Raw genomic sequence first — 72,089 nt, forward strand, 5'->3', positions numbered from 1 at the left:
TTGATGTTAAGAGTTTTCAAGGCTCCTAAAACAAATGATGTAGTATAAAAGATTGTCGAACCAATTCTAAGGGATTTCAAAGCACCGAGAATGCAAGTACGTACTTAATCTAAGTGCAACCGATAATTTGGATGGTTTTAAACTACTACTAATAATAGAATGCAATAACAGAACAATAAAACAATAAAAAAAGTGACTTTCTTTGGTTATGATAAAAGAGAACTCATGGGTATAGGAATTAAACCTTGGGTGATCAAGTTTCGAACTAAGGATGGCAAATGATCAATCAAACTATCAACCTTAAGCTTAGACACAATCTTAAACAAACTCTATGTCTAGATGAATGTTCATTTACTAACATATTTCAAACATCAAATGTCTTTGGTTGAATAATATGAAAGCAATCATTACTAACAAGTCTATTGGCTATCTTAACACCTTTAACAACAAATGTCTTTGGTAAAGTATGTTAAAAGCTTAGTAGAGTTGTCTCAGGCATTTCATCAAACACCTTGTGGGTGGGAAATGCCTAAAGATCAACTTTTGAGAGGCCATCTCAGAAGATGCATTATGAATACTCTACTAGCAAGGAATAAAAAGGATCTACACTATAACATCCTAGATCTAGCCTAATCACCCTTAATCTCCCTAACCCATGAATTCAAGAATGGATTACTTACTACTCTTCATGATTCCTCTTAAACTCATATTGGATTTCAAATTAATCATGTAGAGAAATACATATAATAGATATGAGAACAACAGAATTGCAATAACAAAATGATCAATTGATTCAAAGAGATGAACTTTCCAAGAGGTTTTTGGTGGTTTTCTTTTGATAAAAGATATCCTGCCCCTGATGGCTTACAAAAGATACTTAAACATAGGTTTAGAAAGTGTAAAACGTGCATAATAAAATGACCAAAAGGCCCTTGATAGAACATAAGTTCGACCAAAGAAACGACGCGCAGCGACCTTGGGTAGTCGCTCCCACACATCGCTCCGGGCTTCGGGAGCGACTTGGGGTAGTCGCTCTAGGGACGTCGCTCCGGGTCCATTTTTGTATCTCCAAGAGATAAAAACGCGAGCGGCCTAGGGTGTCGCTCTGGCTAAGTCGCTCTGAAGGGGTGTCACAGCGACTTCACGGTGTCGCTCCGGTGAGGTCGCTCCCATGCACTGCTCGTCCAATGATCACCTTTATCACCTATTTTGAGCTCCAAATGCACCCAAATGTCTCCAAAAACTCCATGTGGTACTCCAATACCTGATAAAGACTCATGTATGCAAAATGCAACCTAAACCTGGCTAAATCCTAGTCTATATGATCAAAATGCACATGGGTGAATGGATAAAACAATGGAAATATGCAAGATATCAACTCTCTCAAACTTGTTCTTTTACTTGTCCACAAGTGAACTTTCTAGAACTCATAGGGAGAGAGGTTTGAAAGTGGGAGCTCATAGCCAAAAGAAACACAACTAGCACTCAATTCAACATCTAATCCAACATGAGCACACTCTCTTATTGCACTCTAGCTTCTTTAGGCCTATCTCAACTCCTTTTGCCCTTACACTCATCATCAAGCATCCACACATTCAAATCAACCAACTCTCACATTCATTAAGCATAAAACATCAGGTGAATTCTTGCAGATGGTCAATTGGTCAAAATCATTTGGTTGGGTAAGGAAAAGCTTTTTATTCAAGTGAGTCAAGAGGTTCAAGATATATGATATTTAAGGTGGTTTACTCTCGAAACAAGTAGCCTTGACATTGCACATAATATATCTAAGAAATGGATCAACTCATGCATACAATGCTCAATCTCCATTGTTCTACTATTTTCCCAAACATACAAATTACACAATCATTTTCTAATGTCAAACCCAACTCACATCTCTCACCAAAAGATCCTAAGAACTTTAACTCTTTCTCTTTGAAATCTACAAGGGATTTTCCACAACCTCAAAACATTTCTGAGCTCCTAACAACTTTGCTAGCCTTTTTTTTTCTTTTTTTGTTCTTTTTTCTTATTTTTCTTTTTTCTTATTTTTCTTCCTTTCTTCTTTTTTTTTTAGGTGGGGGCCAAGACTTTTTATAACTCGAGCTAGAGACTTCTCTACTTATCTCAATAAGATAATTCACTTAAACACAAAGAGTCTATTCTTTTCTTTAAATTTTTTTTTTTTTCATTGCTCCCAAATCATAACCACAACACACACACCCCCACCTATAGCTAGACAATAGAGTGTCTAATCTAATCTAGCAAGAATGGAGATCAAGCATTGTCGTTCCCAATACTCTCAACATTATGCACATGTAAGACTATTCGAAAAAGGCCTCACTCATCAAACAATGAAAGCTTAAAAAGAAGGAAGGGTTTTGGGGGTGGTCTACCACTTGAGTTTGTCAAAAAGATTGGTTTAAAGGATGTGAAAACTCAAGTGTGTATAGCCATGATTCAGTACACAAGGGACCATCAGCAAGAAGCATTAAGTTCGTTCAGTTCAAATAAGGTTGAAGTTGGCTTCAAAGATTGAGTTTCAGCAATTAATGAGATTCAGGAAGAGTTTTCAAGGCTCGAAACATACAAGGCTTTTTTGAGAGATGCAATAACTATTCAAGCGCGAAGTAGTGTTCTTTACGAGGCATTTTAAATCATTGCTCCCAATGCAAGTGAATGCAACCTATATGCTCTAGACTCTCCTAAAAGTGCAAGTGATGTAATCTATGTGATTTTTTTTCTTTTTTTTTTTCCTTTTTTTCTTTTTCTTTTTTTTTTTAATATGCAAAAATGAATGCATGCAAGACTCAAATGCAAAATTATCAAAGCAAACATGATCAAATACTTGGTACCTCCCCCCCAAACTTAAGTGACACAGTCTCTGTGTTGTCAAGTAGAGAGAGATACCCACAAAAGAAAGTTAATATGCAAAAATGACATGGTATATACAAGAGAAAATAGTGAAGTACCTTCAAGGATAGTGAGTAGGGGCAGAGGCCCCAGCATCATTGTCATCCGGTGGGAACGTGGTGTAGTAATCCCCAGGTGCTGAGCTGTAGTCTCCATACCATTGTTGGCTCTGAACCTTGTCAATCTCAACCTCACTATCTGAAGAGGCTAGGGATGGAGACTTGTTTCCTGAGGTGGAGGGCTGAATGGGTGGGTTCCTCCATTTTCGCTGGAGCTGTCTATCAGTGAGGGTGAAACCAAGATCAGTAGGCTGAGGTGGGGGCTGGGGTACTGATGTGTTCGCGAAGGCGAAGTCCACTGAGCTACATCCAGCTATTCCTCCTCTCGTCAAGACATCGGCCACTTTCTTCATGAACTTGGTTGAAGTCTTTGCTTGCTTCTTCACCTCTTGCTCAGCGCCTTGTACTTGTCCTTCAGCTTTTCTATTGTCATGTTTTGTGCCTTGTTCCATCTCTGAAGTCGACCAATATGCTCATGAGCGTCACGAAGCGCACCAGGAGGAAGAACCCCATCATGTGGCTTGAAGTAGTAGCGCGGAGGTCTATAGACGAGTACAGATGCTTCCCTAGGAGGTTCGTCATGTCTCGTCGGAACACTCCTTTTCCTTGGTGGAGCAATGGGACAGAGAGACCCGTGTTCTCCAAGAAAGTCTTCCTGGGATATGTTGAAGCTGATAGCTCCAGGTCTCTCTAAGCTCGTCTGGTTTTGGTTTGGAAGAACCACTTCGACCGGCTTGCCCTTCAAGTAGTAGTGGTAGACGTAGTCCTTCCCATACATCCCACTGAAATAGGTGGCAATCCTCAAGTAAGTGCCATCAATGAACTTAGGCCCTGCTGCGTCCTTTCCCAAGGGAGCATTCAGAAATTGGAGCAGTGGTGTGATCATCCCGCCTATCCCAACCTTTGGGCGCGAATCAGAGGTGTACCATGCCCAGTCTCTGTAGTGCTCGAGACGATTCACGAAGAAGCTGACCATCCCGAAGGTAGCATAGATGTCGGTGCTTGGAAGGGGCAACACTCCAGGGGGCGTAGGGGCGGATAGCCGGGCAGAGCAGTCGCATGTCTTCCTCGGTGACATTACCAGCTTGCTTTCGTGGGTAGAATGCATGGACGAGCATCCTATGGAGGTAGTGTACAGATGGATGCCGGATATGTGAGTTCTTGTCAGCCCCGGTAGAGTGCTTGTTTCCAGTGATCAACTTCCAAAGCTTAGTGGGGAGGTTTTCACACTTGGGAAGGGAGTAGCCTGCCAAGTCTTGGCAACCCATGACTCTCCTAATGTCCTTGAAGTTCATGTTGTAGTCTCTCCCATTGACCTTGAACCTGATTTTGCCCCATCCTTGCCTCACGTACGGAGCGTCATGGTAAGTGACCTCAAGGGAAGACAAGAACTAACAGGAGAAATCCCTGTAGACAGGGTAGGCCATGGTGAGGAGTTTGGGCATCTTCAGGTGCCCCAGCATTGCCTCAATATCAGAATCGAGACCCAACTCCTTCAGCAAATCAAGGTCGGCGAATCTAGTTGGAGTCCAAGTCACCCCATTCAGCAAATGATGATACAGCTCTTCCACATATGGAGTTTTCGTCCTGTCTCTATCAACAGCAACCTCCTTCCCTTTTGACATCTTGGCCCTCTTTGTAGGAGCATGCTCATCTGCACTTTCATCGCCACTCTCCTCGTCTGTGGCAATTGCTACACTTTTTCATGCCCTCTTCTCCTGCTCTTTTGCCTTCTTTGCAGTCGAGGTTTGCTGTCGAGAAGTCCTCTGTGTCCTAGAGCCAGTCTGCTCTGAGGATAAATCTTTCCCTCTCAATGCAGATTCTTGTCTCTCAGCTTCTTGCTTCTCAGCATCCGACTTTCCCTTAGTTTTCTTAACCATTGGTACCTGAAAAATTCAAAACTTGGAAAGGGATAAGTGGATGAACTTTGCAAATGAAAATTGCAAGAGTAAACTCAACAAATGAATAGCAATTTAAACTCAAGTTAACTCAATACAACTATTTCACACATTAGTCACTAAGCAGTCAAGCTAAGAGTAAAGAATCACACTTCTCAATCTTTTAAAAATGTGAAAATTACAAGACAAGTAAAATTCAATAATCAAAGTGGTTCTAGAATGAGAGAATTCTTTAATCAAACCTTTCAACACCTTAACATACTAACTTACCCACTAGCACACTCAATTGGGGTCAATTTTGAAAACCCCCAAATCCATGAACCCTAATTTTGCCAAAGTTCAAATTAAACTCAATTTCACCATTGATTCATCAACCCAACTTGATATATAAGCTTTCCCTAGTCTATTTCACAGTAATCAAGCAAGAAAAGGACCAAATTTCGATTTTGAAAATCTAGGGTTCATGGACCTACGAAATTGAATTTTAAAACTCAATACCTTGCTTTGGATGAAAGGAAATGGTGAATGGGTGGTAGGGAATAGACTACAGGGGCGAAAGCTTGGATTTAGGAACAAGAACTAGGTGATTTGGTTGAGAGTTGAGAGAGTTATGGGATTTTTGGTGTGGGTGAGTTTGAGAGAGTATGAGTGTTTGTGAGAGGAGGGGAAGTTGAGGGAGATGAAGTCGAGGGTTGTGGGGTAGGATTAGGGTCGTCCGGTTCGGTTTGGGTCGATTGGAGATCGGTTAACTTGAATTAAACCGGGTTTAGGGCGAAGAATACTTACCTGAACCGGCCGTGGAGCGACCTGAGGGTGTCGCTCTGGGGACGTCGCTCCCGACTTGCTCAGAAACCATAAACGCGAGCGACCTGAGGGTGTCGCTCTGGGGACGTCGCTCCCGACTTGCTCAGAAACCATAAACTCGAGCGACCTGAGGGTGTCGCTCTGGGGACGTCGCTACCGGCCCATTTTCTCATTCCAAAACGTCACAAACACAAGCGACCTCGAGGTGTCGCTGTGATAATGTCTCTGTAGACCGGAGCGACTTCGTGCCGTTGCTCTAGAAGGTCGCTCCGAGAGCGTTTTCGAGCACCCAAATGTCAAAAACACGAGCGACTTCGGGCTGTCGCTGTGGTGACGTCTCTCCCAGATGGAGCGACCTTTCATCCTCGCTCCAGGCCCTCGCTCCCACGCATGATTCTTTGATCAATCCGAATCAATCGAGCACCTGCGCACAACTTCAATTCTCCCTTTTTTTTTTTTTTTTTTAGAAAATATGATGAAAATGAAAATACTAATGCAATATGTACAAGGATATACATGGGACTTCCTCCCAAGTGAGCTTGTTTTAAGTCTCTAGCTTGACTTTGCCTCCTTTTAGATTAGGCCGGGGTAGGATCAGAAAGTGGAGTTGAAACCCCATCTTCCTCTGGTGCAGTAGCCATGTAGAGCTTAACCCTTTGCCCATTGACTGTGAAGTCTCTTGCATCAGTACTCCACAAAACTATTGCCCCATATGGCCTAACCTCTTTGACCTTGAAAGGACCGGACCACCTTGACTTAAGCTTTCCTGGAAACAACTTTAGCCTAGAGTTGTAGAGAAGAACTTGATCTCCTTCTTTAAACTCTCTCTTCAGGATATTCTTGTCATGGAAAGCTTTAGTCTTCTTCTTGTAGATCCTTGAGTTTTCAAAAGCATCCATTCTTATCTCATCAAGCTCATGTAGCTGAAGATGTCTTTTCTCCTTGGCACTCTTGATGTCAAAGTTCAGCAACTTTACTTCCCATAGTGCCTTGTATTCAAGCTCCACTGGTAGATGGCAAGCTTTCCCGTACACTAGGTTGAAAGGTGTGGTCCCCAGAGGTGTCTTGTAGGCTGTCCTATAAGCCCAAAGTGCATCATCAAGCTTAATGGACCAATCCTTCCTTGTAATCCCCACAATATTCTCCAAAATGGACTTGATCTCTCTGTTAGAAATCTCACCTTGACCACTTGTTTGAGGATGATAAGGAGTTGCTACCTTGTGCTTTACACCGTTTTTCTTGAGAAGTCACTCAAACAGTTTGTTGATGAAATGAGAGCCTGCATCACTGATCACAACTCTTGGAACTCCAAACCTTGGAAAGATGATGCTCCTGAACATCTTGGTTACAACTCTAGCATCATTGGTGGGGCTTGCAATAGCTTCCACCCATTTGGAGACATAATCAACAGCTACAAGGATGTATTTGTTGCCAAAGGATGATGGAAATGGTCCCATGAAGTCAATACCCCACACATCAAACACCTCAACTTCAAGGATTGGATTTTGAGGCATCTCATTCCTTTTGGTGATGTTTCCTCTTCTTTGGCATGAATCACACTTTGAGACAAAGTCTTGTGTATCATTGAACATATGTGGCCACCAGAATCCGGCTTGTAACACCTTTGCAACAGTCTTGAAGGTAGCAAAGTGGCCTCCATAGGATGATCCATGACATTGTGTAAGGATCCCATCAATCTCCTCGTTAGCAACCACTCTCCTATAAAGTTGATCCTTGCAGAGAATGTAGAGGTAGGGCTCATCCCAGTAATATCTCTTCCCATCCTTGTAGAACTTCTTCTTGGCATAGCCCACAAGATTCAAAGGTTCTTTTCCTGTGGCTAGGTAGTTCACCAAATCAGCATACCAAAGTTCCTTCTCTTCTGTTTCCTTGACTTCTTCAAGCTTTCTACCAGTCTCACAAACTGCTATCACTGCTCCAATAGCCATGATTTGCTCCTCAGGAAGTCCTTCGTCAATAGGAATGCCAGACTCCACCCTCAACCTGGACAAGTGATCAGCCACACCATTCTCAACTCCTGGCTTGTCTTTGATCTCTAAATCAAACTCTTGAAGCAAAAGGATCCATCTCAAGAGCCTGGGTTTTGCATCCTTCTTGGCCAAAAGGTGCCTCAAGGCAGCATGATCTGTGTAGACAATGACTTTAGATCCAACCAAGTAGCTTATGAACTTCTCAAAGGCAAAGACAATGGCCAGCATCTCCTTCTCGGTTGTGGCATACCTCATCTGAGCATCATTGAGGGTTTGGCTCGCGTAGTAGATCACATGGGTCTTGCAATCTTTCTTCTGCCCAAAAACAGCTCCCACAACATAGTCACTAGCATCACACATGATCTTAAAGGGGAGATCCCAATCAGGTGGCTGGACAATCGGAGCACTGATGAGTTCACCATTCAGCTTCTTGAAGGCTTGTAGACATTCCACATCAAAGCTGAAAGTGGCTTCCTTGCACAGTAGCCTGGTCAATGGTCTAGTGATTATGGAGAAGTCCTTGATGAATCTTCTGTAGAACCCAGCATGACCAAGAAAACTTCGGATGTCTTTCACTGTCTTTGGTGGGGGCAAACCAACAATAACATCGATTTTGGCCTTATCCACCTCAATCCCCTTCTCTGAAATCTTGTGTCCCAGCACAATCCCTTCCTTAACCATGAAGTGACACTTCTCCCAATTCAGCACAAGGTTGGTGTCTTCACATCTCTGTAGGACCCTGCACAAATTTGACAAACAAGCAGAAAACGAAGATCCGTAGACAAGAAATCATCCATAAACACCTCCACAAGATCCTCGATTAGATCAGAGAAAATTGACATCATGCACCTTTGAAAGGTGGCTTGGGCATTACATAGACCAAATGGCATTCTTCGATATGCGAAGGTACCATAAGGACATGTGAATGTCGTTTTCTCTTGATCATTGGGATGTATGGGGATTTGGAAAAACCCTGAATAACCATCAAGAAAGCAATAGAATGGATGATTTCCAAGTCTCTCAAGCATCTAATCAATAAATGGTAATGGGAAATGATCCTTTCTAGATGCAGAGTTTAGTTTTCGGTAGTCAATGCACATTCTATGACCTGTGATGGTTCTTGTTGGTATCAATTCATCCTTGTCATTTTTAATCACAGTGATACCACCTTTCTTTGGTACAACATGCACAGGAGATACCCATTTAGAATCTGAAATAGGGTAAATAACACCAGCATCTAAGAGTTTAAAAATCTCTTTCTTTACAACATCCTTCAGGTTAGGATTTAACCTTCTTTGATGCTCGATGGAAGTCATTGATTCATCCTCAAGATGTATCATATGCATGCATAAAGAGGGTGATATTCCTTTGATGTAAGTGAGTAACCTATTGCTTTTCTAAATCTTTTAAGTGTTTTAAAAGTTCAGATAGCTCAGTTTCAGTAAGTTCACTACTCACAATGACAGGATAAGTTTCATTGGGACCAAGGAATGCATACCTACACCATGGGGGAGAGGTTTAAGATCCACTTTAGGCGCCTTAAGCTCGCTCCAGTCATCTTGCTGGGTGTCCTCTTGTTGAGTGACTGAGGCTTCTTGATGAACCACTTGTGGAAGCTCCTCGTACTGATCCTTACTGACAAACCCTCTATGTGAATCCAGCATCATCTCATAGGCAGCACTCTCCAGGTTCTCAATCACTTCAGCTTCTCTCTCTATCGTCAAATCATGCTGTAGAGGGTCTTCCAGTGACAACTCTTCAAGGAGCTCATCAGCAAGGGCGTCCATCTATTCAATGTAGAAAACTTGCCCTTGAACTGTTGGTTTCTTCATTACCTCCTTGATGTCAAAGTGAAGAACATGCCCTTTACCCAAATGGAGATCAATCTTGCCCTCTTTCACATTAACAATTGTACCTGCTGTAGCTAAGAAAGGCCTTCCAAGGAATAAAGGATCTGCAGCTTCCTCACCCATCTCAAGCACCACAAAGTCTGTAGGGATCTCATAGTTTCCAACCATAACGGGGAGGTCCTCCAAGATACCCACAGGGTACTTCACTGAACGATCAGCCAATACCAGAGACAGTCTACACTTCTTGTACTGAGTGAAACCAAGCTTTTTAGCAACAGATAAATGCATCAAGCTGACACTAGCTCCCAAATCGCAGAGACATCTATCAAATACCATAGGTCCAAGAGCACAAGGTAATGTGAAGCATCCTGGATCTTCTAGCTTCTTTGGAACAACAAGTCTCTGGATGATGGCACTGCACTCATGAGTGAGAATCATCATGCCCTCCATCTCTTTCTTCTTTGCAGCTACAACATCTTTCAAGAACTTGCTATATTGAGGAATCAACATGAAAGCATCAATGATGGGCATTGTGACTTGAACTTCACTCATTTGCTTCTCAAATAAAGCTTTGTACTTCTCTAGCAGCTGCCTCTTGAATCTACCAGGGAATGGAAGTTTGGGCTCATAGGGAGGAGGAACAAAAGAATTCTCACTTGCTGGAGCAACAACTTCACCATCTTTCACTGTTTTCTTCTCTTCCCCAACCTTTCCTTTACCTTTAGCTTCCACAATCTTCTCCAAGATTTCATCATTGATTTTCTCATCAACAATCACCACTTCATCATCTATGTTGATGGCAACCCCCTCACCTTGTTTCTCAGCATCCTTGGTGAGAGCTCTCTGAGGTAACTCCTTACCACTCCTGAGGGTGATAGCTTTCATGGTGTCCTTGGGGTTTTGCTCAGATTTTCCAGGTAAAGAACCTTGTTGGCGATTTTGTTGAGTGTTCATGGCAGCAAACTGGTTCTCCAAGGTTCTGAACTTGTTGTTGAGCTCATTGTAGCTTCCATCAATCTTTGAGTGAAGGTTCTTCAACTCATAACAAACATGCTTCTCACTTCTTGTCTGAGACTCCAAGATTTGTTTCAGTAGGGCATCAGTGCTGCTGACTTGAGAAGTAGAGGTAGAAGGATTAGCTTGTTGTTGGGAAGAATGGTGTCCTTTGTAGTTGAAACCATGAGGAGGGTTTTGTTGAGGCTGATAGCTGCCTTGCTGGTTTTTCCGAGGCTGATAACCACTCTGTTGGTTGTTGGAATAGGATTTATGTTGGTAGTTGTTGTACTGAAAGTTGGGCTCTTTTTTATACCAGCTACCATTGTTGTTGATGAAACACAGCTCTTCTTGACCTTCCAAACCCTCAACCTCATGGACAACAGGTGGTGTCTCTTGGCTTAGGTTACCAACAAAGTGCAGCTGCTCTTGGGTGGCTTTATCAGCAATGAGGATGTCTATCTTATCCTGTAGAGCTTTCAACTCCTTCCTCGTCTGCTTGTCATCTGTTCTACTGCCTCTGTCGTGGTCTCCACTGTAGACTGCATCACTCTTTACCATGTTGTCAACCAGCTCTTCTGCATCTTCCTCAGTTCTCCCCAAGAAGAACCCATTGCTAGCTGTATCCAGTCTGGCCCTGTACTTAGGAAGAGCACCCTGGTAGAATGTGCTCAGCAAGCTTTCCTTAGAGAAGCCATGGTGTGGGCATTAAGCTTGCTAGCCCTTGAATCTCTCCCAGGCTTCACTGAATCCTTCCAAGTTCTTCTGTTGAAAGCTGGAAATCTCATTTCTCAGCTTAGCAGTTCTTGAAGTAGAGAAGAACTTCTCCAAAAATGTTTTCTTGCAGTTATCCCAGGTGGTTATATAGTCGCTGGGTAGAGACTCTCCCACTGACGTGCCTTATCCCCCAAAGAGAAAGGGAATAGCTTGAGCTTTAAGGCATCTTCGGACACACCATTGGTCTTTGATAACCCACAGTAGCTGTCGAACCTGTCCAAGTGATCAAATGGGTCCTCTAGAGCCAAGCCATGATACTTGTTGTTCTCGATCACGTTGAGGAGTCCTTATTTGATCTCAAAGTTGTTGGCTGCTACAGCTGGTGCTCGGATTCCCAATCTATGACCATGAATGTTGGGGCGGTCATAAGTGCCAATGGGTCGAGCTGCTCGCTGTTGGTTTTATGGAACGTTGTTAGCTCCATTGGCGTCCGCATCATTTTGAGGTATGTCTCCCATATCAGTATCCAATCTCTGCAAGTGAGCCTGTTGCTCTTCTTCTCTTCTCTTTCTAGCACACTCTCTCTCTAAATCTCTGATGTCTGCAGCTCTTGGAACTAGGTTTGATGGACCCCTGCTGCTCAAGTTCATACACCTGTAAATTAAAGGGAGGTGAAGAAGGAGAATCAATAACAAAAGAAAATAAAAATGACTTAGTCTCAAGCAACTGACTAAATCTCAATGTTCAAAATCTACTAAGAATTTGGTAAAGGCGCCAATTTGATGTTAAGAGTTTTCAAGGCTCCTAAAACAAATGATGTAGTATAAAAGATTGTCGAACCAATTCTAAGGGATTTCAAAGCACCGAGAATGCAAGTACGTACTTAATCTAAATGCAACCGATAATTTGGATGGTTTTAAACTACTACTAACAATAGAATGCAATAACAGAACAATAAAACAATAAAAGAAGTGACTTTCTTTGGTTATGATAAAAGAGAACTCATGGGTATAGGAATTAGACCTTGGGTGTTGGGTGATCAAGTTTCGAACTAAGGATGGCAAATGATCAATCAAACTATCAACCTTAACCTTAGACACAATCTTAAACAAACTCTATGTCTAGATGAATGTTCATTTACTAACATATTTCAAACATCAAATGTCTTTGGTTGAATAATATGAAAGCAATCATTACTAACAAGTCTATTGGTTATCTTAACACCTTTAACAACAAATGTCTTTGGTAAAGTATGTTAAAAGCTTAGGAGAGTTGTCTCAGTCATTTCATCAAACACCTTGTGGGTGGGAAATGCCTAAAGATCAACTTTTGAGAGGCCAACTCAGAAGATGCATTATGAATACTCTACTAGCAAGGAATAAGAAGGATCTACACTATAACATCCTAGATCTAACTTAATCTCCCTTAATCTCCCTAACCCATGAATTTAAGAATGGATTACTCACTACTCTTCATGATTCCTCTTAAACCCATATTGGATTTCAGATTAATCATGTAGAGAAATACAGATAATAGATATGAAAACAACAGAATTGCAATAACAAAATGATCAATTGATTCAAAGAGATGAACTTTCCAAGAGGTTTTTGGTGGTTTTCTTTTGATAAAAGATATCCTGCCCCTGATGGTTTACAAAAGATACTTAAACATAGGTTTAGAAAGTGTAAAACGTGCATAATAAAATGACCAAAAGTCCTTGATAAAACATAAGTTCGACCAAAGAAACGACGCGCAGCGACTTCGGGTAGTCGCTCCCACACATCGCTCCGGGCTTCGGGAGCGACTTGGGGTAGTCGCTCTAGGGACGTCGCTCCGGGTCCATTTTTGTATCTCCAAGAGATAATAACGTGAGCGACCTAGGGTGTCGCTCTGGCCAAGTCGCTCTGAAGGGGTGTCACAGCGACTTCACGGTGTCGCTCCGGTGAGGTCGCTCCCATGCACTGCTCGTCCAATGATCACCTTTATCACCTCTTTTGAGCTCCAAATGCACCCAAATGTCTCCAAGAACTCCATGTGGTACTCCAATACCTGATAAAGACTCATGTATGCAAAATGCAACCTAAACCTGGCTAAATCCTAGTCTATATGATCAAAATGCACATGGGTGAATGGATAAAACAATGGAAATATGCAAGATATCACCTATTTTTGACATGGATGCATAATAAACTTGGTTTTAGGTTTAACTTTCATCCTGTTCTACTTTCTTTATGGTTTTGGAGTTCTTGAGAAGCCACATACACTTTTTAAAGCCTAGGAGAAGATCTCTTCTTCTTCTCGGTTTGAAGAAGTTTTTTGAACCGTCTTGCTTATTCTATTTAATCACATGACATTTTTTATCTTGTGTTTGTTATCTGAATATGTGTGAGTAGTACATTTGTTGGTTAAAGTTTCTCATAGGGGAGTTCATGATTTGTTGACCTAGGATTGTTAGAATAGGGATATATCATTTGATTCTTCATTTACTGTTGTTCTTACCTGAAAGGACCGTAAATGAGCAAAGTGTCCTTAACCAGGGGAAGATGATGTTACAGTGCTTGTGAAATTGTCAAACCTAAATTGAATGTGGTTTAAATTTGAAATTCAACGGAAGTTAGTATTTAGGATTCTATAACATACGCTGTTAAAACTACATAAGTAAGTAGGTTAGTTATATCTTCATGATTTATGTTAGAGACATTTCTTAATTATAATCCCTGTTAATTTATCTGTTTGTTAATATTGAAGTGTTTCCCCTGAGTATTCCATGCACCCAATGACATCCTATTGCTTACATCTTTGTGGTCTTTGCTTTCTTGCTTACTTTTATTTACAATTTTTAGAAATAGAAAATCAGACAAACAATTTTCTTTATAGCTTTAGATAGTGACTTGTCTGAATTCTCTATGTGTGATCTTTGTATACTTTAATGTGCATTTGCAGTTAGTTGGTCGGGTTAAAATCTGAGTGATTAGTAAATAAATCCATAATCCACAAAGTTAACCTCATTCAAAGCTCATGCATCCTCAGCCTTATTGAAAAGATGATAAAGGCCGTCAATGCACAAAACAAATAACGCAGGGGACAACAAATATTGTTGCTTTAACCACCCTCTTCCTAGCCCTATTAACCCATGAGGATGATTGGTTATGAGAACTGAAAACGTCACTATAACAAAACATTACCCCTTCTACACAAGTTTAATGGAACTCTAAAGCAGTGAGAACTCTTTAAATACTTTCATTCAAATCTATCATATGCCTTGGACATAACAGCTTTACACCCATTAATTGAGAAGCAACATGATCTAAGGTATACAAACTATGAAAAACTTCATGGACAATCAGGATGTTATCAGATATTTGTCGTTAACGAAGGCTGATTGACAAGGAGATATAATGGTTGGAAGTAAAGGTTGTAGCCTCATGATCAGTAGCTATATATAATCTTATGAAACATCGAACATAAACAAATTGGTCTAAGATCCTTCCCTTTGGAAGCTGTCATCACTTTTGGCCAGTGTTCTAAAATACGGTCTAGGCGTCCGCCTAGGCGGCGTTTAGGCGTTATATGGTAGCTAAACGTATTGTTTTTATCTTATACAGTGTTTTATGCGGATTTATATAATTAAGGCGAATAATAGCGCTTATGCGGACATTATGCGGTCTACGGGGATGCCTAGGCAGATTTTAAGCATTTATATTCAAAAAATAAACAATTAATATTATTATTATATTTTATTAATGTTATTATTTATATTAATTTTACTAATTTTATATATTTATATGATTGTAGATATTACTATAATTGTTGCAAAATCATTTTAAATTTATCATCTTTATATATTTAAAATGACTTTAATTTTTATAATTTAAAACTATTTATATACGTTAAACTATATACTTATACATAAATTGGATTTAAAAGTATATTTATGTTTATTTTTTTCAAAAATAATGTATATATATTAATCTTATACTTATATTTCGTGTAAAAGTGTAATCCATATATATCCCGTTTAGGCGTCCGCCTATACGGCTAGACGTTATACAGTCATCTAGGCGGTCGCTATAAAGAATGGTTTCACCTCAGCAGAAACTTGAGGACCAATATATTTCCAAAATATATGAAAGATCAAACTAGCCATTCCAACTGGTCCCGAAAAAACTGATGCTCGGATGGAAAATACCACTTTCTCTATTTCATCATCATTAACATGTTTATTCAACTCTTCATTCATCTCATATGTTATTTTAGGACATAAACCTTCAAACAAGTCTTCAAAATCCATCTTCAAACTTAAACATATCATTGAAATAAGCCGAGGCAATCTCTCCTTTTGATCTATCTTCCTATGCTCAACGCCATTTGAATCCTGAAGAACATCCAAGCAATTATAACTCTAGTATTTTGGACTGAAGCATGAAAAATCTTCGATTTTCTGTCTCTGAGCTTTAACCATTTTTATTGCTTCTCTGGCTCCAAAAGAATTATATTTGTAAGCTTTCATCAATTCTTATTTTAAACAAGGAATTTTACACCTTCATGGCATGTCAACAAATTATTTCTCATCCAAAGCTTCTTGAAGCTGTGCATTGAGATTAAAAGATCTTTTCCGTCAACTTAAAGCCTCTCAGCATCTTCTGATTCTCTAAGCCACACTGCAAGCCATACCTCTTCCTCGTGCATTCCAAGCTTTTACAACAGTTTCCTTAACATTAGTAAAATTAAGTAAATGCTTATCAAATGTGAAGTATCCTCTGTATGAGTGATTGGAGTTAACCAAATATAAGGATCGGTCTATGTTCTGAGCCTATCTTATCTAAGAAAATTTGATTGGGAGCTGGAGATTTTCTCATCCACTCTTTGTTGTTGAAACCTCTATCGACTTTGTTCTAGATCTATTACTTCCCTCTCATACCTCTCCTAGTGAAAGGATTTACAGAATTTGAGAGCTTACTCATTTTACAAATCCGTAACATCTCTTTAAAATCCTCAAACGATGAATCAAATCTACTTGGACCCCTCAGCTTTTCACTATAATTATATATAGCATTAAAGTCTCCAAGCATGCACCACTCCCTACTAGGGTTGGGAAAAAAGCTCGAATTCGAAAAACCGAACCAATCTCAATCCGAATAAGTAGTACCAAATGCGAACCGAAATTGATTAAATATCCAAATTATTCAAAATTTTGGTATTTCAAGAACTGAAACCTAATCCGATCCGAGCCGAAGTATTTTAGATATCCAAAATAGATTTATATACTTATATATATTAAATATTTTTAGATTTAATATATATAAAAACATCCAAAATATATATGATACTTTTAAGTTCGTTTAAATACATGAAAATATATACAATAATCAAACGTAAATATCAAAAATAGTTAAAATATACTCAAAACTCCAAAAATACTTAAATAATTATTAATTCTCTATCCAAATATTCAAACCAAACCAATTTATATGTTAAGTTAGGTACTCTAACATATGTTATTCAAATTTATATGTAATATATTCTATTTTTTATAGATTTTTTAAAAATTAAAGCATACAATAAATTTAAATTTTTTAAAATAATTTAAATTGGTTATCCAAATCCGAACCGAATCCTCAAAGATCTGAACCGAACACGAAATCTCAACCAGACCCGAAAACGAACCCGAACGCGCACCCCTAATCACTATTATATATCATATATGTGTCATCATAAGTTACAAAATATGTGTTATCATATAATTAATCGTATTTTATATGTACCATCAAATAAGTAATCTTATAATTAATAATATTTTTACGTACAATCATATAAATAAGTACATATATTATATTTTTAAATTTCAATGTGAAATATAAAAACCATAATTTAAGTTGGTGTTTGAAATTGAGCTTTGTATTGTATTTTTCTTATATATATTGAAAACATTTTTACAGTGGTTATTGAAAAATATGTAAGTAAAAATAAAATTTTGAATATATATGTATATTCTTGAATGAATTTTTGATATAAATCAATTTTAAATTATTATTTTGATTTGAATATGTATATCAAGTAACATAAGCTCATTACTTTTTAATATAATGTAATGGATTTCCAATTTTTTTAATAGCATAAGTCCATTACTTTTTTTTCTAACTTACTGCTATTCATGTTTCCAAACATCACTATTTTTTTAACTGTTATCTATGTTGCCAAATAAAAGTTTAAATTACTTTTACTTTAATAAGATAGATACAAAAGATATGACTCCTTTATTTTCTCATAAAATAAATATTTCAATTATATTCTATTATCAGTATTTGTTATTGATTCTAAAACTCTTTTTTCAAAACAAAAAACGTAAAAAATTTAGTCAACTAAATTTTATCTTAACTAAATCTTTATTATATATATAAGTTTTGTTTGTAATAGAATTATGAATATAATATACAATGTTATATAAAACTATAGTATAAAACAAAAATACTAATCTTTTAGATATAAAACTAAACCATATAAAATTTTAAGGATCAATTTGTAAAAAAAAAAATCAAAAGTAAAATAACATTGTGGATAGTGTTTCTTCAACTCTGAGGGGGTACTATTCATATTTTCATTTTTCTTATAAAATGATACACCAAAGAGAACGTTTTTCTTATAAGATATTTACATGCAGGCTCTTTGTTTGAGGAAATAATAGAGTAAGAAGATAGATTTTGTGGGCTCTTTGTTATGATAATTTATGTAAATTAATTATTTTTTCTGACCTACCCCCGTTCGGCCAATCTCCACCTTGTCTAATTAACATAAGGAAACACATGAAAACAAAATGTACTTTATGTATTCAATTACGATTAAAATTATTTTGATAATAAAATCTTAATTTATTTAGATTAGCTGGAAAAAATAAATCATTTATTTTTTAAAAAAAAAAAAGATTTTTCATAACACATTATTTTTCTTATAAGATATTTACTTAAAAAGTATTTTATTTAACTAATAAAAATTGATTTTTTTCTACATAGATTACATATTTAATATTACTGATATATGTGTGATTCCAAAAACGGAGAGGCCTACACGGATGACGGAGCTGAGACCAATCAATTTATGTAATGTAGGGTATAAAATTATTTCGAAGGTTTTGTGTCAGCGATTGAAATTATACCTCCCCTCCCTCGTATCATAAACTCAATCGGCATTTGTGCCAGGAAGGATGATTTCTGATAATATTCTTATAGCCCAGGAAATGTTTCATGGATTACAGACTAATAAAGCATAAGCATGTCAAAGAAAGTATATGGAAATTAAAACGGACATGAGCAAAGCTTATGATATGGTGGAATGGGATTTTATCAAAGCTTTACTACAAAAGATGGGTTTTGATTTTCATTGGATTAAACTAATGATGGAGTGTATATCATCGGTTCAATATCAGGTTTTACTAAATGGTCAACCATATGGTCTCATTATTCCACATAAGGGGTTTACGTCAAGGAGATTCTTTATCTCCTTATTCATTTATTTTGTGTACTGAGGCTTTAATTGTAAATATTAAGAAGGTGGAGAGAAGGAAAAAATTAACCGGAATGAGGGTAGCCAGAGCTTGTCCATCGATATCTCATTTGCTTTTTGCGGATGATAGCCTCTTTTTTTTTTGTAAAGCTCAAAGAGAAGAGTGTCAAATCATTCTCAGAATCTTAAAGGAATATGAGGTAGTATCAGGTCAACTCATAAATTTTGATAAGTCTTCGATTCAATTTGGGCACAAGATTGAAGAATCTTCCAGACAGGAGTTACGAGATATTTTGGACATCCATAATATTGGAGGAATGGGATCTTACCTAGGTTTACCAGAAAATTTTGGGTGCTCCAAGATACAAGTTTTTAGTTTTTAAGCTTTTCACAAAAGGAGGAAAGAAAGTGATCATTAAATCAGTGGTTACAGCATTACCAAATTATGTGATGTCTTGCTATCGTTTACCTAAGGCAACCGCAAAAAAAAAATGACGACCGCGGTAGCACAATTCTGGTGGAGTCCAGAGGGAAGCACAAGAGGCATGTACTGGAAATCATGGGATAAAGTATGTGTAAATAAGGATGAAGGAGGTTTGGGGTTCAAAGACATCACTGATTTTGATACAGCGATGCTTGGTAAACAGTCATGGTGTCTGATAGAGAAGCCAAACACAGTATTTTCTCGAGTTTTCAAAGGTCGGTATTACAGGAACGCCTCACCCCTGGAACCGATTCTTTCGTATTCTCCATCATATGGCTGGCGGAGCATCATATCTGCTAGATCTCTGGTAAGCAATGGACTAATCAAAAGGGTGGGATCATGATTATCTATATCTGTATGGAACGATCCATGGCTCCCAACCACTCGCCCGAGATCAGCTAATAAAAACCAACACAATTATGACCCATACCTCACAGTGGATTCTCTTATTGATTATACTTCGCCAACTTGGAATTCGCAGGCACTTTGGGCTTTGGTGGACCCACATGATGTGAAAATTATAGAAAGCATACCACTGAGCAGAACTCAGATGGTAGATAGGGATGGATGGCATTTCACAAACAATGGAAAATATACGGTTAAATCAGGAAATCAGATATAACGGGTTTACCCAGACAGGGACAAACCACCATTAATGTTTGGATCCACGGTTGATGTATTGAAAGCGTTTTGCTGGAAAATACGGTGTCCACCAAAGATAAAACATTTTCTATGGCAATTGGTGACGAGATGTATATCAGTCAAGAAGAATCTGCAAGCGCGAGGGGTAAATGGAGATATAAGTTGTGCGAGGTGCGGAGCCGATTAGGAATCGATAAACCATGTGTTTTTTGAATGTCCTCCAGCACTTCAGGTTTGGGCTCTCTCAAAGATACCATCAAATCCAACTAATTTTCCAACAATCTCACTCTTCACAAACATGGATCATCTCTTCTGGAGAGTTTTCTCGCAGATGGATGATCATCAGTTTGCCTGGATACTATGGTATATTTGGAAAGAAATGAATAATAAAGTTTTTAGTAATCTGGACATTGATCCTAGGGACACGCTTAATTTGGCAGAAACAGAATCAGCACGTTGGGCTGAGACACATATATTGAATGAACAAAGGAATGTACGACACATTGAGGTTACGACTCTACCGTCAATTCCAGAAAGATGGTGTTTCACAGATGGTTCCTGGAAAGAGAATGATATTTTCTCCAGACAGGGTTGGCTCAGTACTCTAGAAGGATTTGATGGGCTGTTAGGGGCGAGAAATGTTCGGGCTAGTCTATATCCTCTTCATGCGGAGATGGAAGCACTACTCTGGACAATGGAATGCATGAGAAACTTACGTAAATTTCAAGTCACGTTTGCAACAGATTGCTCTCAATTGGTGAAAATGGTTTCAGAACCAGAAGAATGACCAGCTTTTGAAAATTATTTGGAAGATATTAAGGTCCTAAAAGAAAGTTTCCTCCAATCAGAAATTATCTATGTACCTAGGACGCAAAATACAAAGGCGGATAGCCTAGCACACAGTGTCAGGAAGCAACCATTTTTCGTCGTTCATATGGATCAAGATCTTCCGATTTGGTTTACAGAGTCAGTATGAGTCTGTATAAGCTGATGACCCAAAAAAAATTATATATTTAAAACTAGGTAAATAACATAAATAATTACAAATTTACTCAGCATAGTTCCAACAATATGGTTATGTGAATATATGTTAATACTTCGTTTGATTGGAAAATGTTTAAGATGAATGCCAAAATAAGAAATGCGTATGATCCAGATTTCACAATATCGTTGAATATACTATGGTTAGATGAGAATAAATATGAATATATGAGATTCTTATCTACAAAGTGTATCCTAAAGAATGAATGTCCACTTATGTTTCCATCACATATTTCCAGTGGGCCCATCTTTTACTTCAAGATATTGTTTAGAAAATGTTTCTACACCTGTGACAAAGGCTTCAGCGTAAATCTAATTTTTCAAATAATTACTTCATTTCAATGAAAACACTTGTTTTTTGTAGCTAAATTTAATGATGACAATTCAAAGATTAAATGTACTTGTCATACTATTCTTCAACTTCAGTAGATTTCATGTTTTGAGCAATTGTGATTTGTTTTTCTTGAATGAAAATTCAAAATCAATGATTTATAGAACATTCATATTTATTCATCAGACATTTGAGGATCCGATAGAAAATGTCTTTCAATCATGAACACAAACGCTAAATCCGAAATTTTTTTTAGAAAAAGATAAGATTGTATAGAAAACATATGATAAAATCAAAGGTGGGGAAGGATAAAGTTTGTTGTTTACACAAAGCAACAAAGCTGTGAAATTAAGCATCGCCGAAGCTTAGTGGCTTAAAGGCGATGAAACTGATGCACTGGGCTTGACGGTTGTTGTCGAATCCGATGATCCTAATGAAGGCGTTGGGGTACTCCTTCTTGCACTCTTGAACTTCCTTCAACACTTGAGATGAGTCAGTGCATCCAAACAAAGGAAGCTTCCACATTGTCCAGTATCGGCCACCATAGTATCCAGGGATGTTTCCGTGCTCACGGTACACAAAGGTATGCTACAAAAAAAAATAATACAAACCATAAATAGAGACTCCTTAATTTCATTTTCTACAACACAAATCTGCATATGATATCTAAGCACAGTTTGAGATGGTTACAAGATTCATATGGTGATTATCTATAACATAGTATCATTTACAAGATCTATCTATTCCAGATATATATAAACAGTTCTTTCAAATTTTCTTACCTCCAACTCGAATTCTATACATGGTGTCCATTTGTTGCGGATAAGGTAGTCAACTTCCTTGGCTATTTCAACATCGGTAAGGTCAGGAAGATAAGAGAGAGTCTCAAACTTCTTCTTGCCAACAGGAGGTCACACCTGTTTATTACCAATCAACAAAAGAATATTAGTTTTGAATAATTCATAATTGAAAACCATCAATTTATTTTGGGTATAAGAAATATGTATGACCTTCATGCAGTTAACTCTTCCGCCGTTGCTTGTGATGGAAGTGATTTTGGTTTTGGCCTTGCATGTCACTGGGAAAGCAGCAGAGGACTTAAGTCCAATGAATGGTGCGACCATTGTTGCATGAGACGGAGAAGAGGCTATTGTAGCGGAAGAGAGCATAACGGAAGACATATCCCCTTTTCTATTTGTTATTTACTATGTGAGTTAGGTGTGGGTATAGTGCTTTGGTCGTCTATATATAATGGTATCAACAATGGAAACAAGCCGCGGAGTGATCAGAGGGTTGAAAATACATGAGATTAGTAGAATAGGATTTAGACCGTTTGATTTTGAGTGGATATGTGTGAATTTTAATTGCATGGTAACAACCACAAATGCTATGGAAAGGTGGTGATATCTTTATCGGTTTGAACCACTAAAATGATGTCACGTGGATGATAGTTCCATGAGTCTTATCTTTATCTATGAGTGAAATGTGTGATGGTGGTGCTACTCATTTTATTTCGTGATGGGTTTGACCCATCCCATAAGGGGAAACAAATAATAATACTTTATGTTTTATATATTTTCTCCCTGTTTTTATCTTGAATTTTCTTTAAAATGATATGATATGGTGAGGCCCAAATTGAAACTCATATTGGGTTTCAAAATTTTTAAAGAATACTCAGACTCAAATTGATAACCTGAAAATATGTAATTTGAATAATTGATGTGAAAGTCAATTTATTAAAAAATATCGATTTATTAATTTGGAAAATTTCAAATTACTTTTCATCACAAGTTATCTCTCCTTTCTTCAATAATATTTTATTTTAGATTGAATTTTACTTTGTTCCAAATGGCGGACAACTTGCATCATGTAAGTGAAAATCTGAATCTTGGAGTCGAAGATGAACCAATAGCCTTGTCGTGTGTAATAAATTGGTCTGGTGAAATTAATTTTCACTTATATAAAGATACTAGATTTAGAAATCAACATTTCATGGCGATAATAATCACTTTGTTTCGGATGTTGGGCTTAATGGGTATCATCACTGGTTGAATAATTGAAAAATCAAAATTCTAACTTTTTTTACCTTGAGAGGATGTGATGGAACCAAGGCGTTTAATGATTGTATGTTGATAATTTATATATGGGTTCAGAATATGGATAACCTTTCACTTAACACAATACCATTATTGGTGAAAATTTGGGGGATACCAGATCAAATTCTCAAATACTCCTTCTCAATTTTAATCCCATATACTCCTTTCTGTAAATTTAATTTAACATTTTCATTTTTATTTAATTTAAAAAGACCCATAACCTTTATTGATTTTAAATATTTACTAATTATACCATCTTCTTTAGCCTAATTTAATCATTTCCTCTCATCCACGTAATTCATTCTACGCTTCTCTCATTCTTTTTCTTTTTCAAGTTCTTCTTTTTTCACCTCTCTTTGTCATTGATTCTTCTTAGAGAGTAGGCCTGGGCATAAAATCAGGAACCCGAAATCCGAACCGAACCCGAACCGAAAAAACCCGATTCGTTATCTGACCCGAAACGTAAAAATACCCGAATGGGTCTTGTAGGGTGGTACAAAAAATACCCGAACCAGAAGTGTTATTAACCAAACCCGAACGGGTAACCCGAAAAATCCGAAATTAATAGTCAATATAAATATTTTGAAATATATATAAGTATTCCAATTATTAAATTCAATATTTGTGGTAATATTATATATAATAATAAATATTAAAATTCTAATAAATGCTTTAAGTACACAATTAGTTATAAATAAGTATTTTATAATTTGCTCATTGAAATAAAAAGTCTACTCTCTATAAGGCAATACATATTTTTTTACAAATGATGTTTGTTTTCATGCTTGATTTAACATTTTATTGTTATTTTATCAATTTTATACGTGATAGATTAATTTTTATTTAATTTAGATATTTTTCTTTATGTTTTACTTCAAAATTTTGTTTTTAACTTTGGTTATATCCGAACCGATATAACCTGAATCCGTACGACATATGATTACTTTATGAGTTTTATGATGCAATACAATTTTGAACCGAACCCGAAGTGTTATTATCCAAACCCGACCCGTACTAATAAAATTTTAGTATGGGACCTATAAGCGTAAACCCGAAAATCCGAAAACCCGAAAAACCCGACCCGATTGCTAACGGATACCCGAACGCCCAGGCCTACCAGAGAGTGAGGTTTAGATTTTATTTTCTTCTTTTTATTCTTCGTCTTTTACAATTTTGGAATGGGATTTTTGGAAATTTTCTCCATGTTTCTTCTTTTTAGATATTTTCATTTTTTTTTTTTTTTTGCATTCGGTTTTCCTCTCTTTCCATTCGATTTCACAATATGGATAACCTTTCACTTTTAACACAGGGGGATACCAGATCAAATTCTCAAATACTCCTTCTCAATTTTAATCCCATATACTCCTTTCTGTAAATTTAATTTAATATTTTTATTTTTATTTAATTTAAAAAGACCCATAACCCTTATTGATTTTAAATATTTACTAATTATACCATCTTCTTTAGCCTAATTTAATCATTTCCTCTCATGCACATAATTCATTCTATGCTTCTCTCATTCTTTTTCTTTTTCAAGTTCTTCTTTTTTTCACCTCTCTACGTCATTGATTCTCCCCAGAGAGTGAGGTTTAGATTTTCTTTTCTTCTTCTTATTCTTCGTCTTTTACAATTTTTGAATGGGATTTTTGGAAATTTTCTCCATGTTTCTTCTTTTTAGATATTTTCTTATTTTTTGTTTTTTTTTTCATTCGGTTTCCCTCTCTTTCCATTCGATTTCATAGATTTAGAAAGAAAATATGAACTATAAAAAAGTTAAACTACAAACCCAGAAAAAACAGTAACACCAAGTTATACAACAGCTCGAGTATAACTTGGTAAAAGTGTATAGTTTTGTATAACTAGAACTTAGTTATACTAAGTTGGCCATTGTTGAATGGTACAACTTGGTATAATTAGAGTTCTAGTTATACGAAGTTTCGAACAATTGTACAATTTGGTATAACTATAAGCTAGTTAAACCGAGTTTTACCCTCACCTATTGAAATCTAAATTTTGAATTTTAATTTTTAATTGGGGGGGGGGGGGGGGGGGGGGGGACATAGGCACTAAAATTGAAATCTATTAATTCATTAAGAGCAGAGAGTATTTGAAATTAAATAAGAGTATGATAGATTAAATTTTCTTCATCAAGAGCTTTTGAGATTTTGGTCTGGGAATACCACTCTAATTCCTAAGCGCTAGCGTCATCAATCACATAAGTGACAAACATGAAAAATTACTAGAAGTATATTTCAATATAGAAGCACATTGACCTTTCCATTTTTTAGGAACAAGTTTTTTTTTTTTTTTTTTTTTTTTTGAAACAAGTTAAACTGGAATGTCTATCTCTTTTTACGGCTCAGAAAAAAATCCAATTCATAATGAAATGAATACTTTATTGAAGTTTATATACAAAAGGCTACATGGATTTTTTGATGAAAGCGACATGCTTACTCATGATAACGGAGATTGCATCAACAATCAGTCTGCCGCCCAACATAATGATGGGAATTGTGATAATTCAACAGTAACGGATGGGCTAACCTGATAAATCATGAACTGGAAGCACCGATAGATGGGAAACATGAGAACAATAAACTGGAACCAGTTTAAGAATACATCAATAATAATGCCAAGATTAGAGAAGAGCTTCAGAGCTTGATCTTTATTGATGTACGTGGGGTGTTTATATATACCCAATTACAAGATAAGGACAATTATAGAATATACTCTAAACATATCTAAACAAATGTTTATCCTCAAGGATTCTAGTATATCGTATCGCTAATACTCCCTCTCAAGGTGGAGCGTGAAGATCTCGAACGCCCAGCTTGCAAAGTAGTTGTCGAAATTGTTGATGTCCAAGTGCCTTTGTAAGAATATCTGCCAGTTGAGCAGTGGTATGAACATAGCGAGGATCAAGAAAACCAGCTTTAATAGCATTGCGAACAAGATGACAATCAATCTCAACATGTTTAGTTCGTTCGTGGAAAACTGGGTTTGCTGCGATATGAAGAGCAGCTTTATTGTCGCAATAGAAAGGTATGGGACGTCGCTGAGAGACACCCAACGTCTGGAGCAGTGGTGCGATCCATTTCAGTTCACTGTAGGCATCGGACATTGCGCGATATTCTGCCTCAGCGGACAAACGCGAGACAATCTTCTGTTTCTTCGTCTTCCAAGAAATGAGAGATTGTCCAATCATAACGATGTAACCAGTGAGAGACTTTCTTGTAAGTGGACAAGCTGCCCAATCCGAATCACAGAATGCAGTCAGTGACAAGTCTGATTTTGAACTGAGAAACACACACACCTTGGCCCAAAGTTCCCTTCAGATAACGCACTACACGAAGTGCTGCCTCCCAATGACGTCGGCGAGGTGTATGCATAAACTGAGCTAGAATGTGTACGGCGTAGCTTAGCTCAGGTCGTGTAATGACCAAGTAAACAAGGCGACCAACAAGTCTGTGATATTTTTCTGGATCAGAGTAGAGCTCGCCGTTTGCAGTTGCTAAGCCATGATTTTGCTCAAGTGGTGTTACAGCCGGCTTAGATCCTGTCAAACCACATTCTGAAATAATATCTAAAGCATATTTCCTTTGACATAGGTAGATACCTGAGTCATTCCTTGAGATCTCCAAGCCCAAAAAATATTTGAGAAGACCCAAGTCTGTCATGTGAAAACATTTACTTAGATAAGCTTTGAACTTTGTGATAAGCTCAGAGTTGTTCCCGCCAATTACCAAGTTGTCTACGTATACTAAGCAATATAGCGTAGAAACATTTCTCGTATAGGAGAATAAGGAATAATCTGATACACTCTGCACGAAACCGAACTCAAGAAGTGCCATAGATAGTTTTGCAAACCAGCAACTCGGAGATTGCTTCAAGCCGTAGATAGACATGTGAAGTCTGCATACCTGATTAGGATCGTCGGTTTCATACCCAGGAGGTAGCTTCATGTATACCTCTTCTTCAAGATCGCCATGTAAGAACGCGTTCTGAACATCCATTTGATGGAGCTCCCAATTGCGAGCAGAAGCTACTCCAAGAAAAATTTGAAATGTTGCCATCTTAATCACAGGCGCAAATGTCTCCTTATAATCCATGCCCTCTTTCTGTCGATTGCCACAAGCTACTAAGCGTGACTTGTGTCGTCGGACAGTCCCATCAGGGTTGTATTTGATACAATACACCCACATACTGGCAATTGCACGCTTCCCTTTAGGCAAAGTAGTAACAGTCCATGTGTGATTGTCCTGCAAGGCACCGTGTTCACTGTCCATCGAGTCGCACCAGACATCAATTTCTGCTGCTTCTTTGTAAGATCGAGGCTCAACATTAACCGTAACCGAAGCAAGGAAAGTTTGTTGAGCTGGAGAAAAACGATGGTCAGACAAGAAATCAGTTAAGGGATAAGTACACTTACTTGAGGACTGTTGGTGTGAAGGAGGAGAAGCGTGAATGGGGTCAATGGGGTCTTTCTTGAACTGAGCCGAGTAAGTAACATATGGCTTTAACAAGACCGAAGGAATCTTAGTACGTCTACCATGACCTAGATCAGTATCAGATTGTGATGGAACTGGGTCCGGTGATTGTGAAGGAGCTGAGTCAGATGTAACAGGTAAGACCTCTGCTGAAGTATTACTAGCTCCCCCTGTCTGTGATACTTCCATAGTCTGAGATTTACTTGAATTGTGATCGTCAAACAAGGCAGGATGAAGATCCATCTTTAGAGCAGGTGGAGAAACAGAGTCAGATGATGTTTCAAACGGAAAAACTTCTTCCTGGAAGTGAACGTCTCTTGACACGAACTTCTTTTGAGTGTCCAAGTCGAGAACTATCCAGCCTTTTTTTTCAAATTCATAACCGAGAGACAAACACTTGATGCCCTTTTCAAGAAACTTGTCCTTATCACGAATAACACGCCGAGCATAACAGAGAGAGCCAAAGACACGCAGATTGTCATAACTCGGGATTGAACCATATAACAATTCGTAACGTGTTTTTCCTTTGAGAATGACAGAGGGTGTGCGGTTAATAAGATAGGTAGCAGCCATTATTGCTTCTCCCCAAAAACGAATTGGTAAGTGTGCTTGAAAGAGCAAAGATCTAGCTACATTAAGGATGTGGCGATGCTTGCGTTCCACTCGACCGTTTTGTTGTGGTGTAGCTACACAAGACGTCTGATGGATAATCCCTTTTTCAGCAAAGTAGGAGCGCATACAAGTGAATTATGTGCCGTTATCTGTTCGTATGATTTTGACTTGTTTCTGAAATTGGCGTTCGACAAATGCGAAGAACCGTTTTAAGGAGTTTGAAACCGCAGATTTTTCAAGAAGAAGAAAAGTCCAGACAGCCCTGGAGTGATCATCTACAATCGTCAGGAAGTAATAGGAACCGCAAGATGCAGGAGTTCTATAAGGCCCCCAGAGATCACAATGTATCAAAGTAAAAAATCTCATCTGCTTTATTAATACTTGTAGAAAAGGTTTCACGTGTTTGCTTTGCCCTTAAACAAACATCACAAACTGACTCTAAAACACCATGTTCACGTGAATGAACATTAACACCAGAAACACCAGATAAAAACGAAAGCACTTTAGACGACGGGTGACCTAACCGGCGATGCCATAAACCTCGCTTCTGCAACTGAACAGCATTACCAGCGTGAATGTCAACTGCCCCCTTGTAGTGATAGACCTCATTACGCTCCTCACCCGCACCAATCAAAGACCTCAAAGCTAGGTCCTCTATCACATAAAACTTTCTTGTAAATATAACGCAACTGGCAATATCTCTTAATAATTGAGCAACTGAGATGAGTGTTATGGTAAGATCAGAAGTGTAGAACACATTATGCAAAACAAGTTTGCCTCCAAAATTCATCGTTCCATGGCTAGTAGCCCAAGTAACGCCTCCATTAGGTAAGCCAATAGGACATGGAGCAATTTTAATCATATTGGTTAACAGAGTAATATCACCAGTCATGTGGTGCGATGCGCCGGAGTCAAAAATAATATCATAACGACTTTGTCTCCCAAGAAGTACTAGTTGATCTTTCTTACCAGATCCTTTTGCGGAAGCACCAGACTTTTGGGTAGCCAAGAATTGAGTTAAAGATTGTCATTGTTCCAGCGTAAAGTTTGGTACTCCTGGTGAAGTTACGTTTGATGTGTCTGCTACCTGCATCGTATTGGTGCGAAAACCTGAGCCTCGTCCTCTACCACGATTTGAGTTGTCGAAGCCATGTCCTCTGCCTCCACCACGAGCTTTTCCTTTGTTATTGTCAACCCAACAATCAGGATAGCCGTGAAGCTGAAAACAGCTTGCCACCTCATGTCCAGATTTTCCACAATGAGTGCACTTCATGTTTTTGTTGTTGACACGAACTGCTGCTGCCGTAGGTGTGGAAACCGCAGCTGAAAGGCCAACTGGTGGACTCTGTTCTTCTTTAGAGCGAGTTGCATTGAGATGTCGTTCCTCCTGAACGATCTGAGAGTACACCATATCCAGATTAAGATCATCAACACGACTGAGAACATTACAACGAGAGGTACCAAAACGAGTACTGTCAAGTCCCATGAGAAATTGATGAACTCGAATCTTCTCACAGTGCTGCTCATATTTTATCATAGCAGCGCATGTGCTGGTGCGACAACAACATTCAAAACCAGCATCAAAATCAGCTAAATCATCCCAAAGAACTTTGAGATGACCAAAGTAGTGCTCCACAGTTTGTCCTTCCTGCTTGCAAGCAACAAGATCCGATCGTAGCTGATGATCACGAGTACCATCGCTCACCGAGAAACGTCTTTTAAGACTACCCCACATTAGTTTGGCATTTTGAACAAGAGACACTGATGATCTCAAACGAGGTTCAATACTGCTGTAAATCCAGCCGATTATCATGGAATTTACCATGTCCCACTTTTCTGCATCAACAGAATCCTTGGATGGTTGAGGAATAGAACCATCTAGAAAACCAATCTTCCTTTTAGCACGAAGCGAATTCAACATCAGCTTCGACCATCGCTCATAGTTCTCGCCATTGAGAAGGATCGGAGCTTGCATCTGACTTGTGTTGTCAGACGGGTGCAAGTAATAAGGAGAGGTCATCGACTTCTCTGTAACAGATTGTTCGGTAGCCGAACTGGTAATATTCATGATAGAGAATGAAAATCTAAAAAAAAAAATTTGAGAAATGAGAAATGAGAAATTTAAAGTATTTGTGGCTCTGATACCCTGCCAAGATTAGAGAAGAGCTTCAGAGCTTGATCTTTATTGATGTACGTGGGGTGTTTATATATACCCAATTACAAGATAAGGAAAATTATAGAATATACTCTAAACATATCTAAACAAATGTTTATCCTCAAGGATTCTAGTATATCGTATCGCTAATATATCAAAGACTCTCCATACTAAAAGAAAGAAACCTGGAACTGTTATAAATCATTAAGTGGATTGCCCATAACCAAGACCAAGACAAGGCCCAGCCGTGGCCAATGGAGGAGAGAGAGTCGGCGGCCAAGTCCTAGCCAACCTAGGATAAGGATGTTTTCCTTTTCTCCGTTTTAGTAGTTTTCCTATTTCCAGTTGTATTAGGTTTTGGATAATTTCCTTTTTACTTATCTTGTAATCCTTATATAAAGGAACCTCTATTGATCATTAATAAACACAGACAATTTCTCCATTCTTTTACAACACGTTATCAGCACGATAGACTCCAAAACCCTGAGACAAAATCGAAACCTATAAACCCTAAAACCTAAGCCGGCGGCGACGATCCTAGACGAACTCCGACCAAGCTCAACTCCGATCAAGCTCAGCTTCAGACGTTCCCTGTCCGTGATCAACATCCTCAGCCTCAGCTCAATTTGCATCCAGTTTCAGATCACGAGCCCATCCAGACGCAACCTCATCCGCGATAAGCAACCGCTCGCGATCGTCCTCGGCACCGCGACCCGATAGGAGCCATCCCGCGTCTGTTCGTCTCAGCTCGTCTCTGATCTTTGGTGGTCCGGTTCAGATCTACAAAAACAAAGGTACAAACAAAATCTGAGAACATAATGATCAAACCTAAAACCCCCAAATCCATTATTATGGAATCCCATGTTCTTGATCAAAACCCTAAAACATATAAATCTAAAATCGACAATCTCATAACTAGTAATAGAAATCGATTCCTTAGAACATATTGATTGCTGTTATTGATTGTTCCTGATCAGAATTTAAGAAACCCTAAACCTAAAAGATTGAATCCGATTTTAAATTGATTGAGTGTTTAATGATCTGAGGTTTTAGGATTGATAGATTGATTGAATAATCTAAATCGAATTTAAATCCTAAAGGCCTTGAAACGTTGAAATCATATTAATTAAACCGGCAGCCTATATTGTTTAAATTGAAACCCTAAATATATAAATTGAATCCAATAGAAATCGAATTTCTAAGATTGTTTGCATTACATCTAAATCTGAATTGAATTGCATTCGTCTTGTTTAAATCGACCAGCATATAGAACATACGAATTCGAATTTGATTTCATTAATAAAAGTATATGGCCGTGTGGACTTAATCTTTCTATCACATGTAGAATCATAAACTAGGATTGTTCGCACCATGGTCAAGTAGATTTCATATAGCCGATCCTATTGTTTTGATTATATGGCCGCATAAGGCATGCTTGTAGCCGATTTCTTTTGAATGTCTTATGGTCGAATGATCACATTGTGAATCTGAATTTTAAATGACAATGTGATCCAGATGTCGAAAATCTCAAATCTTGACTATGCAGCCCTTAATCTCTCTAGAGATAACTATTTACAGTGGGCGCTAGATACAAAGATCAACCTGAGGTCAAAGGGACTCGGTGATACTATCATCGAGGGAAACAATGAGAATGATAAAAACAGATACATGGCGATTAGTATTATACGCCATCACCTCATTGAAGGTTTAAAGGATCAGTACCTGACAATGGAAAATCCACTAGACTTTTGGACCGCTTTACAGCGTAGATATGATCACCAGAAAACGGTGCTACTTCCAAAGGCTAGATATGAGTGGAAGAATCTCAGATTCATGGACTATAAGTCCGTGGATGAATACAATTATGTATTATTCAAAATAGTTTCAATGATGAGACTGTGTGGTGAAGAAGTAACCGAGAAAGAGTTACTTGATAAGACCTTGTCTACATTCCATTCAACGAATGTGTTGCTGCAGCAGCAGTATAGAGAGAGAGAGGATTCGCCACATATACTGATCTGATCTCGTGCCTACTTCTGGCCGAGGCTAATAATGAACTCCTGATGAAAAACAGTGAGATGAGACCTCCAGGTTCAGCACCATTACCAGAAGCTCACAAAGCTGAACATGAAAAGAAAGATCCCAAAGAAAGCAACCACGTCTATAATGAGAGCAGAACACACGGCAGAGGCCGTGGTGGGTACAAGGGACGTGGTGGCCGTGACAATAACTCATATGGCCGTGGATATGGAAACCACAATAACCGTGGTCATGGTTCCAGCTATGGCCGTGGAAGAGCCAATTTTGGCCGTGTTCGAGGCGGTATATCCAAACCGTCTCACTCGACCAAATCTGTTTGTCACAGGTGCGGGATGAGTAACCATTGGGCCAAGAACTGCAGAACCCCTAAACATCTATGTGAACTCTATCAGGAGAGTCTTAAGAACAAGAACTCAGAAGCTCATATGGTTCACGACAATGGGTATGATGCTGATGATGATTTCGACCATGAAAAGGATGATCTAATGGATCATGAGACATCAGATTGTCTTAAAGACTAATTCGACTTTTATTTGATTGTTCTATGATTGCTTTGGTGTTTTTTTTTATTTTTGATTGTTTGAATTTATAATATGAAAGCTTTAAAGTTTTATAAAGTCTCTGAGATTATAAATCTTCTTATATATATAGAAATGAATGATGAAATGAGTATACTTGTGGTGGATAGTGGCTCAAGTCACACAATTCTTAGAGACAAAAGATATTTCGTCAATCTCATAATGCAAAGTGCAAACATACACACTATTGCGGGTGTGGCCGGCCTGATTGAAGGTCACGGCCAGGCCTATATATTAATGCCTAAAGGCACTCGTCTAGAGATTAAAAATGTCTTATATTCCCTCAGCTCTAAAAGGAGCCTATTGAGTTTCAAGGATATAAGATTGAATGGTTTCCACCTTGAAACATGGGAAGAAGGAAATAAAGAATTCCTTAACATATTTTTGATCACCCAAGGCAATAGGACGGTCCTAGAGACTGTACTCGCAATAGCTACTGGTCTATACTATGCAAAGATCAGTATGATCGAGGCTAATGCCTGCGAAAATTTCACTCTATGGCATAACCGGCTTGGCCATCCCGGTACTAGTATGATGCGAAAACTGATAATGAATTCACAAGGGCACACATTCAAAGGAGTTGTCCCAAATAATCTCACATGTGCAGCATGTACACAAGGGAAACTCATAACTAGGCCTTCACCAGCCAAAGTAAATAAGGAAATCATAAATTTTCTGGAAAGGATTCAGGGAGATATATGTGGACCAATACACCCACCTAGTGGGACGTTTCGGTATTTCATGGTCCTGATTGATGCATCGACCAGATGGTCGCATGTTTGCCTATTATCCACATGAAATTTGGCATTTGCACGCCTGCTTGCTCAGATCATAAGACTGAGAGCACATTTTCCAGATTTTCCTTTAAAGACTATACGTCTAGACAATGCTGGTGAGTTCACGTCCCAGACGTTTAATGAGTACTGTATGTCCATGGCGGTAAGTGTGGAACACTCTGTGGCACATGTACATATACAGAACGGCTTGGCCGAATCTTTTATTAAACGCATACAGCTGATAGCCCGACCATTACTCATGAGGTCTAAACTTCTGGTATCAGCGTGGGGACATGCAGTATTACATGCAGCAGAACTGATTCGTATCAGGCCATCTAGTGAGCATAGATATTCGCCATCCCAGTTACTCACGGGTCATGAGCCAGACGTGTCCCACATCAAAACATTTGAATGTGCCGTTTACGTTCCAATTGCTCCACCACAGAGAACTAAAATGGGACCACAAAGGAGGATGGAAATATACGTTGGATATGACTCCCCAACCATTATAAAGTATCTTGAGCCAACAACCGGTGATTTGTTTAAGGCTAGATACGCAGACTCACACTTTGATGAGTCCACATATCCGACCTTAGGGGGAGATAACAGCCGGTTGAGCAAAGAAATAGAATGGTCTCGACCATCAATATCTTGGCAAGATCCTCGGACTAAAGAATGTGATATGGAAGTCCAAAAGATAATACATCTTCAAAAGCTAGCTAATCAATTGCCAGATTCATTTGCTGACCCGAATAGAGTGACTAAGTCATACATAACGGCTTGTAATGCACCTATAAGAATAGAAGTCCATAAGGGACAAGGTCAAGTGGCTACAGAGTCAAACCAACGTCTAAAACGTGGTAGACCTATTGGTTCCAAAGATAAACAGCCTCGGAAGTCCAAGAGAGGTGCCAGACCCGAGAGCATTAAGGAAACCGTTCATGACATTGATGGACCGGCCGAGCCGACCAGAGCGGTCCAGCCGTGTGGGCCGGCCACACCAAATGAACTGGCCGTTCCATATAATGAGGTTCGGGACGCTGAACTTCATGGAATGCTAGGTCTGGATAATCAAGAGATCTCTATCAATTATATAATGTCTGGAACGAAATGGAACAGAAAAGATATCGATGTCGATGATATATTTGCATATAAAGTAGCACTTGAGATCATGGAAATAGATGAGGATCTAGAACCCACGTCCATATATGAATGCATGCAAAGATCAGATTGGATCAAACGGAAAGAATCTATAAACGTGGAGTTAGAATCATTAAAGAAAAGAGGCGTTTTTGGCCCTATAACCGTGACACCAAGAGATGTCAAACCAGTGGGATAAAAATAGGTCTTTGTGAAGAAAAGAAATGAGAAAGGAGAAGTAGTGAGATATAAAGCACGGCTTGTTGCACAAGGATTCTCACAGAGACCGTGAATAGATTATGAGGAGACGTACTCCCCTGTGGTGGATGCAACTACATTACGATTTCTAATCAGTCTGGCTAAAAGAAAAGCTTGATTTACGCCTAATGGATGTAGTGACTGCATACCTGTACGGTCCACTGGATAATGAAATCTATATGAGAGTTCCAGAGGGTGTTGAGCTCAAAGATAAGAGATGTTCTCGAGAACAGCATTGTATTAAGCTGAATAAAGCCTTGTACGGTTTGAAACAATCAGGTCGAATGTGGTACAATAGATTATCAGAGTACCTAGTGAAAGAAGGTTATAAGAACGATCCAATAAGTCCTTGTATTTTTATAAAGAAATTCGACAACAAGGGCTTTGTAATCATGTCGGTTTATGTGGACGACCTGAACATTATAGGAACCTCTGGAGAGATTTCCCAAACAGTCGAATGTCTAAAGAAAGAATTCGAAATGAAAGACTTAGGAAAAACTAAGTTCTGTTTGGGACTGCAACTTGAGTATGTAAACAATGGAATCCTTGTGCATCAGTTGGCATATACAGAAAAGATACTCAAGAAGTTTAATATGGACCAGGCTCATCCGTTGTCGAGTCCTATGGTCGTGAGGTCCTTAGACCTAGAGAAGGATCTGTTTGGACCAAAGAAACCGGACGAGGAAGTGTTTGGGCCGGAAGTGCCTTACTTAAGTGCCATTGGAGCTTTAATGTACTTGGCTAGCCACACTAGACCAGACATTTGTTTTGCCGTGAATCTATTATCAAGATTTAGCTCTTGTCCAACTCAAAGGCACTGGAATGGAATAAAACACCTGTTTAGATATCTGCAAGGAACAAAAGATCTCGGATTGTTCTATACCGACCGGCCAGGAGAGAATTTGGTCGGATATGCAGATGTTGGGTACTTATCTTGCCCACATAATGCTAGATCTCAAACAGGATATGTGTTTATATACGGTGGGGCTGCAGTATGTTGTCCACAAAACAATCCTTAGTGGCCACATCCTCTAATCATGCCGAGATCATAGCAATGTATGAAGCAAGCCATGAGCTTGTGTGGTTGAGGAACATGACCGGCCACGTCCGTGTAGAGAGTGGTTTGGCCGTGGGACAAGAAGAGCCAACGATCATCTATGAGGACAATGCAGTTTGCATAGCTCAGCTCAAAGATGGATACATCAAGGGAGATAGAACGAAGCATATCTTACCCAAATTCTTCTTCACCCACGATCTACAGAAGGCAAAAGAAGTTCAAGTTCGGTCCAGTGATAATTCAGCCGATCTTTTCACCAAGTCTCTGCCAACCTCAACGTTCAAGAAACTTGTTCATCAAATAGGAATGTGCCAGCTGAAGGATCTTCAGTGATGCATTCATCAGGGAGAGTTTCATGCGTTGTACTCTTTTTCCTATCTACGGTTTCCATTTTTCCCACGTTGGGTTTTTGGTTTTCCTAGAAGGTTTTAATGAGGCAACATCGTGCATGATACAAACCCATAACCAAGACCAAGACAAGGCCCAGCCGTGGCCAATGGAGGAGAGAGAGTCGGCGGCCAAGTCCTAGCCGACCTAGGATAAGAATGTTTTCCTTTTCTATGTTTTAATAGTTTTCCTATTTCCAGTTGTATTAGGTTTTAGATAATTTCTTTTTTACTTATCTTGTAATCTTCATATAAAGGAAACAACAATCTATTACACAATTACTAAAAAAAATTATGAAGTATTACAGTTTTATTGAAGAGAAAATTGTTAAATAATAAACGATTATCCATATAACGATAATGTTTACCCCTTAGCGTTTCACTTTTTTCTTAAATCGGTAAGTTATAAGGACAATAATTATCCATATAAACAGTCTTTCATTTCACTTGTAATTAGGCATGTTAATATGGGGTAAAATTACCCGGCCCGGCCCGGCCCAGCCCAACCCACAGAAAATCCAGATCATTTTAAACTCAATCCACAAAAAAAAAAAAAAACATTAAACTTGTCAATAATACCTAGAAAAAATCCTATAAGGTATGGATTTTACCTATTGGTACCCAAATTACCATTTAAATATTTTAAATAATTTATGTAATATTTCATTCTTTTTTTGTATTTTTAATATTGTGCTTTTACCTAGAAAACTAAACTGCATGGTTTTGGCGGAAAACACAATTTCCAGTTTTGATAGGAAAATTCGTTTTTGTTGTTTTAGCAGAAAAAAATAGATTTCATAGTTTTGTTGAAAAAACATGTTTTGTAATTTTGGTGAAAAAAATCGTTTTTACTATTTTGGCTGGAAAACAAAACTTTTGATGTTCAAGCGAAAAAATTTTTTTTAAAAGTTTTGGCGCAAAACTTGTTTTATAGTTCTAGGGAAAATTCATTTTTGCGAATTTAGTAACACACCAATATCATTAGAGCATCTCCAACCCACTCTATATTTTACTCCAATATGGAGCGAGAAATGGAGCAATGGAAAAAAACATTACTCTATAAATGGAGTAATGTTTTATGTTTTGTTCATTACTCTGTTTTGTAGTAAAATATGAAATAGAGTTGGAGAAGCTCTTGGACTTTAGGGTAGTCACATCCCTGCCCACACACCTAGGCCGGCTATGCAAATCTCTTTGCTGCCTTGGGAGTTGGGACAACATACATTTTCTCCTGAGACCATTGCCTTACTTTTAATATCAGAAGGAACCACTCAACAAAAAAGTAGAACAATATAATCTCAGTTTCATCAATACAAGGAGTAGGCAGAACGTTGAACATGAAAAGTTGGAGATAATATACTCACCTTTTAAATTGAAGATGTCTAGAAAAACAAAAGGATATACTTGTGTAACAGGAAAAAAAAACAGCCTCAAAATTTTGTTCGTAGAAGTTTTTTTTTGGGTAAAATGTTAAATTTATACCATTTTTGAGATTTAAATATTGCGTACAACTTATTTGGAAATAAAATAAAGAAAAGGAAAGAAGAAACAAATACAACCAAACTCAAGCGCGTACAGTCCTCAAGGAGGTTGAGTACACGAGAAGTAGAACTGCAGCATCGAGGGCGAATTGTCTGAAGTTGGAAAGGAGATGAGGCGATCACGTAGGAGATGGTCCAACGCACGACTGAGACCCGCAGCTGATGTAGATGTGGAGGTGAAGATCCTGGAATTTATTTCCCGCCAAATCAAGTAGATGGCTGACTGGAGAATTAACTTGATCACCGGGACTTTTGTTCGGTCGAGACGGCGCTGATTAATCAGACCTGCTGACGAGTGCAGATCCAAGGGTGTTGCAGAAAGGATTTGTTGAGCAAAGTGCTTCCATAAGCTGGAAGAGAACTCACACTAAAAGAAGAGGTGGTGGTGTGTTTCCACCCCGGAAGAGCAAAGAACACAATCATCTGGAACATTGAGGCCCCATCTTCTCAAGCGATCACGAGTTGGTAGTCTACGTAGCATAGCCATCCAAGTAACAAATGCATTGCTAGGTATATTTCCTTGAACCAGATCACCTTAGGCCAGAAGACTGTAGGTGATTTCTTCCTTATGATTTCCCAAGTAGTCTTTGAGGAAAAGAGAGGACCAAAGCTTCCATCAGCCTTGGGCCATAAGTACTGATCATCACCCCTATGAGGCGACAGGGGAGAGACTGTTGTCAACACTATTTGAAGCGTCTCAGCAGCAGGAGATCTCGCCGAAGGAAGGTGCCATGCTCCATGGTTTGTAGATTCAGAAACTGTTGCGCACTTCCTGAGACGTAACATTCTGGGTCCACCTTCACCAAGTACGGCGATCAGAGGGCCTAGAAGTGTCCAGGTAACAAACCAAAAAGAGGAGGATGTACCATTATTCACCAAACACCTCATAAAATCATTTAGCATAGGTTTCAACTGTATCATGTTTCTCACGGTAGGAGATAGCCTTGCAGAGTCCTGTGTTAGCCAAAAACCTTTCCTGCCGAAGACATTTGATGTCAACCAAGCAACCCAAAGAGCCTGAGTTGGAGAAGAAGTTCTATGCTCGTTTGAGACTGAATATAAGCTGAAAGTCCTCCAGTAGTCTTATTCTCACACCACCTTCGGATTTGGGTCTGCATATATCTATCCAAGCAACACGAGCCCCAGCAGCGGAGGTAGTTTTATTCTTCCAAAGAAATGCTGAACATAATGAGTCGATCTTTTCATAGAAAGCCTTAGGAAGAACAAAGACAGAACTCCAGAAATTAACCATTCCATATATTACCGATGCCACCATTCTGATTTTACCAGCAAATGAAAGATATTTGACTGTCCAGGAGTGTAGTTTCCATGTTATCTTATCAATGAACGGTTGAAGAGTTTCCATTGTGATCCTGGAAGGATTCAGAGGAAACCCGAGGTAGCGCATAGGAAAAGTGCCTCTAGAGAAGCCCGCGAGATCAGCTAGGACCTGAGCTGAGATATCATCATATCCTCCAAAGAAAATCTAAGACTTTTGTGGGTTCATACTCAAGCCACTCATCCTTTTAAACTTTTCCATAACATAACATATGCCTCGAAGAGACCAGTGAGAGCCTTTGGAAAAGATGAGTAGGTCATCCGCAAATAACAGGTGTGTGACCTTCGGATTTGAGCATTTCGGGTGAGGTCGAATTCTACCACTGTCTGCAGCTTTGACCAGGAGGTGTGAGAGAGCTTCCATGACAAATAAGAAGAGGTAAGGAGAGAGAGGATCTCCCTGCCTTAAACCTTTCTTTCCCGGGAACAATCCCGCAAGCTCTCTATTGATCGCTATAGAGAACCTCAGAGATGAAATGCACTCATTGATCCAGCATCGGAATATAGGAGGAAAGTTTTGTGCCTCAAGTAGTTTCAATACAAAGTCCCATGAGACAGTGTCGAATGCCTTCTTTATGTCCACCTTAAGCATTGAACTCTTCTAACAACTTGCTTTACCATAGTCTCTGATCAACTCGGATGAAAGCAAAACATTTTCTCCTAAACTCCTTCCCTTGAGGAAAGCAGACTGAGAGGGACTGATGCTGTCTTTTAGGACTTCTTTCAGCCGGTTGGAGATTATCTTGGATATGATCTTGTAAATGAGATTGCAGCAGCTTGTCGGCCGGAAGCCACTAAGTTTACATGCTTCAGGGACTTTAGGAATCAAGGCTATAGCAGTGTTGTTTATGTCCTTGAGTACTCTTGCGTTGGTGAAAAATTCACTTACAGCAGCTATGACATCTGAACCGACTATGCTCCGTGAAGACTTGAAGAACTCTACTGAGAAACCATCTGGCCCCGGGCTTTTACTTAGAAGCATATTGAAGACTGTCTTTGTGATCTCATCAGCAGTCATCGGTCGACTCAAAAAAGTACACTGATCTTCTGAGCACCTGAGTGTGAGTAGATTCTGGTGCTCAGAGACAGAGCATGGAGATTCGGCCGCATCAGTGTGTCCCAAGATATTCTCAAACTAAGCTGTAGAGTGCGCCTTAATTTCCTCCATTGACCCAATGAATATGTCATCGGCATCTCTCAGAAAGTGAATATGATTACAAGCTGCATGTTGCACCACTGTATTATGGTAGAATGCAGTGTCTCGATCTCCCAAGTGATGTCATTTCACCCAAGATTTATGTCTGTAAAAATTTTCCTCATCTTTAAGTAACATTTTCCATTTCCTCCTTTCCTCATGCTCGAGGCGTGCAGTATCTGTATCAGGGTTAGACAATAGTTGGCGTTGAAGAGTATTTACCATTGCTGCTTGCGTGATACCACTGAAATGTGATTTGTTAAGCTCCCGAAGAGGTCGCTTCAGCAGCTTAAACTGATAAGTACCTCGTATACTGACACAGCCCCAAGCTTGTTGAACTGTCTCCAGGAACTTAGGGTGATCAACAAGGTGGTCAAAGAACTTTGAACGGTTTGACTACACGCAGGCGCAGTTGTTAGTAGAAGTTCATAGTCACTTCTCTCCATTACTTTTGTTGTGAGATAGAGATCTAGTATTTGATTGGCAACACAGATACGGACAAACCAACTCTTTATGCCTCATCCTCAAGAAACAATTTTTCCGGACATGCCGCAAAGACCATAAATTTCACAATGTTAATGTACAGACCTGACATGCAAACAACATCAGCAGAGACTCCAAAGTACTTATAAGAGTTAGGGATACAATCAGTAAATAGTCCAGTATCATCAGTGAAACTAATGTGGGATAGATTAATTTTGCGACACATATTTATAATTTGGATAGGAAGTTATTCACAATCACATACAAATAAGAGATAGAAAACATCTTTGTCGGCCACTCTAGATCTCAAGAAAAAACCATTCAATTTACCATTAATTGAGGCCCAGAAAGCAGTTGTATCAATACACCGCATAATCTATGTTACAGAGATCTGGAGCGTAGAGAATAGATTCAACGAATGGTCACTGAACAGTATTAAAAACTTTGGAAATGTCCAACTTAATTGTTGTCTTCGAGAAAACCATGCTCTTATGTAGTTTTTGACCAATGTTTTAGCGAGTAAAATATTCCCAAAAAAGTTTTATCTTGGACAATGTACATTATTGAAGCTTAATAGCCTCCGATTGAGTCTCCTTGAGTCTCGTACCAATGAATCAAAATGATCTTGTAAATTATACTACAGTACACTATGAGCCTGATGTTGATGCTCCTTGGTAAATAATCCATAGAGGGAAAACGGTTAGATAGTTGTAATAAAGTCTCTTTCTATTACCTTGCGCCAAATGTGATTATTAGTTTCGTTATTTTTTTAATAAAGAGATATTAAGCTGTCTAATTTGGATATCGGTTCGGTTTTAGGTTATTTTTTTGTTTTTAATCTCCTAAAATATAACTATCATTTTAAATCAATAGTTATTTGGTTTGTTCGGTTAAAATATTTGATGTTTTTGGTTTTTTTTTTGTGATAATAAAAAATTACTATTATTTGTTTGTTTTCATGTTATGAATCTTAGATAGTCGTGATGTCGAATCAATGGTTTTATATTATAGTTTCTAAACAGATAATAGTTAAAAAAAAAATTATTAAGACAAATCATTTTGTTACAATTTGGTCGACAATGAAAGAAGTATTAAGAAAAAAAATATTTTAACTTCCAAAAAAAATAGATATTTCAGTTGTGGTATAAGGTGCTCACGTCAATGTGCACATGTATGTGTATGTAAAATATATAAAGATGGTTGATAAATATATAAAGATACTGTTAATTAATATTAAACGACATTTTTTTCAAAATAATACATGAAAAATAAAAATCTTAAAATAAAATTATTTAAAAACAGAAATATTGTAAAATTTATATAAACTATAATATATAACTTATATATAATTCTTTAAATATATGTATATATATATATACATATAACAGATCAAATTGGATATTTGTTCCTATAAATATTGATATTTGTGATTTATTTTTTTTACGGATATTGCATTTTAGTATTTGATTTGCTTCGTAGAGTAACGGATATCCGGATTTTTCGGTTCGAATCAAAATGGATAACGAATCGAATCAAAATTTATGAATAATTTTTTCATCTCTATTCGTAAACAGTAAAATTAACGTAATGAAGAACCATGCATGTGAGTTTTATATTAAAAAAACGTAAAGTACATAGCGTGAACATATTTATGTAGAGTTTGGCTGAGAAACTCTCGACATGTGACATGTGTTCATTTTAGTGCGAACGCATTTATTACAATGATTCTACACGTGACATATGTCCAGTTTAGTGTAAACGCATTTATTACTATCCTTCTTCTTCAATATATAAGGGATTAGCGAGTTGCATCTTATCTGGTACAACAATAATTTATTATGTTTTATCTCTTCATCCGGTCCAGAGAAAAAATGATATATTTAAAGGTGGGCATGAATCAAATATTAATTTTTTTGGAGATATTCGTGATCTGATATGTTTCGTTCGATTAATTAATTATCCGATTTGATTTGATCCACAACTATTCGGATATTCCGTGTCTCGGATATCCGGAATTTTTTTATTTTTAACTGGATATCCGATTCGACCCGTAAAAATAAAATTAAAAATAAAAAAATCTAAAATAATAAAAAGAATATTTTATTTTAAAATAAAAAGTTGGATACTTTCCAAATTTCGAATAACTAATATAATAAATTTAGTAATACAAATACTGTAAAATGTAAATAAAATAAAATATTTATATAATTTATATATATATAATTATTTAAATGTATATGTATATATGCATATAACGGATCGGATCGGATTTCCATACCTAAAAATATTAGTAGTTGTGATTTGGTTAGTTTCTTACGGATATTGATTATCAGTATTTGTTTTGTTTCGCAAAGTTACATATATCCGGATTTTTTGGTTCAAATTAAAATAGATAACGAATCGAATCAAAATTTACGAATATTTTATGGAGTCCTGTGTATACTATGTGAAGTCACGATACCAGTTGTAAACTCCAAACGTAGAGTTAAAAAGGGTTCGAATTTGTTTTTAGAAAAACAAACAAGAAATTTTTACCCTCAGAGACACATTTTGTGTTATCAATTTCACTCAAAGACACATTGTGCTACAACACACTTTCTCATGCTCTCTTTACTAATATAACCCTCAACTAAAGACATGTTTATTTAGTTTGTAAAACCCACCCAATCCAACCAGACCAATCTAGTTAACCAAAAACATCTTGCTTCCTTTTCTTTTACTTTTTACAACCCACAACTACTTTTACTTTTTCCCTTTTCACATTTTTGATTTATCTTCTTCAACCCTAGATGAACCCTAACCTCATGCTCCGGCGTCTTCTCCTCGATCCAGAAAGATGATCTGAAATTGAATTCAAATCAGACCTCCCCCAACCCTTCTCTCTTCGATTTTCTGATTCTCCTCTCCGAATCCCCCTCTCTGTTTCACCATATCATCGTTTCGCCTTCTGCTTGTCGCCCCAGAAGTTCTTTAGCGTTCCGGTCCAAATCAAACCTCCCCAAACCCTTGTCTCTTTGAATTCCTGTCTCTCCTCTCCGGATTTGCATCTCTGTTTCACCATATCATCGTCTCAGAAGTTCTTGAGATTTTTACGTTTCTCAGCCCAGAAAAGCTTCATACTTGCGGTGCGAGCGTTTCATACATGTCACACTAACCACACCCACTTAACCACAACAACACTTTCACGACATACACACCCTAAACAAACAGGTCCACAACAAAACACAACCCACAATATTGTTATGCTAACCACGTCCATCCTAACATTGGCCTCAAAGTAGCCCCTACATTCAAATGACTAGCACCTACCACAACCAAATCATGTCGTCCACGCAAAACAAAGCTTAAGCAAACCATCTACAACCACAGCCCTGTCATCCATGACACTTCACCCACCTACCACAACCAAAACCATAATCATGTCGTCCACGCAAAACAAAGCTTAAGCAAACCAAAACATCTACAACCACAACCTTGGCCTCAAAGTAGCACCTACCACAACCATAATCATGTCGTCCACGCAACCATAATCATGTCGTCCACGCAAAACAAAGCTTAAGCAAACCAAAACATCTACAACCACAACCCTATCATCCATGACACTTCACCCACCTAATCTCAAACCCCTGGCCTCAAAGTAGCACCCCTGACCTCAAAGTAGCACCTACCACAAGCATAATCATGTCGTCCACGCAAAAACAAAGCTTAAGCAAACCAAAACATCTACAACCACAACTCTGTCATCCATGACACTTCACCCACCTAATCTCAAACCCTTTGCCTCAACCACAATCATCCAACCACAACCATGTCCTTCAACCATAACCCTGTCATCCAACCACAACCTTGTCATCCATGACACTTCATCCATGACACTTCACCCACATAACCCCTGGCTTCAAAGTAGCACCTACCACAACCATAATCATATCGTCCACGCAAAACAAAGCTTAAGCAAACCAAAACATCTACAACCACAACCCTGTCATCCATGACACTTCACCCACCTAATCTCAAACCCAGAGCAAAGAGTTGTCGAAGAAGACGCATTTATTACGGTAGCTATTAATTACAAGCCAAAACAATAAGGCTTTTCTGAACCATTAGATCGTTTTAAAAAAAATGATCTGACGTACAGGATAGAAACACTCAAACCAAGACAACTGCTTTTACTTTTTTCCTTGTTTCATTTATTCCAACGAGATTTGTGATCTGGTTTGGTTCCTTAAAGGGAACATGCTCTTCCCATTCACGCTTGTTTATAAGCCAAGGGCTTTTTGGGCAGCAACAAAAACACCTGTTCCAACTTTGTGTGTTATAACCACAAAGTGTCTTTAAGAGTGAACAAAAGACACAATGTGTCTCTCAGCGTAAACAACTCAACAAACAATTGATCACAAATTTATCCTAATTTTTGTCTTATGAAAAAGAAAGAGAAAAATCCATTAATTGGTTTAGCCCACAGTCCCGAAAACGGTGGAAAAACGCAAAAACAAACAATTGATCACAAATTTGTCTTATTTTTTGTCCTATAAAAAAGAAAGAGAAAAATCCATTAATTGGTTTAGCCCACAGTCCCGAAAACGGTGGAAAAACGCTATCCCCTGGATTTGAAACTTTGAATACCTTATTGTTGATTTTTATTATTGACTTCCTCCTAATATCATGGAAGTGATTGGAATACAGAAGTGGTTTTGTCCGCATTTTATAATCAAACCATGACATATTTATATACGAGCGGTCATATGGATGCCCAACCCTACTTTTACATTAACTCTTTTTGGCCCCTTTCATTTATTTATTTATTTTTCCAGTGTATTATTCCTTTTGGACGTTTTTGCATGGCACATCACCTATCTCTCCTCCATTTGTCGTTCTTCTTTCAGTTCAATGTATTATCAACAAGAGTTCACTACCTTTGTATTTTAGACATTCATGGCTTGTTTTCTAGCTCGACTTTTTTTATCTATATTTGGATTTTTCTAGCTTGAGTTTTGATAGAGTTGGGAAGAAAGAAATTGATACACAAATTAAAGTAGAGTTAACGTTGGAATTTGTATCAGATAAACCTCCATGTTCCACATACATTTATTAGTGTATATATGATTATTTTGATTAGCATACGACGACAAAAAAAAATTCGTATGTTCATATTTTGTATGCAACTGTTTTTCAAATTATTACCTATGCATAATGCTCTTTTTTTTTTGAACTATGCATAATGCATCTTTCTTTTATTGATTCTGCATATATGATTATTTTTTAGTGTATATTTTTTTTAGCAAAAAAAAAATATGATTACTTTGATTAGCATACGACGACAAAAAAAAATTCGTAAATTCGAATGTATGTTCATTCGTATGTTCATGTTTTTCAAATTATTACCTATGCATAATGCATCTTTCTTTTATTGAAAGAATCAAATCATCTCTTCCGTCTGTCGATCACACTTTCATAGCAACATGATAATTTGGTTTATCGATTAAGGTTATCCATACAGTCTGTTTAAGCATGTAACACCATCTCCAATGTACTCCACTACTTTTTCTTAAAATGGAAAAATTCTATAATAGAAATAAATTTGTTTTCAATGTGTTCCTCTATTCTTTCTCTAAAAAATATTTTTGATATATTCTTTTTAAATTTTACAAATAATACTTTTTATTTGTCAAAATTAAAAATTAATCTAACTTATTTTAAAATTTAATAAAATTATAATATTACTTAAACTAAATATTTCTCTTGAAACTATTATGTAAATAAAAATTATAATTCTATTTATATAAAAAGTGTATCTCATTATTAAAGTAAAAAGGTTAAAAGATTATTTTGTAAAGAAATTTTATTCTTTCTCTAAGTATAAAAGTGAAAATAGAAATCTTTTATTTTAGAAGAATAAATAAAAGTAGATTGGAATAATTTTTTTCTGCTATAACATTTAAATTCAAAAATATCTATGGGTTAGAGATGCTCTAAATATTGTACCGCACATATATCATTTACTCTTTTCAACATGAATAGGAATTATTATCTTATTAATCTTACAATGTTTAATCATTTTGAATTAAAATTTATTATAAGGTTTATAGAGTACCTCTAGATAATTTAAGACGACCATAAATTTTTAAGTAAACTTTACTACGAAAGTCACTGCGTTAACTCCAGCGTAGTTTTACAGACGTCGAAGGTCTTTTTTTCCTCTCTTCTTTTCTATTTGCTTCGTCTGGGCGTTATTTTAAATAAAACAATTTTAATATCGTTAGACATCACTATATTCTTAATATGATATTATTTTAGTTTTCATTTATATAATTTTTTATTTGATATCAAACCAAATTCATCTAGTAATTTTTATAACCAAAATATCTTCATATTAACTTTCTATATTGGGTTACAAAATGCTTATCTAAAATTCTTATAAAGATTAATTTTCGGGTATTATATAAGCATGCTTTACATAACAAAGATATAAAATATAAATATCACCAACTAGTAGTCATCGAAAAAAAATAATATAAATTTTTGCTATTTATTTACAAACACATATTCGAGATAGTAATTTATTTGGTGTACATCTCTAATTGTTTGAGACTTTTCATTTAATTTTTAAAGATCTTATATCGACGAATTCTTCAGTCAATTGTTTGTTATTTTAAAACAATATTTATATGATCTCAGACATAAACTTGATTAAGTTTTCATTGTAAAGTTCAGCTATTTCAACTTTTTTTTAAATAGGTACATGCCAATAATATCAAAAAAATATTCATTAATTTTTGATATATAGTTGTGCTGATTTTGAGGTTTCTTGAGAGACGTTGACGAAGACGACGGCGTTGCTTAGATTATACTTATTTTGTTTGTCACATGATTTATCAACAGTATAATAGTGAATCATGGGAAGGACGGCCAATTAACAAGGGTTAAGGCCAACGTTAAGTACAATTTAATTAGTCACTGCCTCATATTTATAAATCAACATTGTCGACCTAACCTTAAATAGTTCATAGTTGGATTAGATTATTTCAGTTATCAAAAAGAATTAAATGGAAACATTTTTGGGTGAAAGGGAAACTCCAAACCACGCTGACCACACAAAAAAATCAGAAACCAGATGCTGAAAGATGAGCCAAGAAAGATTTCGGAAGTGTAAAACCATCTATGACGCTCATAGAGAACAAACAAACCGGATTAGTCCATACCTCATGAAGAAACTTTAAATTTGATAGTTATTCTATGGGAGAGTTTATTCTAAAGTCATTATTGAAGAGACCTTATATTGAATCAGCTCGTTTTTCACAATTTATTTACCTGTCATTGTTCAAAAAAGTGTTTGTCTAAAAAACTTTAGCTAAACATACAATGATGCAATTAAAAAAAACAATATAAACCATGGGAGAGTTTCTTGTGCAAATTGATAGAACAATATGAATATTAATTATGCATTGTAACTATCGACTGGCGTAAGTTTTTATTTTTTTGCTACAAGACTGTGTCGTAAGTTGCAGGCATTTTTTAAATTTTTTTTTTTAGATTTAAGATTTTTCGACTAATTTTTCACTTGTGGGTACATTCTTTAGCAGAGATGATATTATCATTTCCAACTTTATCAAAAGTTCTCGAAGGGACAACAATTCTTAACTATTTACCATTTCCATTGGAAACTATGAATGTACGTTCTAGCAATGATAAAAACTATGATTCTCCGTACGTATAGCAAATGAGAAGCAACAAACACATAGATCAATATACACATAGCTAGGGAAATAATCTTCAAAAGAAGAAAAAACATTGTACTGTTAAAAAGATGTCTTTAGACTTATTTTGTAAACATATATTGTATATTATTGTAGCTAGATTGCATTATGACTTTTTAAAATATATTTTTGTTCAAATATAAAATATTTTGATCAATGAAGCTATAGAAAATAAAGAATGAAAAAAAATAAAGAATGAAAAGAATAAAATTAAGTAATTGTCATTTATAAACATTTTGAGTAACAAGAGATTAGGTAAAACATTGCTACTCAATGCCCGGTTGTTTTAATGTCAATAAAACTACCGAATCTAACGAATATATGTTGACATTACTCCATCCGTTTCAATTCATATATCGTTTTAGATTTCTTTACACATATTAAAAAAACTATTAAATTTATTATTTTATTTCTAATTAATATATTAATTAATTTAATTATCTTCATTAATGAGCTAAGCAAATAAAAGGTAAAAACAACTAGCGAATAAATATATTAAAAACATAAAACGATATTTAAAACAAAACAAACTTTAAAGTTTAAATGATAACTAATATAAAATGAGGGAGTATTAGTTAAGGGAAAATATGAGAGTATTAAAAATGATTCCATTCAAATGTAAATTAAAAGTTGTTTGGATATTAGTGTTTATTATCAGAATTGAAGATGGAGCTACATAATGTATCTTGCTCAGGGAACGCGGCAATACGACCATACTCTGTTACCACAATGTCTCGGCCACGTGACCGCACTTTTCCGCTTGTGGCTTTGAAGCTTGAACTTCTTTTTTTTTTTGCTAAAAAGCTTGAACTTCTCCTCTCTATGTTTCCCGTTATACCCTCTTCTTGTCTCGACGTAGTAATAATCTCCTCTTCAAATTCACTTTCTCCAATTATTTTGGTAGTTATTTAATATGAACGATCATAAAAGTATAAAACTGCGGTCAAATGTAAAGAATTTCAAAAACGTTTTTACTGACTTTTGGCCGATGCAAAATCACGCGCAGAGCATGAGAGTCGGCGACAAGGATACCTTTTTTTTTTTTAAGAAGGAAATATGCATTCTATAGTTGCAATAAAAATGATGAAAATTAAAGAAAACGACAATTTTGATTATGTTCATGTTAACAAAATACTGAAGAAAGTTGCTTCGAACAACTTCTCTGTGATTTCAACATAGTTTTTTAGTGTTGATATACAACTTTAGTGAACTTTGATTTGTGTTGTAGGAGTATAAGTTTTCTAGCTCCTCTGTGATTGCAGTCCAATTATTTTACGGTTCTTCAATCTACATCGTGTTTTTTTTAATCTGTTATTAATTATATCAATCAAAATTATATAAAGATAGTCAATACAATATGTACCATTACAAATTTATATCCAAATTTTACTGCTATGTTTTTAATCAACAAAATGTCATTAACCTAAATAATATTATACTATATTTAAAGCCAATTACAGAATTTATATAGGGTATATTTTTGTCGCTTTCGAAATTCACCTACACTACACGTCAAAAAAATGAAAAAAAAAATACAAAAATAATGTCCGTCTTTGTTTAATGATCTCTCCGACCAAACCTAGCTGCTTCGTTTCTCTATTAATACCTTTCCTTTCGTCGAAGATCAGGACCGTACTGTACTTTACTCTAACCCCCCAAAACAAAAGTTTTCTCTCCTCCCCATCTTCCTTTAAAAAAATGCGTATGAGCTGTAACGGATGTCGAGTTCTTCGAAAAGGCTGCAGTGAAAACTGTAGCATAAGACCGTGTCTCCAATGGATCAAATCCGCCGAATCTCAAGCCAACGCCACCGTCTTCCTCGCAAAGTTCTACGGTCGTGCCGGCTTAATGAACCTCCTCAGCACCGGTCCCGACCACCTCCGTCCTGGTGAGTCAATTTAACTCCGATTTAATCTATCATGCACCTGATAATAGATCATTCCCTGTTTTGCAACACCTAGTGTGGTTGTTTTGTTTTCTGCATGCATCTGTAAATGAATCATTTGAAAGATCTCACTCTAATTTTCTCTCTATCATGTATATAACAAGCAGAACCGATCCTGAAATTTTCAGAGAGATGTAGATAATTTTTAATATTTTTTAAAATAATTTTTGTTTATAAATGTGTATATTAACTCTTAAAGTTTCTAAAATTATTTGTGTGCAAAAAAAATTCTAAGACTATACAACAATATTTCACTTGCATGTGCTAATAAGTGATCATTTTTTGTTTTTTTTTATTGCAGCGATATTTAGATCGTTGTTGTACGAAGCATGCGGAAGGATTGTGAATCCGATTTACGGATCGGTCGGCATATTATGGTCTGGAAACTGGCATCTTTGTCAAGCAGCCGTGGAGGCGGTGATGAGAGGCTCTCCGGTGACTCCAATCGCATGCGACGCGGCGGTTACTGGTCAAGCTCCTCCTTTCAACAACAACAAACTCTTTGACATAAGACACGTGTCTAGAGACGAGAACGCCGTGAAGAGCCGGTGTCGTTCGAGCCGTAGTGGTGCATGCAAAGAAGGGAGAAACGTGAGGTCGTCGCTTAGTCACGAGTCGTCACTGAGTCATGAGTCTGCGGTGGTGAAAGGTGAAGGAAGTATGGTTTCGTCAGAGGAGACGACGGAGGAACCGAGTTGGATCGGGCTTGAGCTGACTTTGGGGTTGGAGCCGTCTGGCGCACGTGGGAGTCACGTGGTGGTGCCGATTAAGAAACGGAAGTTGGAGAAGTCTGGCACGTGCGATGATGATGCGGATACGTGTAAGATTGAGCTTGGACTCGTGTGCAGCGAGTGAAAATGAAATGGTCTCTCTTTTGCTCGTCTTAGAAGTTTCTTTTGGTTCTGTGTTGAGTTTGGTGTACAAATAGAGATTAACGAATCTTTCTTTCTTTGTTTCTGGATTTTAAAGTTTCTTTGTTTACTGTTTTTGCATGTTCGGTGTTCTTCACAAGTGTGTATGATAAAGAGATCTTAACTTTTAACAAATTTTCTATCTTCAGAAAACTCCATTTGATGATTAGAGAGGCTTAAGAAAGCAACCCAAACTTTAAAATCGTATGATCTACTTTAAAGCCTAAAAGCACATTTGTATGTGAATCAAAAGACTCACCAGCTGCATGTGTCTTAGATTTGTGTTCTCAAAGGATTTTATATATTATAGGCGTGGGCCCTGTGTGATGGATTAATTTGTTAGAGATGAGGATGGTCTTTTTAGTTAATTAGATCCAAATGTTTATTCAACAAAAAAAAAGGCCCAAACTCTACGTGACTTTAGTTCAATTATGTTCATTCGCCATTCATTCCAACATCTCGTGGGCTGGGCCGGGCAAAACCGGGTGAAACATTCTTCTAGGACCCTTAAATTTTTTGAAAATAAATACATAAACATAGACCTCCAAATTTTTTTAAATTTTTTTTTTCAATGAAATCTTTACAAAAATAGCGTAAGGCCCCCAATATCTCAGATCCGGCCCTGCTCGTGGGAACGGAACAAAATATCACTTGTGGACTTATGGTAAAAGAACCACCCCTTTTATGTCAACATGTATTGTGCTAGATTTGAATTTGAACAGTTACAACAAATTTGTTGTAACAGTCATAAAACCACTAATCTTTTGTCAGCCACTCACAAATACAAATAGTGTTCAACATTTGAATTGATTTTAAATTATTCAATTTTAATAGATAAAACATATAAGTTAATCAAGTGTTAGTAGCCTCAAGTCCTAAGTTCTGTCAATATTAAATTTGAATCCTACCAAAAACTAAATGATTACCGTTTAGGCATATATACTTAAAATCATGTCTTAGTCTTGGACCATCTCTAATAGGACTCTATTTTTTCTTCTATAATTTACACCAAAATAGATTAACTCTATTATTGTGTAATTTTTGCTCCAATGATGTTAATCTATAATAGAGTTACTCTATTATATAGTGAAATATAGAGAAATGTCACTTTTCTACTCCAAATATAGAGTAAAATATGACATTCCTCTATATTTCACCCTATAATAGAGTAACTCTATTATAGAGTAACACCATTGAAGCAAAAGTTACACTATACTAGAGTTACTCTATTTTAGTATAAATTATAGAGGAAAAAATAAAGTGTCATTGGAAATGTCCTTAGAGCATGATTAATGGAGGGTTCTTATGGTGGATTTCTTAGCGGAATATAAGAAACCGTCTCTTAACTTTTAACTAAAAAATCTAAGAACCGGCTCTTCGCGGGAACCCCATCCTAAGAACCTAGGTCAGCTAGGTGTTGTGAAGTGGGGTCTCTTTGTATTTTTATTGGTTCTCAATTTCTTTTTTGAAAATTGTTTCTCTTAAATTATTGGAACTTAATGATTTGTAGTCAATAACTTTAAAAAAAACAATTATATCAAAATTCATGATTTAATTGTTTTGTAAATAGAAATTAATCTCATTTCATTTGGATACAGAAAATATAAACATAAATAAAGGTTAAGTAATTTTTTTAAACTATGTCAAATTTAATTAATTTTTTAATTTAATTAAAACATTATAAAAAGCATAAGCATATAAAATAAGAGTGGTGAGATAAGATAACAAATTCTAAAACAAAAACTATTGTAGATGTTAAAAATGAAATAAATGTTAAATTATTAGGTGAAAAAATAGAAAATGATATGAAGTATTAGAAAGAAAAAGTGAAGGTGTGGAATAAATAATAAAGAGAAATTCCTTATGGTAGCTTTTTTTTTTTTTAATTTTTGTCACAAAAATAACTCTCAACGAAGAAAATGACTAAAATAAATTATATTTTTATCCTATGGTTAACTAATTTAGACTTAGGGTTTAGAGTTAAGGGGTGGAGTTTCAGGGATATGATTTCAAATTTTAAAACATAAAAATTAAATATTAAAAATTTCAAAATAAAAAAGAACTATTTTGGTCATTTTTTTTCTTGAGAGCTATTTTTGTCCGACAAAAACTTTAAAATGGTTATTTGAGAGAATTGTCCAGAAATTATTATATATTTTTTTGTCAATATATTAAACTATTGTAGATATTTTTAGATCTCAATTAAAAACTCTGAGGTCCATTTAGTCTTATGTTTACACCTCTCTTGCAATATGTAGACTTATAGTTTGAAAAAAACCTGTCACCATATACAACCCTCGTTATAATCCCAAGTGACAATATATAGTATCAACTAATAGTGAGAATTAATGTGTTATAAATACCGATCTTATCAACTTTTTTCATAGTAGACTTTCGCATTTAAGATGTTATTTTGTTTTGAAATCAGATCATCCAAAAACATGAGTTAGATAATTTTATTGTTACAACCCACAACAATGGCATAGTGGTGATTGTAAATAGTGTTAGCGCAGACTCAATCTCTAGGCTAGTTAGTGGATGACATCAGCCGCATGATTTCAGAGCAAAGATCACTTCACTGTGATGACAACTTAATTACTTTCAGTTTCGGCATCAAGTCACTGATTTACCATGTGATAGAGAAAATAATGTGCTTTACGAGCGAAAATGGCCAACATAGTAATTCGAAAAGGGTCTCTAATTAAAACATAGGTTGCAGTTTCATCAATGTGTTACTGTATAAGCGTCATGAAAATGTGATTCCAAAACAAACTTCATTTTGGAAACACAAAAACCTTTTGTACATTTTCATTTATAAAACAAAACTCCAGAATTAATTCAAATCATATCTCTTTACTAAGTTTTCATTTTACCAAACATGAACAAGCAAAATAAAAAACCAGATAAGGTATATATTTTTAATACTTGAAAACTTCATTACTGTTTATCTTCTCTATTTTTTTCTTCTGAGAATGGTTTTATTTGGGAAATTGCATCCTACATCCATTAAACAAATTATTTCACCCATCTTCTAACGAACACGTAATAAAGTTATCTTCTAACGAACACGTGAATTGTGATATTTCATAGAATTGTAATAATTCTATTGTTAGGTTTGCATTTAAACATTTCGTATGCTTTGTAGTCAAATATTGTTTTACTGGATGGCTTTGGTTAATGGATCTTAATTCCTCTTAATCTCTGTCGTTGTTTATTGTAACTTCAAAATAGCAATTTTCATATTATTTCTAAGCAATTTGATACTTATTATTAAATTTTTATTTTTAAAAATATATGATTACTATTATTTTAGATATTTAATTACTAAGTGCACAAATAAATTATTCTGTTAATTACGTAATAGAGGTTGACAAGAACTAGTAGATTCATTTCTTAGCGATTAATTGATGCTAAGTTCATAAAAAGTTGACGGGATGAGTCAGCTTTACTGGTTAGAGCTTTGGGGACCAATTGTCATGTTTCCGGATTCGACGCCAGCCGGAGGCGAACTGCTCATCCCTGTCACAAAAAACGGGTACTGGACCTTCGGGCTCAGGGAATACCCTCCCGGGTGAAGCTGGCCCGCTGCCTGACCGGACCCAGGGAATGATCCGCGAAGCGGGGAACCCTGGATTATCAAAAAAAAAAAAAAAAGTTCATAAAAAGTTTTAAGCCCTATAGGCAGGATCGTTTGTAGTGATATTTTGTGTTGCAAGGATAACTGTCGACAATAGATGTAATACAGTTCCATTCGTTACAAATTTGTAGTATGCGAAGTGCTACGACCTCAAAAGAATTGTTGTTGGTAAATCTATTCATCATAATCATATGAACTATATGTAACTTGATCATCATTCGTATTAAAAAAAAATTGATCATCATTCATTTAATATGGTTAGATTAAATACTTTTAGTGTTGTACAAGACAAAAAAAAATATAATTTAACACTTTCACCATATATTTCTTTTATGTTTATTAAAACATCATTCACACGCTCCCAAAGTAATACCCACTTCTCTTTTTCAATTTAACATTATATTATCTATATTATTAAAACTGAAGTACATTTTGATATTGTTTGGAAACATAAATAACAGTATAAATGAGAATTGTTTGTAAACATGAATAGCAGTATAAAAAATAAGTATAGTGTCCTTTTGGTAATTTCATTAATATAATTACGTAACATAGTTTAACAATTTTATTAATTAAATTATTATAATAATAATAGTATAGATTTATATTTATTAGTTAATCAATATTAATTTTGTGCCAATTATATAATAAAAATGTTAAATAACTGGATTTTGCATATGGTTGAACGTTCGGTTTAGTTTGTTACTAATTTTTCTTTTAGTTTCAATCGGTAAAAAATTATGTAGACAAAAACATAATTCAAAGACATGTTTTATAATAAAATAATAAATTAATTCAAAAAAAACATTTATTACATTTATTGTCACTTAATTTTTTACTCCATATAATTATTTTACTAAATAAAAACAATCTTTCGATTTCACTTATTTAGCCAAAAACATAAAAATAGTCTTTTTTATTAGTTTATAAAATTAGTTAGGCATGAACATTGGCTATCCATTTAGGTATGAGTTGTTCTTTTCGTGTATCATTTTTTTTTTGAAATTAGTTCTCACTTGAATATTATAAATTTATGTGTGAGTTTTGAGTTGGGTTCTTCTGGGTCTGGATGAGTACGGTTCATATACATTTGAACATAAAAATATCTAAATAACAAATGTAGCTGAAACGGGCTCGGATATTTGTACCAAAAATAATCATATTACCTGATTCGGTCCAAATCCTTGAATACAATTAGTTATATTAAAATTCATCTAAAATTGATAAAACCAAAAATAACCACATTATCCGATTCGGTCCAAGTCTTTGAATATAATTAGTTATATTAAGACTCATCTAAAATATATAACACTAATTATGAAAAACAAATACATAAAAATGTAAGAGCATCCACAATGGTGACACCCATTGTGGAGTCCATAGGATTAGTTTAGTAAAATATTTTTTTTTTGAATAGTTAAGGACTCTTGTTAAAAATGTGTGTACAATGGTGATTCCGAAGTTGGAATCCTCAGGAAAAAAAAATGTTTTTTTTAGTGAAATATAAATAAACATAAAATACATTAATTAAACATAAAATACATTAATTAAACATAAAAACAAAAATTTTACATAAATATAGAATAATTGTTAATCTTCATCACCAAATTTATTCCAAATATTTTGAATTAAATCATTTTTCAATCTTTCATGCGTTTGCCTATCACGAAGATCATTCCGAGTGGGAAAGATATTATTCAGATTTGTTGGCCTCTCGGTTTCCACCTCTGAACATTTGGGGGCGTCTCCTTTTTCAAATTCAGATATATCAATACGAGAGTATCCATCCCGTTCATCTTCGACTATCATATTGTGGAGTATGATACATGCTCTCATAATCTTCCCTATCTTTTTTTTGTTCAATGTTTTTACCAAATTTCTCACAATTGCAAACTGGAGCCGAGGGAGAGAGATCGAGAGAGATCGCCTGTAAATCGCCTTTCTCTCCCCATCTTTTTTTCGCTTTCGGTGGAAAATGATTTTTTTTTTACCCTACCCAAACGCATAGCCGACTCTTCCCCACTCAGAAGAAGACACGTACCTAAGGATTCGATCCGTGTAAACCATCGCGACGGCCTAGTCCTTTCCCCATTTAACATAAATATTATTATTTAATTACACTAATCCTACGGATTTGGTCTAAGGATTGACCAAAATCCACGGTTGCTAGTGCTCTAAGAACCAGTGTCTAAGCGGATCAAATCTGTAGTTTTATCCAAAAAATAGTTAATTTATGTATTAAGCAGAAATATATTTTTTTTTGCATCTAATCATTATTGAAAGGGTGTATCCTACGCAGACGCCAAAAAGGTGACCCGTCTGCACAATTGCAAAAGTTATATTTTAGTCATTTACATGTTGACAATGATTGTTTAAAAAAGAAAAGAGAAATGTGTGCTTTGCATACAAATTGCAGCACAGCTCCACCATGCCGTTACTTCCAAGTTCCAACAACTATACTGTAAATAGCGTTGATAACTTGGTATGGCAGTGTGGTGTTGAATTCTTTTTTTTTTTGTTAACCGCTTTCGTTTTATTTTCTGGACACGAACTTCGTTTTGGTGATATTCAAATTAGTCATCCTAAATTTGTTGACAAGATTATTAAGGAATATAAAAGAATTCCTTTTTAAAAAAGAATATACAAGAATCAATAAATGATTAATGGACTTATATAGACTTGCAAGTTGGTTGACAAATATATATCGTACAAAACTACAAGTTGGCAATTTAAAAAAAAAAAACTACAAGTTGGCATGTTTATCCGCTGTGAAACAAGGATGCTTTATCGATTTCACTTAAAATAATAGAAGATAAGATCCAAAAATCAACCTGTTTCTCAAAAAAAAAAAAAAAAAAAAAAAACCAACCTGTTAGTCATTATAATCGCTGACCTAAAACCAAAACTAGAAGATATCAACTCGTTTCTTTATTATTTAAAAGCTTATCTAGATTGAACCCATTTTACTAATTACTATATAATTATGAGTTTCCATAGTATTATATTCAAAATTCACTTTTTTCCCTATAAAGTCCAAAAAACAAGAGGAATGTCAACTATTTTTTTTGGCTCATGCCCAAAATCATAATGTGACCTTACACAAAGACAATCGCCAAATACCCTTGATAAATTTTGAAATAATGACTTGATAAATAACAAGAATAATACACGTACCTAGTTGAATGACAATTTTTAAGTTGCTATTATTAGATTCAAATAAAAGGACAATTTATCGCTAAAATTTTGGAAATAAAAAATAATTTATAGTTTTATGAATTATACTGTTAAAATATTAATAATGATTCATATGTGAATACGGGTCTTTCTACTTTTGGAAGAAAGTCTCCAACAAAATAGATAGATACGTCGAAGCTCAGAAAATAAGACGGAATAATATTTTTGATGCGAGCTTTAGGTTGTTAAGAAACTTGGGTTTGAAAGCACTCATAATATTTTATTGTGTGTCCATGAGGATTAAATCTATTGTTTATGATCTATTTTAATATTCAGAAAATATGTTTATCTATGAACTGCATCCACTTTTGGGTATTAGTCTAAGCTTTTCTATGGACATGAGATACTCCATGTTAAACATAAAAAAAATAATGTTTTCGATGCCACTCTGATATTCAAATCAATAAAGATCAAAATAATACCATAAAATGGTGCCCAAAAAAAAATGAATTATAGAAACAACGAAAAATAGTACAAGCTTCTATGGTTCGAAAAAAAAATGCATTCATTGAGTATTCACTTTGTACTGTAACTTTTAAAGTAAAAACATGGAAAATATAAAATTTTAAATGAGAAATGACAGGAATAATCGAAAATGGCTAGAGTTTTGGAAGTAAATAGATTTTTTAGAGATGGCTAAGACTTAAATAAATAATAAGAGCAAGAATAGTATATCCTCTCAAAGGAGAATGTCTTTTTTTTTATATGTTCTATTAACTGATCCGGTTAGTCTCCAAAAAAAATGCACTTAGTACTATTTATCCATATTTGAAGTGTCTTTCAACTAATGTCAAGAAATATTCCGATCGTTTGTTACTATACTAATTTATAAAGGACTGCAAGAAACAAAAACCCAAATTAGCTAAGTGTCAACAAATTTGGAAAAGAGTACGTCTATATTATACCTCTCCCATGATTGAATGTCGGATCATAAGTGTGTTATTTTGGATCATCTGCGTTGACCCGATATGAAGCACTTGAATACTTCTCGCCTACGATTTGTGTTATTTCGCGCCAATCACTTGGCATGTCCTTTTTAATAGTTAGTGCTCATGCTATAGAAGGTTCATATCGGTAGCATGTTCGTTGTTGGAGACCCTTGCCCAAATTTCCCTAGCCTGTTTGGTTTGGGAAAATACATGATGAACATCATGTTTCTTCATCTAGCCTTAATCAGTAAATAGATAAACAAATTTAAGTCTCTTTGATTCGGACAATGAGGGATTAGCTACAAATAGGCAAGGAAAATTGGTTTGCTTCTAATTAATGAAATTTAGCCATAAGTATTTTTATAGTCTTTTCAATGATGTTTTCAAATAGAATTCCCACAAATTTATATTATCATTATAAAACCATTTTTAAGTTGAATTATTTATATATTCATTCTCCTTTTTTTTTGAACAACATATTCATTCAAAAATATTAATTACAAAAATAGAAAACTTGGTCTAAAGGGATATAGTTTTGAATTCTGATCCAAAAGTATATCTTTGCCAACGTAGGATCTATCGTTCCTTATTTTCTTAATTCTTCCGTAACTAATAACATTTATTTTACTATATTTACTGTAAAATCAAGTGGAAATGTATTGGAATCGACATATGAACCAGAAGGGAGAACTGAAGAAATAAAGAAAGACTAGAGATTGCATCCGCGTGGATATTGATTTTTACATTTTTAAACATTGATATTTGTTTTTCATAGTTAGTGTTATATATTTTAGATGAATCAAAATATAACTAATTGTATTCAAAAGACCTAGACCGAATCGGGTAATATGGTTATTTTGGTATATTCGAACCTATTTCAGATACATTTGTTATTTAGATATTTGTCGGTTCCTATATATCATAACCGAACTCATCCAGACCTAGAAAGACCCAACTCAAAACCCGCATATAAATTTATAATATTCAAACGGGGCCTAATTTCAAAAAAAAAAACGATACCCGAAAAGAACAACATGCACCTAAATGGATATCTAGTATTCATGCCTAACTGATTTTATAAACTAATAAAAAAGACTTGTTCTATGTGTTTAGCTAAATTAAGTGAAATAAAAAGAGTTTTTTATTTAGTAAAATAATTATATGGAGTGAAAAACTAAGTGACAATAAATGTAATACATTTTTATTATTTTGATTTAAGTTATTGTTTTATTCACAAAAGCATGTCTTTGAATTATATTTTAGCTACGTAATTTTCTACTGATTAAAACTAAAATAAAAAAGCGTTTTAGTAAAACAAACTAAACCGAATATTTAGCCATATGCAAAATCCAGTTATTTACATTTTTGATTTTATAATTGGCACAAAGTTAATTTTGATTAACTAATAAATAAAAAATATGCATTATTATTATTATTATTGTAATAGAATTAATAATGTGATGTATTGTAAAGGTAATATAATTAATGAAATTATTAAACTGAGTGAAATATGAAAAGACAATTAATGTAATTATATTAATGAAATTACTAAAATGTCACTATACATCTTTTTTATACCGTTATCCATGTTTCTAAACAATTCTCATTTATATTGATATCTATGTTTTCAAACAGTACCAAAAAGTATTTTAGTTTTAATATATAAATAATCATTCGGGGTCATGGCGATATTGGCGGGAGGAGAACGACCGTGTCATGAGACCCGAGTATTTTTTGTTACTGCAATATTACCCAAATATATAGTGAAAAAACATTTTTAAAAGCTTTAATATGAGATCACTAGAAACTATGAAAAACAAGGATGGGGATCAAGAAACATTAGATCTTTTATGGCTTTTAACAATATGATAAGAAATTGTGGAATGATTGAATTTCCATCATTAGGAAACCAAATGTCATGGTAAGGCAGGAGGGGAAAATGTATGATTTGATGCTTACTGGATATGACAATAGCCAATGCAGATTTGCACACATTATTTCCTTGCTCATTTATAGATTATTCATGTATGGTGAGATCAGATCCTCGACCAATAGTAGCAAGAATTGAAGATAAGGTTTCAAGGAAGAGAGGACAAATTTGATTTGACAAAAAAATGTATTGGTCAGTAGAGTTTAATTGAATCTATTGCAAGGGGTGGGAATCAACTACAGGACAATCAAGTCAAGATTTTGTGTCAAAATTGATAACTGTAGACATGAAATAGTCAGGTAGAGAAAATTCCCCTCATGGAAAAGAAAGGATAAATGAACTACAAAAGGCATTGGAAGAAGCTCAAACTGACTATAACAAGACCCAAGAAGTCATTCTGGAGGTATCAAGGAAACTCCAGGAAGCATAAAAAGATGAGAAGGATAGGAATATGTGGCATTATGCAGGGAATTCAAATACAAAATTTTACCATGAACTGAAAAAACAAATAAGTCAAGACATAGGATCATCGGGTTACAAAAGGAAGAGGGCCAATGGATAACAGGTGAAGTACAGGGGGGGGGGGGGTGGCAGTAGAATACTTTGAAGATCTCTTTAAATATTCTTCTCCATCGGACTTCGAAAGCTTCCTCCAAGATATTCTGACCAGTATCACTTCACAGATAAACACTCGGTTAGCAGCAGTAGCGACTGAAGAGGAAGCTAGACAAGCTTTGTTTATGATGATCCCAAAAGGCTCCAAGTTTAGATGGAATTACAACCCTCTTTTTTCAACATGTCTGGCATATAATTAAGGTGGATGTTCTTCATCTAGTGAACAATTTTATGCGGACAGGGAGATTGGATGAAAGGTTCAACGTAAATAATATATGTTTAATTCCCAAACGGAGACCTACTAGGATGACCGAATTGCGACCAATAATTCTTTGTAATGTGGAATATAAGATAATTTCAAAGGTGATATGCCGAAGGCTAAAGAAATGTCTTCCGATACTAATCTCGGAGACCCATTCGGCGTTCGTTCCAGGGCGTCTAGTTACAAATGATATTTTGATAGGTCAGAAAATGTTTCATGGATTAAGGACAAACAATTCATGCCAAAACAAATTTATGGCGATAAAAACGAATATGAGTAAAGCTTATGATAGAGTAGAATGGGCCATTGTTCAGGCTTTGCTAACAAAGATGAGATTCGACTCACATTGGATTTAGTTGATGGTGGAATATATTACATCGGTGCAATACAAGGTCTTACTAAATGGCCAACCTCGAGGTTAGTAGAGGCCTAAGGCAGAGGGATCCACTGTCTCCACATTTATTTATTATTTACATGGAGGCTTTGATTGCCAATATTCGGAGAGCAGAGAGCAAAAAAGGAAGAGTGCTTTGATTGCCAATTTAAGACGATTGTGGATTTTAATACAACAATGCTTGGAATGCAATTCTGGTGTTTGATCGAGAAACCAAATTCATCATTCGCCAGGATTTTTAAAGGGCAGTATTTCAGAAAGACAAGCCCTTTAGAACTGATTTGATCATACTCATCATCCAACGGTTGGCGAAGTATTGTATCAGCTAGATCTCTGGTTAGCAAATGACTAATCAAAAAGGTTGGAACATATCATCTATCTTAGTATGAAATGATCTTTGGTTTCCAGTCTCTCGCCCGAGACCAGCAAACAGTAAATAACTCTCAGATTATTATATTATTGGTGGAACCAGAAGATGCAACAATTATTGAGAGGATTCCTTTAAGTAGACATTACATTTCAGATAAAGATGGATGACATTTCACACAATCAGGTAAATATACGGTGAAATCTGGTTATGACGTAGACCATCTCTACCCGGATAGACAAGACCACTTCAACTTTATGGTCCAGACACAAAGGCTTTGCGGGCTCATTCCTGAAAAAAAAAATGTCTCCCAAAGCTGAACACTACCTTTGACAAATCATTACATGTTGTTTACATGTACGGAAAAATTTAAAGTCTCGAAGTATTAAATGTGATATTCAATGTGAGAGATGTGCTCCATGTGAGGAATCAGTAAACCATGTATTATTTCAATGTCCACCAACTTTTCAGGTATGAGCTTTATCAACAATCCCTACACCACCAGGTAGCTCTCCTATGGATTCTGTTTTTGCAAACTTGGATCATCAGTTTTGGAGGATTTCATCAATCACTGAAAATGCTCATTTTACTTGGATATTATGGTATATTTAAAAGCTCAAATAATAAGATTTTCAATGGCATAGACAGTGACCCTAGAGATATTCTAAAATTAACAGAGACATGAGACATAGGCTATACTCTGAAAGGAGCCACAAATCCCAAAAATGTACAGTGGGACTCAGATTAAAAACACAATGAGCATAAATGAAGAGACCCAAATAATGCCCCGAAGAATAGGCAGATGGTATTTCACTGATGGGTCATGGAAAAATAAGGATATATACTCTGGTAATGACTGGTATAGTACTCTGGAAGGGTTTGATGGATTGATGGGGGCTAGAAATACAAGAAATAGCCTTTCTCTGCTACACACAGAGTTTGAAGCTTTCATTTGGGTGATGGAAAGCATGAAAAATCTACGACAATTTCATGTAACATTTGTGACAGATTGTTCTCAGTCTACTTTTGCATCCTATCTTGAAGAGATTTGATGGATCAAGGAAAATTTTCACACTTTAGAGATCATGCATGTATCCCGCTTCTCGGACTCAGAACACAAGTGCAGACAGTCTTGCACGCGGTACTTGCAATCAACCATCTTCTTTTGTCTTTATGGACACATAGTCTCATGTTTAGTTAGCAGAGTCTTAATCGAGTGTATTTGTGCTGATGACAAAAAAAAAATTAAGTAACAATTTCTTTATCTTTAAAAAGACGTTTTTCTTTTGGAGCAATATATTGTATTTTACCATTTAATATTTTTTATAAAAAAAATAGATGACCAATAGCAATATTTTGTAATTTATACTATAATAATAATTGATGTGTTTTTATTTGATATATCCTATCAAATAATCCCGCAGTTTATAGGAACACAATAAAACCTAGTTCTTACAAGATCTTGGAGATATATTAATTTGTTTTTCAGGTCTCGTATCTACCTCGATTATTAAAAAAAGAAAGATTAGATAATGTGTCTCCTAAACTGAACCCAATAACTCTTCATTTATACTCATTTCAAAATCATTCAGTTACAACTCCCTCATGTTACTCAAAATTCAGTAGTCTCTCAGGAAGCTTGATAAGATAGGTCTACCCCCCTTTACGAATCCAGTGGCTTCAAAATTAGTTGAACTCCATACTTAGGTTTTATAGTAAGCACAACTATAGGAGCATGTCTATAATTCTCCGATATTGTGAAACTGAATTTGGAAACAAGCATTGCTAATATTAGCTTTGCCTCCATCATCGCAAAATTCTGGCCAATGCAGTTCCTAGGACCGGCTGCAAAAGGCATGAAATGACGACTTGACGCGAAATTTCTAGAACTAAAGCGTTCAGGATTGAATTCAGTCGCATCTTCACCCCATAATTCCTTACTATGATGAATCGCCAGGACAGGGATCCATATAGATAAGCCTTTAGGGATGATCAGGTCGCCGAGTTTTATGTCTTCAAATGCCATTCTTGGTAGAAGAGTGGCAGGAGGGTAAAGTCTTAGTGACTCGTTTATCACTTTGTTTAACTGTTCAAAAAAAATTTAAAAGAAAGATGTTAGTTAAATATTATATTACCTAATCTTATTAAGAATCATATCTAGCAAACTTGGGAAGTGCCATATGACTCTTTCTCAAATATCTTACTTAGTTTTAAGAATTGTCTTTCTTTCAAGCTGTCAAATCGAATCATTAGTTCATGATTTTTTTGTTTTTTTGCAGTATTTTATGCAACGCATGTTGTAGTGCTAATCTTTTAAAACAAGTGGCATATTTTATTTATCCATCACTCCAATATTCCTTAGTTTGATTTAAGGGTGGAAAACCAATTCATCATGGGTATCTATCTAATCTGATGTTGCACCAATGCTAATGTAAATAATATATTAATCTAATAAAATACCAGTTACAAAAGTGAATATCTAAAACTTGTTGTGTCATGCATGACATGCATTATCAGACTCTGAACTATATCTAATCAATCAATTAACCATCTTTACATTTTTGTTTATTTAGTTGACAGAAACACTATATAATAATTTACGGGAGAATACATTAATACAAATTTGTGGGTAGATATATAACAATATATATCATATTAAAGTTGACCAGATATGTACTAATTGAGATTTAGTTACGGAAGAAGCACTACGACTTAGTGGCATTGCCTGTAGTGTGTTGAAAGAAGGTAGTACCCCACCCCCACCCATAAAAATTGGCATTACACACCAAGACATTTTAAGAAAATAAAAGAAATGATTGTGATTCTATCCCAAATCTCGCCAAAGTCAAAACTTAGTCGACATGTGTATTCTGATGCATAACGCATAAGACATTAACATGTACGTTTCAATAGTTATAAACGATATATTTTTTCTTTTTTCTTTTTTTTTGGCTTCAAGTTAATTATTGCTTTTGCATATTTTAATATCCAATGTTTTATTTTTATAAATTACTTTTTGGGAATTTCAATGGAAAACGTGAAACACAAATGAACTGTCTCCTTCAATTATATTTTTTTAAAAATCTTTTTTCATAAAGAAGAGAACTTTTAAATCGTTGTGATTTTGTTAATTGATCTTTCGACAGATTTCGGAAAAATTGTAAAGTCCATGTGATTTTGATGGCGATAGAAACCATTGTTCCAGCGTAAATGAATAATAAAAAGACAAATGTAGCAGTGTGAGTAAGAATAACGTACCGAGGTAAGACTTGAGAGTTGCTCAACGGAAGGGATACCGTCTTGGCCACAAACTTGTCGGACCTCATGGCGTACTTTTTCCTGCCACGTGGGATTATGAGCAAGGAGCATGAGGGTCCACGTGAGAAGAAGAGAGGTTGTCTCATGACCAGTGAAGAAGAAAGTTTTGCACTCATCCATTATTATTTGAACATTAAGGTTGTTTTTGTTGCGATCCATCTGGTTCAGGAGAAGCCCTAAGAGGTCGTCCCCGTACGAGATGCTCCGACCGATCTCTACGTTGTCTTTCCGGCTCTCTATAATCTCCATCAAAAGACGTTCTACGTCAGTTTTCAAACTCTTTATCTCTCGATTGTATTTGCTCGGTAGAAACCTTTAGAAACACACAGAATAATTACACGTCGGGATTACGATAAAGGTCTTTTAGCAAAAAAAATAAATTATAAATGTCAAATACAGTGAAACCTTTATAAATTAATAATGTTAGGATTACACCAAAATTAGAATTTTTTATTAATTTATACATATATTAATTTATCGATATACTAATTGAACCAAAAACTCAATTTGGAACTATGAAATTATATTATTTTATAAAGATTTTAGTGTATATTAATTTATAAAGTATTAATTTAAAGAGGTTATAGTATAGTTGCATGCAACGTTTTAATTTTGGCGCGCTAGTGAATTAAGAATTAGTAACCATGTACGAAAGTAATGCTTTTTTATACTCATGTAACGTGTGTTATTTCAATTTTAGTTTAATAATGTTGATATTGTTGAATTAAAGTTACATCAGTTTTATCAATACTATAGAACTGATTTAAGTATTTAATTAGAACTTGTGTATCTATACTGCAGAATGCCGTTTCAGATTGAGTGCCATTTCAAGATGATTATTATATTTTCTATATTAATTGTTGTTTTAAATTTTTATGCAAAAAATTATACAAAGCTTTAAATTTAATTATGTTAATTTTAATAAAAGAGACAAAATTATGTGTTAGTAAAAATTATAGTAGAAATTTTTATGTGTGGGAAAAATCATTAAACAATACATAAAATGGAATGGAATGGAATGAATATATAAGTTGTAGTTCAAAAAAAAAAAGTTGTAGTTCAGCATAAATGTGTTATTAATTTTTTTTTAAATTAAATCACATAAGTTAGGCGAATTGTATTAATCATAGCCTTAAATCGAGAAAAAGATGAAGAACTCACCGGCTGCCGGGAAAACAGAGGTGGCGAGTGGACTGAGCGCAGAGTCGCTGAAGGACAGTGAGTAGACTGAAAAGCTCCTTTCCCTTGTCGTAACTGCTTCCGAACTCCGTCCTAGATATTATATCAGCCGTGAGCCGCCGCATCTCCTCTCCAATCTCCACCTCTTTATCATCTCCTCCACTTTCCTTAACTTCATTCCTTAGCTTCCCCGCCATCATCCTTGTGCACTCCACCATATGCTTCGCGTATCCTTTGAGCCTATCACGTGTGAATGCAGGAGCTGCCAAATGGCGCTGGTGGTGCCAAGCCCCGCCGTTGGCCATGAGAAGACCACGTCCAATAAACCCTTTAGTGCCTTGCTGCTGGAGCCATGATTTTCCGGTGACGGAATTGTGCTTCGTCAGCAACTCTTTAATCATCTCCGTCTCCGTCAAGCACAGCCTCGGCTCCGTCCCGTTCCATACTATAAATCTCTTCCCTGCAAAAGGTAATTTTCGTCATTTCGTAATGACATGGCGTAAATGTATGACAGCCACCAAATTTTTAACAAGTATTATGTATGGGTTGCATCGCCTCCAAATTGTCAAAATGTTTAAATTAAAATTATTATCAAAATGTTTAAATTAAAATTATTATCAAAATGTTCATGACCTTCATAAGTCTCAGATCCGACTTTGTTCTCAATGAAAATGCATTGCACGCATCTCCACTTGAAAGCATATATCGTCAAATGAAACTATAATTTGTGGCTTTAATGTTTTTGACGCCAATATTCAAGAAAAAAAAACTTATTGAATTTTAATTTTAATTTTAATTTTATAATAACAAAAACATATGTAAAAAAAAATAATCTTACACCTGACATCCAGGAACGTTGGACCTGGGTACGTACCATATTGTTTGGACCAAGCGACGTAGTGAGGGAGAAGGCGAGGAACGATATTGTGGTGGATGGAGGAGCAATGATCGGAGACAGAGTAGGAAACCATTTTGGAGATATCAATGATGTTTCCGGTAAGGAGGCGTCGATTTGGGCCGGTGATGCCTTGACGTTCCATTAACTTCTTAATGCGTCTTGGTGTGACGTAGTAACACCAAATGGAGTCGTATAGGATTCTTAATATCAAGGTCATCACTATCACGAGGACATACTTTATTAAAACAACCATCATTTTCCTCTCTTTATTTCCTTTTCTTAAAATGTTGAAGATATTGAAGTTTAAAAAAAAAAGGTTGAAGATAATGAGAGAAAGAGAGAGTTTGGTGAGACGGTGAACCTTTTTTTGCCGGCGAGATATAGTGAACAACATTGCTGAAGTCCACAACATGTATTTATAGTACTGCATAATTTCATTTTAGTTTTTCCTCGCATATTTCTTTTCTTTTTTAATTGATATTGTTTTAAACAATTATCAATTGGATCTTTTTGGTGGACTTTATTATAATGTAAAAACATGCACGGAGAGGAAGAATCATTTGGCGCTAGCAATAGTTTTCATAAATGGCAGATCCTGGATTCAATTTTTTTTTGGCATCGATCCTGGATTCAATATACAAACTATTTATTATTATTATTATTGTTGTTGTTATTATTATTATATGTGTGTTGTAGCAATAAAATAAACAAATAATTTCAAAATTTATGAAATTAATTTAGTTGTATACTGATAAAGATAGTATGGCTGAGAAGTTATTAGTTTTTAATATATACTAAGATCGATGTTTCATGCGCATTGCGCAGTTATAATAATTTTATTTTTATTGATATTAAATATAACTATTTTTTAAACTTTAAAATTATTTTTAAAAAACTAAAACTATAAAAATAATTCTTTGTAATTTATTTAAATTTTGAAAATAAATTTATTAGATTTAGTTGATTTTTAATAAAGTTTAATTTGTATTTTCTAAAATAACAATTATATTATAGGAAAATTGCCACAAATACCACATTCATAGTACACCTTTTCATGTTTACACCAATCATTTTTACCCTCACTTTTAATGAGGGGTAAACGACACTTATACCTCTAAGGTTAACTAATCTAGACTTAGGGTTTATAGTTGAGGGGTGGATTAGGATTTTTGGAATGTGAAATTTAGGATTCTATAAATATATAAATAAATAGTTAAAAAATATAAAAAAATATAAAAAAAATTCTAAAAAATAGTTTCAAACATAATTTTCGATTTTCAAAAAGAAATTTTGAAAACAAAATCGAAAACAAATTCAAAAAAAAAAGGAATTTAGAAAAAAAGTTCGAATTTGAAAAAGTATAATTTGAAAACATTAAAAAAAAATATTTTATTTATTTTTTTATTTATTTAAATAATGATTTATTATATAGATAAATAACAAGGGTATAAGAGTCTTTTTGCTACATAATGAAGAAGATATTTTTGAAAATGTCTCTTAAGTGGTGGTAAAAATGAAAAGTGGTGGTAAAAATGAAAAGCGGTACCATGAAAGTGGTAAACATAAAATTTTCCCGGAAAAAATAGAGATTATTTGAGAAGTGTTTACTTTTGTGTCATAATCACATTCATTCTCACAAAAAATATGACTTGAGTTCTTATAAATATGACATAACATCAAGCTAACTGTGACATGGATAATTTTATTTATGTAAATTTATTTTTTGTAAGTTTTCTAAAATATGGTATTAACTTATATATCATAACTAAATTAATTAATAAAAGTAAAATAATATTATATTTACAAATATAACAATATTTTCTCAGGTAGAAATTAAAAAAAATCATTTAATAAATATTATTTTAAAAATGATTTGCTTATATGGCATCATGGCATTCATTTTCACAAAAAATGACATAATCTGAAAAATATGACATTACATGAAATTTAATGTGAGAGACAATTTCATTGATGTAAATTTATATGTTTTTAAGTTTTCTAAAATATGATAATAATGCATATATCATTATAAATCAGTCAAAAATCTTTACATATTTAAATATTTGAAATTTTAACCAAAACCAATTAAATGGTGTAAAAAGATTAAGGGGAAATATTATGTTTACCACTTTCATGTACCACTTTTCATATTTACCACCACTAAAGGGACATTTTCAAAAATATTTTCTTCATTAAGTGGCAAAAGACTCTTATACCCTTGTTATTTATATATATAATAAATCATTATTTAAATAAATAAAAATTTATGTTCGAATTATATTTTTCTAATTCGAACTTTTTTAAAATTTCTTTTTAAAATTTTTTTTTATTTTTTTCCAAATTTCTTTTTGAAAATCGAAAATTATGTTTGAAACTATTTTTTAAAAAATATTTTTTAAGTATTTATTTATATATTTATTAGAATCCTAAATTTCACATTCCAAAAACTCTACCTCATCCATCAACTCTAAATCTTAAATCTAGATTATTTAACCCTATAGGTATAAGTGTCTTTTAACCTTTGTTAAAGATGAGGGTAAAAATGATCAGTGTAAACATGAAAACTGGTACTGTAAATGTGGTATTTGTGTCAATTTTTCAATTTTTCCGCACTATGTGGAGTAGTAAAGTTTTTAAATTTAAATTATATTTAAAAGTAAAATTTTATTAGTATTGTAACTTTTATTATTTTTACCAAGATTTTAATATAATTTGATTTAATCAAACAAAAAATTAATCTATTTTTTTAAAAAAAAAATATTTTTACGAATATATATGTATATATTTAAAATTATAATCTTGGATAGATTTTTTATTTGTTTCTTTTGGTTAAATATATTAAATCAATTTGCAGGAATTTAATAAAAAATTATAATGAAAATTGTTTAATTATCATAAATTAAAACTAAGCAATACTTAGAAAATTGTATATATATTAAAGAACCTAATGATTTTGGAAAAACTGCCTAGAATACTATATTAATAGTACCATTTTTTATGTTTACACAAACTATTTTTATCCTCACTTTTAATCAACGGTAAAAGACTTTTGTACCCCCTAGGTTTCAGTAATCTAGACTTAGGGTTTAGAGTTGAAGGGTTGAGTATGATTTTTGGAATGTGAAATTTAGGATTCTAATAAATATATAAATAAATACTTAATTTTTTTTAAAAAAATTAAAAAATAGTTTCCAACATAAGTTTCGATTTTCGGAAAGAATTTTTTTTAAAAATAAAGTTTTAAAAGAAAATTTAAAAACTTTTTTATAAAAAAAAATCGAATTTGAAAAAGTATAATTCGAAAAAATAAAAAATTATTTATTATTTATTTGTTATTTTTAATTATTT

The 72,089-nt window shown here is 35.3% G+C and overlaps 3 protein-coding genes, 1 non-coding gene and 1 pseudogene across 4 annotated transcripts; 3 read left to right on the forward strand and 2 right to left on the reverse strand.

Moving 5' to 3' along the window:
* Positions 1-11,199: 11,199 nt before the first annotated feature.
* Positions 11,200-11,306, forward strand: LOC125582621. Its single transcript, XR_007320078.1, has one exon. It is a non-coding gene; the product is annotated as a small nucleolar RNA R71 (small nucleolar RNA).
* Positions 11,307-21,360: 10,054 nt separating this feature from the next.
* On the reverse strand, positions 21,361-23,897 carry LOC106379346 (annotated as a pseudogene).
* An 8,754-nt stretch (positions 23,898-32,651) lies between these two features.
* LOC106377953 lies at positions 32,652-33,134 on the forward strand. Its single transcript, XM_013818166.1, has one exon. It carries the CDS (start codon positions 32,652-32,654, stop codon positions 33,132-33,134), a length of 483 nt encoding a protein of 160 aa, XP_013673620.1.
* Positions 33,135-50,733: 17,599 nt separating this feature from the next.
* Positions 50,734-52,122, forward strand: LOC106381058 (LOB domain-containing protein 40). Its single transcript, XM_013820919.3, has 2 exons — positions 50,734-51,010; positions 51,369-52,122. Exons 1-2 carry the CDS (start codon positions 50,821-50,823, stop codon positions 51,920-51,922), a joined length of 744 nt encoding a protein of 247 aa, XP_013676373.2. The 5' UTR covers positions 50,734-50,820; the 3' UTR covers positions 51,923-52,122.
* A 12,731-nt stretch (positions 52,123-64,853) lies between these two features.
* On the reverse strand, positions 64,854-69,422 carry LOC106379345 (cytokinin hydroxylase). The gene is made up of 4 exons (XM_013819323.3): positions 68,718-69,422; positions 67,826-68,303; positions 66,605-66,977; positions 64,854-65,432 (listed from the first exon to the last, which is right to left on the reverse strand). The coding sequence occupies exons 1-4, from the start codon at positions 69,169-69,171 to the stop codon at positions 65,010-65,012; spliced, it is 1,728 nt and encodes a 575-aa protein (XP_013674777.2). The 5' UTR covers positions 69,172-69,422; the 3' UTR covers positions 64,854-65,009.
* Between the last annotated feature and the right edge of the window lie 2,667 nt (positions 69,423-72,089).

Source organism: Brassica napus, chromosome C2, assembly GCF_020379485.1.
Source record: "Brassica napus cultivar Da-Ae chromosome C2, Da-Ae, whole genome shotgun sequence".
Lineage (NCBI taxonomy): Eukaryota > Viridiplantae > Streptophyta > Magnoliopsida > Brassicales > Brassicaceae > Brassica > Brassica napus.

Excerpts from the sequence above, each read along its gene's own strand:
- LOC106379345 (XM_013819323.3), bottom strand. The coding sequence starts at position 69,171 with ATGCAGTACTATAAATACATGTTGTGGACTTCAGCAATGTTGTTCACT. Across the intron at positions 68,304-68,717 it reads CGCTTGGTCCAAACAATATG|GGAAGAGATTTATAGTATGG; the intron begins GTACGTACCCAG and ends TACCTTTTGCAG. Across the intron at positions 66,978-67,825 it reads CTCTGTTTTCCCGGCAGCCG|GTTTCTACCGAGCAAATACA; the intron begins GTGAGTTCTTCA and ends GTGTTTCTAAAG.
- LOC106381058 (XM_013820919.3), top strand. The coding sequence starts at position 50,821 with ATGCGTATGAGCTGTAACGGATGTCGAGTTCTTCGAAAAGGCTGCAGT. Across the intron at positions 51,011-51,368 it reads TCCCGACCACCTCCGTCCTG|CGATATTTAGATCGTTGTTG; the intron begins GTGAGTCAATTT and ends TTTTTATTGCAG.
- LOC106377953 (XM_013818166.1), top strand. The coding sequence starts at position 32,652 with ATGAGACCTCCAGGTTCAGCACCATTACCAGAAGCTCACAAAGCTGAA.